This window comes from Chelonoidis abingdonii, chromosome 14 (genome assembly GCF_003597395.2).
Source record: "Chelonoidis abingdonii isolate Lonesome George chromosome 14, CheloAbing_2.0, whole genome shotgun sequence".
In the NCBI taxonomy this organism is placed as follows: Eukaryota; Metazoa; Chordata; order Testudines; family Testudinidae; genus Chelonoidis; species Chelonoidis abingdonii.
Genome location: NC_133782.1, coordinates 10,912,236 through 10,975,336, shown reverse-complemented (window position 1 = coordinate 10,975,336; position 63,101 = coordinate 10,912,236). Strand labels below are relative to the sequence as shown.

Sequence of the window (63,101 nt, the reverse complement as noted above, 5' to 3'; positions counted from 1 at the left end):
CCATGCTGTTTCAGGAGTGGTTACTGATTTTGGGTACCTAATTTTAGAACAGCCCCAATTTTTCTTCACTCTCCCTCTGAAAATCAGGCCCTTTTAAAGTGTCCCAAGCTGGGTACCTATAATCACATTGAAATCTTAGGCTATCCTTTGCAAGCTGCTATATTCCTCCATTAGTCATCATGAGCATTTAGCAATTTTACCCCATCACTTACACCTGGTAAGTTAGACCAGACCTCATTTAATCAGACATATGCATTTCACAAGAGCTGAGGCTTTAAGAAGAAAATAGGCACAACAGCCACACATAAATCTGCTCTAACAAGCACTTTATAGATATCAAATGGGCCAAAGCTTGGCCAGAAACTAAGCTGCACTTCTGCAGTTTTAGGTAGACAAGTTATTATTTAAGAGCATTTTATAAGAGACTGCCCAAAGGCATTAAAACCTTCTACACGAGTATTTTATGATTCATTAACATATATACTAAGTGAATACTAAGTTTTATTTCCAATACAATAGCAAAATACACCTATATTAAAACATGGATGCCCACAATTAAGGGTTTTTGTTTGTTCCAGGACCCTTGATAGCTTTCTAATGAAACAGCTAAAGTAAAATAAATAGACCAGATTGGTAGCACTCCACTGGATCTCCATTCTGACCTTCAGTAGATTTTTCTCCATAGACCATCCCCCTTGTTTCCACCCTCACCAGCTAGCATTGGAAACACTAATTACTTCTAAAAGCACCCTTTATATAGAAGGCCAGGGTCATGTGACACTCCTTAGGCCTTAAAGTTGGACTCCCCACATCTGATTTCTAGACTGTGAAACTGAGGCACAGAGAGAAGCAGTGACTTGCCCAGGGTCACACAGTAAGTCAATCATAGAGCCAGAAAAAGGATCCAAATCTTGTTCCAGGCTTGTGCCTAATGTCAATATAATATAGTTAGATTTAGAAATGGGCCAGGGAATAGACAGCGCTTTAGGGAAGATTGCTTTAATTTATTACAAAGCAATACATTACAGATCTTTACACACATGCTTTGAATCAACACACAACTTAATACGCTATATAAACCTAAATAAAGGCAAAGAAATTCCTTTTCTGATGAATGAATTAATATTTTGCAAAGTGCTTTGGGAATCAGTGTGACAGGTTAAAAGCTATTGTATTACTCATTATTATTAGCAATGGACAAAAGCCCTGAATCTCAGCATCTCAAGCAGTGTAGAGGTAGAGTTGGAATCTGAACCCAGAACTAGTTCTCAGTTTTGAGGCCAGCCTTGAGTTCTACAGTCTCAAATCCCAATTCTAAACTTTAAAGAATCAGAATCCAATCCTGGATTTAAATGTCACAGTTCATCCCTCACTCTAGGACAGGCAAAACCATGACATCAGAACTGACAATCCCAGTATCTGTTGATGCCTGGGCACATTTCTAATCACAATTATATTTATATATCCATATGAGGCAGCAAGTGCCTGGGAGTGAGGAGACCTTGGGGCTGTTCCTGTCTCTGCTACTGATTCATGGTGCGACCTTTGTCAACTAACTTTCTTTCTTTGTGCCTCAGTTTCTCCACCTGCAAAATGGGGATAATGATTCTTACCCATCTTTGCAAAATGCTTTGAAATCTACAGGTGAAATAAGTGTTATGATTATAATTAAATGTAGTGGTTTCTCCAAGTGGTCACAACTGGGAAATATGACAAACCAGAATTACCTGGGGAAAGACACCTCTCCAGGGGCCAGTTATAGACTACCTTGTGTATATGTTAAGGTCTTCGCACTGCAAACACTTGTGCACACACTTGAATAGTCCAGCTGAAATCAATGAGACTGCTCCTAAGCTTAAAATGAAGAATGTGCTTAATTTTTTGCAGGGCTAGGATCTAAGTGCTGTAATTTTAGATAATATATTTTTTTTAATATTATTTTTCAGTCCTGGGCAAATTAATTGCAGTATTAACAATCTTCATGATTTTATCACAAACCTTGTGATATTTAATGTTTTTTTCTCAAAGCTCCAACTTCTGGAGATGTTATTTCATGAGAAGCTCAGGGGTGGGCTTTGTTTTGTTTAAGCAAGTTTCTGTTCTTCACAGTTGCAGGGAAAGGCCAGAAGACATAACCCAAATGCACTTGAAAGTGCAGAAATCAAAAGAATGTCACATTTATCATTTGTTAAAAATCCCACGATTTCTAAGACTATCTCATGGCCCTAGTTCATGATTTTTGCCTGCCTGGGTTAGCAGTACAGAAATTGCTCCACATAACATACTAAATATTGGCAAAAGTTTTTAAAAATGCATTCGAAGAACAACATTTGTAAGGCTACCATGAACTGAAAACACCAAAACAATATTTCCTTTCAACTTGAAATCGCTTGCAGCTGGGCTACAAAGCCCATCTTTTCATAAGGACGTTGAGCACGGTGTGGGGTGAGATGGAGATATGTATGGGCAGTCCTTTGTTTATGTGAGCTCATTTTTAATCTATGGAATAGGTACCCAGAGCACTGGATGGGCAACTGTAGTTGTATTTGGTACATATAAATCGATACAGATACCAATCCATTGCTATGTAATCAAGCCATCTATTTCCATCATTGCTAGAGCACCTATCCTCATAGCATTTAAGCACCTATATGGAGCCTGCAGACTGTTGGAAGCTAAATCCTTCCTATCAAATATAAGCTTCTAACAAGCGAGAACATTAAAAGTAAGTTAATAAGAAAGTCTATATTTGGGTCCCTGCTCTCCTGATTGCACATCACCTTTATGAGCAGCAATGTTAATACTGAGTGAAAATCACCACAGTTGCAAGGAATCTTCTCAGCTCTTCAGCTGAGCTGGATTTTTGCATGGAAAATCCTTCACTTCTTCAAACCCATGGTGCTGGCCTTGACACTGAGCACTGCTGTTTGTATCTGCATTCTGTGTTGAGGGAGCCTGAATGCCAAGCCAAAACATTCTATGGAGGAGAGAGGCTCCCTAGACAAGAGGATGGCAGAGGGCTAGATCTTCTTCAGCTCGTAGCACAGTATCGTTTTCTGAAACAATGCACTGTGTCCTGGTTCATGGGCCGTATTTACTCCGAGGAACACAGTCAACTACAGGGTCACTTGTGTAATTCCTACAGCTTTGTTCTCTACTTTGGGATGGGGTCACCAAGCAAACAGCCTGTCTCATTGCACAACTGTATTTTTCATTCGTGACAGGGGAAGGTTTCCTGAAGAGTTGTCCTCTGTCTCCACCTGGCATTAAGGAGCTGGCACTAGAGTTCCAGCACTCAGCAGTGGGTTTTGTTATTTGCTGTTCACACATGGGAGAGCTACTAGAAAGGTACTGGAATTGGGACAGAGTACAGGAGTTAGGTAGCGGACATATATTAAATGGATATTGATCACCTGAGTGATAGATTCCTTCCATGTCAGGTATCTGTGGTGCTACAAATGCTGGATTTCTGAACAGACATATAGAGATACATTTCATTAAAAATGATACTAAAAGAATGTTATTTAGGTTTCAATGTCAAGAATTCAAAAGTTAGGAAATGCCAGATTTAGTATTGCCTCTTGATTGTGTCCAGCCTGTGCGCTGAATGAGGCAGGAGTATATGATCATGTCATTGATGACAGCATTACAATGTAAACACATAGCAGGGCTAACAAAGGTTAGACACAGGTGTTAAGGCTTAATTTAGTTTCTGAAGCACACTACAATTAAAACGTGCTATAGAACGTAGTGTCATTACTGTTTCTTATGCTGTTCCTGTTTATTGCTCTTTACTGGCTCGAACATCTGATGTTGGTTTTGCACATGTAAACACATACAAAACCTCAATCATTACTCAGTCATTGAGGACTTTGTTTTATTGACATAGTTTCAGTTTATTAAAATGTAATATATTTAACAAAGTATAAGTTAGCACTTTAATAGTGCTTTACATATCCAAAGCACTGTACAGATATTAACCACTGAATCTTCCCCCTAATCTAAAATGGTTTCATGATATAGTTAATTAGACATTCAGTCTTCCTAACACATAGAGAGTACACTTATAAAGTTCCCAAGCTGGGAGGGGTTGCAAGTGCTTTGAAGGATAGAATTAAAATTCAAAATGATCAGGACAAACTGGAGAAATGGTCTGAAGGAAACAGGTTGAAATTCAATAAGGAAAAATGCAAAGTACTCCACTTAGGAAGGAACAATCAGTTGCACACATACAAAATGGGAAATGACTGTGGAAGGAGTACTGTGGAAAAGGATCTAGGGGTCACAGTGGATCACAGGTTAAACATGAGTCATCAGTGTAAACACTGTTGCAAAAAAAGCGAACATCATTCTGGGCTGTATTAGCAGGAGTGTTGTAAGCAAGACACAAGAAGTAATTCTTCCACTCTACCCCGTGCTGATTAGGCCTCCACTAGAGTATTGTGTCCAGATTTGAGTGCCACATTTCTGGAAAAATGTAGAAAAATTGAAGAAAGTCCAGCGAAGAGCAACAAAAATGATTAAAGATGTAGAAAACATGCCCTATTAAGGAAGATTGAAAAAAAATGAGTGTTTAGTGTGGAGAAATGAAGATTGAGAGGGGACATGATAACAGTTTTCAAGTACATAAAAGGTTGTTACAAGTAGGAGGGAGAACATTTTTTCCTCATTAACCTCTGAGGATAGGACAAGAAGCAATGTGCTTAAATTGCAGCAAGGGAGGTTTAGGTTGGTCATTGGGAAAAACTTCCTAGCTGTCAGGGTAGATAAGCACTGGAATAAATTGCCTAGGGAGGTCATAGAATCTCTTCATTGTAGATTTTTAAAAGCAGATTAGACAAACACCTGTCAGGGATGGTCTAGATCAGTGGTTCTCAAAGCCGGTCTGCCGCTTGTTCAGGGAAAGCCCCTGGCGGGCCAGGCTGGTTTGTTTACTTGCCGTGTCTGCAGGTTGGGCCGATCGCGGCTCCCACTGGCCGCGGTTCGCTGCTCCAGGCCAATGGGGGCGGCAGGAAGCGGCAGCCGGCACATCTCTCAACCTGCGCTGCTTCCTGCAGTCCCCATTGGCCTGAAGCGGTGAACCACGGCTAGTGGGAGCCACAATTGGCCGAGCCTGCAGACACAGCAGGTAAACTGGCCTGCCAGGGTCTTTCCCTGAACAAGCAGCGGATCGGCTTTGAGAACCACCAGTCTAGATAATATTTAGTCCTGCCTTGACTAGAAGGCCTCTCATAGTCCTTTTCAGTACTAAGGTTCTATGATTCCCTAATTCAAGTTCCTTGTACTCCGGTATATCACCATGTATGGCATCCTTTCTGAGTCCAATCTTGACATGTGTCCAAACCACTGCAGTTATCTTTCTTAAATCAATTTCTTGCCCTAGCCATTTTCTTATCACTTCATTTTATTTTCTGCAGTTATGAAAGTCTCAATATTCCCTTCAGCCAGTTCATTTCTACAGTCAACATCAGTTTTCCTCATACTCCAGTATTCTGACCGTACATGCATATTGCCATGACAATTGTTTCATATACACTGATTTTTATTTTTATCTAAATGTCTTTAGATTTTCAAATCTTACAGAGTTTTCTAAATGCAACAGCAGCTAGTCCAAGGTTCTTTTTTATGTCATCTTCACAATTCCCATTCTTTGATACTAAACCTCCAATGGACACAAATTTTTCCACTGTTCTAGTTCTTTGTCCCCAACTTTTATCTATGCCTCTTCCTCATCTTCCTATTGCAAAAGACTTTTGTCTTTGCCACGCTGATCTTCAGTCTGAATTTCCTGCTTTCCCAGTCTACCTTGTAAGTTATTCTTTGTAAATCCTCCTTGGTCAATGCTATGAGGCCAACATCACCTGAAATCTGTGCTTATTCACTGTCCTCCAATGTAACTCATGTCATGTCATGTTAACTAGGTGTACCCTTCATTTAATTTTTACTGTACAGTATTTGAAAACAGATTTGCCTATCAACCACTAGAGGGCACAGGGATGCTGTGAATCCCATTGATAGAGCTACAATGATGTTTTTGGAGCAGTGATAACATGTATAAACATTAGTTATACTGGCTTATTCATGATCATTCCAGACTCTACCCACAGCAACTTTTTGGTTTTAGCCAATTTGTTTTGTAACCCTGCTGGCTGGGAGTTGTTTTATAACTAGAAGTTATAAAACAGCTTCTTTCATTACCTTCTCTGGCAGTTTCCTCTTGTTACAGAGCACCTATTCCAGAAGATAATTGCTTTCTGTTGTCCGTTCTGGCCGGTCATTCCTATATATTTCTGGAGTGAAACAGAAGTGATTTATAATCATAATGAAACATACTCTCACACACAAAAATCCAGCTGTAGCCACAAAAAAGGTCTCCCAAAGATTGTTGACGTGTGCTTTAACCAGCATTTCCCTTCACGGTTATAAATACCACATGAAGTAGGAAGTGACTTGATTTGTGCAAAAATGAATCCAATATTTTTTTAAATGGGAAGAATATTACAGGCCATTATTATAGTGCACTCTCTAAATGGCCAAGATAAGAGATCCAAATGTATGTCACTGGCTATTTTCATTTCTGAGACTTTGGGTTTTAAATAGAAATCATATGAAAAAAATAAAAAACAACCAAAAACAAGAGGATCTCATCTATAATTGTTCTGGGACAGATTCTGCCATCCTGACTTATGCTGAGTAATAACTTCATCCGTCATTTCAGTGGGACTATATATAGTGCAAGGTATTAACAGACAAAAGTAAGTGACAGCATGGGGCTCTTACAGTTCTTGAAAGGAGCCAAACTGAGAGCTCTGGAGAGTGAAGTTCTTTCTCCCCGGAGTACATGTAGCATGGGCAGCAGAAGTACAAGCTTCCCCACAACAATGAGTCAATATGTCTCAAAGCTGCATTAGGGAAGAGAGGATATTTCAGTCTCAATGGCCTTGTCTCTCTGGCTTCTCTGCTGAGACTGCCACAAAAGGCCTAAGCAGTGCCAACTGAGATAGTAGCTGTTTCACATGGACAACCCTCAACTAGGAACTGACTGATAACTACTAACCTGTGCGACACTGATGACTTATCACTAGTTGACATGGTTTAGGAAGGAAATTCCGCATGGACTGGTTATTCCAGAATTGTCCAACATGAAGTTTCTAGCACCTTCATCTGAAGCATCTGATACTGGCCATTCCGCTGGGAGTCTTCTATCCAGTTATTAAGCTGGCTTCTTATTTGTTATGGTCCTGTTGATAGTAAGGGTCAAATACAGCAGTCCTTACTCAGAAAATTGCCATTGTACTCAAGATGAGTGGAGTTTGGGGACTGCCTGGCTTGGCCCTAAGAAAATACCCATTATAGCCGGACCCATATTTAAAAATGGACTCAGCTAACGCTATTTAAAAATGCTTTTCCTACTCAATATGGACTAAATTAAATTCACTTTAAAAGGTGCTCTAAATTGACTAGGGACCTAGTGACACAGTTTAATACACAGATACATAGTTTACAGGACCTCATTTTTTGCTAAAGGCTAGGTAGGGATAGAGGGATTGGATTTAACACACTTTTGCTATGTTCAGACAAAAAAAACTAGTTCTTGTCAAAACATATTTTCTCAGAGCCTGATTCTGAGAGCTATTAAGTGTCAGAGTTACCAGGCTAACTGCATGTCTGACCTCTCTGGGTCTTTGGAACACCACCCCTACTGCTCTAAGTTAGAATGCAGAGCCCAAGCTGGTATGAATCAGCATAGCTCCAATTAAATCAATAAAGTTAGATAGATTTATACCAGCAGATGATTTGGCCATAGCTCTAACCTGATTCCTCCCTTCTTCCTGTGTCATTAGAGACATATATTGCCTTACTTATGCCGCAATCCAGCCTTTAATCAGTGTTGAAGCACTATAGAATTAATCTCTTATTTCAGAAGAGATATTATAGGTTTGTCAATTTTGGTTGGACATATTCCTGGAGGTTTCATCACATGACGTAATCTTTAATTGAAGATTAATCTTTAATTCCTGGAGACTTCAGGACAATCCTAAAGGCTTGATAACTCTAGGATATTACCTCGAATGGGAGAAACTTGATAACAGTTTAAAACTGATTTGGAGATTTGGTCAGATTCCTAGCTGGTATAAGTCAGGATAGTCCACAGACTTCAAGATTCTGGCCTGATATCTTCTTAAAGTGCAGTTCTAGTCTGAAAAACCATTCTGTAAAAATGACCTTGTGGGGCTCCATGTTTCCTGTACGTCAATGATTTATGTATCACGTGCTCAGTTTACAAGTGACAATAATGTTTTTCCTAACTGCCAGCCTTGCAAATTCAGGCTGGGCTCTCAGCATAAAGTGGGTCTCTTTCCTTCTTGTTTATCTTCATCAATAATGAAAAGTCTGCAGACCACACTGGGCTCTCAGTTACCGCTGCATAAATCTACTGCCTTCGAATGATGCCCTCTGACACATGTGCAAATCCATTGTCTTCAGTGGGGTTGCACAGAGATGACTGGAACTTTGTAAACAATTCTGTTGATGATGCACAAGAGCCCAGTTCCTTCTCTGTTAGCTTGGTGGAGCCAATACAGCTAAGAGGTAAAAGTAGCGAAAACTTATTTCTGTCATTGAAGCCAGTAGATCTGATGCTGAATGCACTCAGGGGGCAGATCTACTGAGTAAAGAGCTATAATTATTTATTGTTATTTTTCAGAGCAAAACTGTACTTTGAAAGCTTCTTCAAAAACTTCTGCCTAGAAGCATTTGTGATCCTTAGCAATTCCATGTGCATATTTGCATATGTTGCTAAATGAAGGTGAAATTATATCAGTTTAGTTTGAAGATTGCCAGAGGGACTAAAGAAAAGTAGAACAGATTAAAATCATTATATACTATCAAGTCAAGAGAAGAAAAAATGATTCAGAATGTCTTATGAAACATCTCTAGTTGAATTTTAAATTGTTCCATAGGATCCTCCAAAGACATTTGATCTGAAAAAAAAGCAGCATGTTTAATCTGTTCCATCCACTCACTTCTAAATTTTGTTTATTACATTTCTCAGATTTTTTTTGTTTATAAGTGATTGGTTTTCTTTTCTTTTCTTTTTTTTTCCATTTCAGACAATTCAAATTGTAATTCTCACTCTCCTTCTCCCCTGAACCATCACATTTTATTCAGCGTGACATTTCACTCAAGCTGCCTCATTTTCCTTGCTCGAAGTGAGCACCAGGTTGCAATGAAATATATGTCAAAACTGTTCCAGGGAGCCAAATTCTGTGCTGGAATGCAAGTATGTGATCTGAACATAGAGGTGAACCAGTGCTGTACACATGCTTCAGAAGGTGGTTTTGTGGTTATTCAAAAGTATATGTAATAGCTATTAGTCCATTCATGGCTCTTGTGTGGAAAATCCATGGCGGGGGGCAGCGGGAGTGGGAGAAGTAGGAGGAAATCTCTACGAAGTTTTTCTCATTGAGAATTGTTGCTAGTCATTCCACAAGGAAAAGGACAGGACTTGCCCACATAAAACAGGCTATAGGACTCACTCCAAACCCTGTGTATTCCAGGGGATCAGTCGGCACAGGGTCATCTGAAGGAGGGAGAGAGAGAGAGAGAGAGAGAGAGAGAGTGTGTGTGTGTGTGTGTGTGTGTGTGTGAGAGAGAGTGATCCACAGATAGATGGTCTCCTCTGTAAGTGGACCAGAGAGATACAATCAGGCCTTTTGTTAACAGTTCATAACAGGAAATAATAAAAGACTTTAAAAATAACCAGAATCCACCAAAATAAAGAACCAAGCCCTGAAATGACCCTTAGTCATGTCAGTTGCCACATCTATGTCAAGAAAACTATTCATGCAAGTAATCTTTACTCCTACAAGGAAGGGCTGCAGCATCAGAGCTTAATACTTCCCTTTAAAAAAAACATGAATGCTCCCTGCTGTGCATGTACTATCTTGTTTAGATTCCTGACTTCATGTTAATTATCTGCAAAGCACCTCAGTGCATCTGCGTACCAGGTAAACTTGATCATCCCAATTTTTCCAGGCTTTTCACACACAACCCTTTCATAGAATCATAGAACTGGAAGGGACCTTGAGTCCAGCCATCTAGTCCAGTCCCCTGCACTCAGGGCAGGACTAAGTATTATCTAGATCAGGTATCAGCAACTTTTGGCATGCGGCCGGCAGGGTAAGCACCCTGGCGGGCCGGTTTATTTACCTGCCGCGTCTGCAGGTTCAGCTGATCACAGCTCCCACTGGCCGCAGTTCGCCGCTCCAGGCCAATGGCGGCTGTGGGAAGTGGCGGCCAGCACATTCCTTGGCCTGTGCAGCTTCCCATAGCCCCCATTGGCCTAGACCATCCCTGACAGGTGTTTGTCCAATTTGCTCTTAAAAAACCCCTATGATGGAGATTCCACCACCTCCCTAAGTAATTTATTCCAGTGCTTAACCATGCTGGTAGTTAAAAAGCTTTTCCTAATGTCCAACCTAAACCGGCCTTGCTGCAATTTAAGCCCATTGATTCTTGTCCTATCCTCAGAAGTTAAGAAACATTTTTCTCCCTTCTCCTTGTAACAACCTTTTATGTACTTGAAAACTGATACGTTCCCTCTAAAGGTACATCTCCAGTACAAAATTAATTCAAACTTATTTTATTCGAATTTTCGGAATCGATTTTATACATTCAGTGTTGTGTGTCCCCACTAAAGCACATGAATTCAGCGAAGTGTGTCCACAGTACCGAGGCTAGCATCAAATGTCAGAGCAGTACACTGTGGTAGCTATCCCACAGTTCCCGCAGTCTCTGTCGCGTATTGGAATTGTGGGTTAAGCTCCCAGTGCATGATGTAGCAAAAACATTCTCGTGGGTGTTTCTGGATGTGTGCTGTCACTTGCTCCTCCCTCTGTGAAAGCTATGGCAGATGCCATACTACAGCAGATGGTGCAGCACGGTGCACCGCCTGTCTCCTGGTACTATGAATCCACCACGCATGTCCTCTCGTCTTTCTATCTACTCTTTCATCTAACCATTTCCCGCCTTTTTTCGGCTACCATGAACAGAGCTTCACAGCTTCCGCTGCTTTTTCCAGATTGTCTTTCCTGGGCTCCTGTGGAAGCTACAGAAGGCAACAATTCTCTGCCATTTTTCGGACATCGTGAACAGAGCTGCACAGCTTCTGCAGCAAATTCTGCTCATGTTTCTGCTGCAAACTCTGCTCTCCCGCTCTTGCAGCTCTAACGAGCTTTCCGACTCCGTGAAAGCTACAGAAGACAACCATTTACTGCCTTTTATCGGCCATCTTGAACCAAACAGCTCGTTTTGCACCCTTTTTCCAGGATTACCCATGCAGGCGCCATAGCGCGTCAAGCATGGAGCCCGCTTAGATCTCCTCTGCAGTTTTGACCATTGTAAATAGCTTGGCGCATTATCCAGCACTATGTGCAGTACCTGCAAAACCAGGCGAGGAAGCAACAACAATGCAATTACTATACTGATGAGGACATGGACACACACATTCCTAGAAGCACGGCATGTGGCAATTGGGAGATCATGGTGGCATTGGGCCTGGTTCATGCCATGGAATGCTGATTCTGGGTCCGGGAAACAAGCACAGATTGGTGGGACCACATAGTGTTGCAGGTCTGGGATGATTCCCAGTGGCTGCGAAACTTTCGTATGCATAGGACCACTTTCATGGAACTTTTTGCTGTCCTCTGCCCTGAAGCGCAAAGACATCAAAATGAGAGCAGCCCTCACAGTTGAGAAGCAAGTGGCCATAGCACGGTGGAAGCTTGCAACACCCGACAGCTACCGGTCAGTTAGGAATCAGTTTGGAGTGGGCATATCTACTGTAGGGGCTGCAGTACTGCAAGTAGCAAACGCAATCATTGACCAGCTGCTATCAAGGGTAGTGACTTTGGGAAATGTGCAGACCATTGTGGATGGCTTTAATGTGCTGGGGTTCCCTAACTGTGGCGGGGCGATAGACGGAACACATATTCCTATCTTGGCCCTGGCACACTGGGGCAGCCAGTACATAAACCGCAAGGGGTACTTTTCCATGGTTCTGCAAACACTGGTGGATCACAAGGGACGTTTCACCGACATCAACGTGGGATGGCCAGGAAAGGTGCATGACGCTAACATTTTCAGGAACTCTGGTCTGTTTGAGCAGCTACAGGAAGAGACTTGCTTCCCAGACCAGAAAATTACTGTTGGGGATGTTGAAATGCCTATAGTTATCCTCAGGGACCCAGTCTACACCTTAATGCCATGGCTCAAGAAGCCGTACACATGCACCCTGGACAGTAGTAAGGAGCAACTCCCTCCTTGCAGGTGTCCACAGACAGTGGTGGGGTAGTGGTGTCGTCACCCCCCATAATTGCATGGAGCTGACGGTAGAAGCGGAATGTATGGGGCTGTGACCCAGAGCACCCATTTGCCTCCCTGGCTTTTTGGTATGCTTGCCTGAGCTCCTTGATTTTTGTACAACACTGCTCTGTGTCCCTGGAGTAGCCTCTTTCCATCATGGGCCTGGAGACTTTAGCGTATGTATTTGCGTTCCTTTTTTTGGAACGTAGTTCTGCCATAACAGACTCGTCTCCCCAACATGCGATGAGATCCATCCAGTACCTCCCATTCGGACCATGCTGGAGCTTGTCTGCGAATCCGGGACTGCGTGATCTCTTGTGATGGTGGACGCTGCATGGTCGCCTGTAATGGTGGACTGTGCTGACGGTCACCTCTGCTGATGGTGACCAAACAGGAAATGAAATTCAAAAGTTCCCGGGGCTTTTCCTGCCCACCTGGCTAGTGCATCGGAGTTGAGAGTGTTGTCCAGAGCGGTCACAAGGGAGCATTCTGGGATAACTCCCGGAGGCCAATAATGCTGAATTGCATCCACAATACATTTAACCCGGGATTGCAATCTTGATTTAAGCGTTACTCCACTTGCCGAGTGGGAGTACAGAAATCAATTTAAAGAGCCTTTTAAATCAAAAAAGCCAGTTTGGTCACGTGGATGGAATCATTTTTTTTTTTAATTAACTTGCCTAATTCTGAAATAACTAGTGTAGACCAGGCCTAAATCTTCTCTTCTCCAGACTAAACAAACCCAATTTTTTAAATCTTACCTCATAGGTCATGTTTTCTAGAACTTTAAATCATTTTTGTTGCTCTTCTATGGACTTTCTCCAATTTGTCCACATCTTTCCTGAAATGTGGCTCCCAGAACTGGACACAGTACTCCAGTTGAGGCCTAATCAGCCTTTCAGCTATTTAACTAGAAAAAGTATAGGCGTACATGGGACTTACTCATTATTTTTTACAGAGTGTATATATTAAGTATGCTTGATTCTCCACTGCCCTGCATAATTACATCTCTGCAAAATGGGCATAAAACAGTACCAAATCATAGTGGTAGCATTACACATTACTTTGACAAGGTGTAAATGACTACACAACGTGCAAGGCAGTGGTAGCATGTAATTCACACTGAAAACCTAGGCCTGATTCTTAATTGCCCTGACTGTTTATATTAGAGCAAAATGAGTACAATCAGAATGGCAACGATTCACATCCACTTTGCACTCACCTTGCACTGGTGTAAATGACCACAGAGGATGCAGAGTAACTGAGACTCTGGCTCCCTACGCTGGCAATGTGCAATGAATGCTTAACACAAAGAAAAAAATCCATTGCCGATCTTCTACAGTTTAATCCTGCCAATGTCTCGCTGAAGAGATTAAAAGAAACAGAAGAGCTTCAAGTAAAATAACAATCTACTAAAACTTACACAGCCTCAACCCTGCATCTGCCTTGATCACAGTGGGTCAGTGGAGATATGAAACATACAGTAGGACTCCCGTGAGTAAGCATTACTCAGAATATGTGATTTGGGGACACTCTGGACAGAAGCTATAGATTTATTTTCCAGATATTTTACTTTAATTTTCATGTACAAATACAGAATGGAAACAAAGCGCACAAAAGCCTGTTGCTCATTGGACAGTACCACACTTACGGCTCGCAGAGTTTGATGCTCTGCTTTACGTATAGCTTCATCTGCATTATTAATGTACTAAAGTAATAGACTGCATTGGAGCTCAAGCAATGAAATATGACTTTCCCCTCCCTCTTCACTTCTTGCCTTTTAAAAACACAAAAGAAGAGGGAGTGTATCACTATTATTCTAAGCTATGTTTTTTCTTGTTTCTGTGACCGCCTCACTGGGGGAGCTAGACATTTCCCCCCATGGGTAACAAGGCATAATGGGTCTTTTTCAGTGGTTGATGGCAGAGTTCCAGTAGGGATTGCAGTAAAGTATTGTATGCTGATCATCCCATAAGCCTCGTATGGTAGCATGATTTTCTGTTACCAAGAGCTTGTAATATCAAGGCAGCAGTCAAAACTCTGCTTTCATGTATAGTAATCTCATGTGACACTGAATCCCCCTCGCACTCTATTATTACAATATTTTTTGTTCCAAAAATGACAATTTTCTTTTTAGGTCATATTCAAGCTGTAAAATTCCCCACATCACTGAGCTCAAAGATGGCATGTTATCTTTGTAAGACTCCTGGGATTTATTTGTGGAAGGGAAGGAATTTGGAACGGGTATGTCTCTGATCTGATGTTTTCACTTAATTTATTTACTGATAAACCAGGACAGTTAAGTTAACAACATATCAGCGTTGTTATTAGCTGGCAAAAATTACTCTGATGCAAAATAAATACAAAAGGTTGTCTGTAGCAGGGTTTAAGCCGAAGCTTTTTGTTGCACGCCTGGTAGCCCACGGTACACAAGTTGCACCAACAGGGTGCACACAGAACTCCTGGTCTGTTTCCAGTTTGCAGTGTGTAAACAGACAGCAGCAGTTTGCTGCAATTTGAGGGGGTAGTGCTTTTTGGAGGTGTCCCATGGTCCTTTGCTTTGCTAATGAGCAGCTTGCATCCTGGTATTGTTTTTGCTATGAATTGTGGGAAGCCAGGAGGATTCAATTAAAAAAAACCAAACCCTTTGTAACCACTGTCTCCATCCCATACTTCCTTTCTGAGCTGGCTCATGCCATTTTTGAATGTTTGTCGGCCAGCATGGCCCCACAATGCTCCACACTGCTATGGTGACAAGCACGAATACACACGGGCTGTATTATCACACTTGGAGCCAGTTTGGACTTTGGCTATTGCACCATTGAGCAGATGATGCTGGAGCAGACTATTCTATGACAAGAGAAGCACCTCCTCTGGCAGCAGGACGATACTCTGAGGTGGTGGCAGCAGGATGAGACGGAAAACCAGTAGGATGCTGAGCTGTGGGAACAAAAGGCCCAGTTCCTGGAACACCTACACAGCAGACAGAACTGTTTTTGGGCCCAGGAAACTAGTGTGATTTGGTGGGAGATGATCGTTCTGTAGAGGTGGGATGACGAGCAATGGTGAGAGAACTGATCATCTTTTTTGAGATCTGGGTAGAACTGACCCCAGAGCTTCAGCCACAGCATACCAATATGTGATGCCTCCTACCGATGGAGAAGTGGGCCACCATTGCTATCTGGAAGCTGGGCACCCCAGAATGTTACTGGTCCGTAGCTCACCAATTTGGCATGGGGAGATCAACTGCTGGGGCCCATTCTCATGCAGATCTGCTATGCTATGGATCAGGTGCTGTCTAACTAGGTCACCAAACTGGGTAATGCTCAGATTATTGATGGATTTGTATGCATGTGGTTCCCAAGCTGCATTGGGGCATTTGATGGAACCCGTTTGCTTATCGCCCATCTACCCCCCTCACCCCATGGTACACAATTTATAAACAGAAAGGGATAGATCTCCATGGTGCTGAAAGGACCAGTGGAACACTGTGGCAAATTTACAGACCTAAATGGTGGTCTGAGAAGGTCCATGAGGCTAGGATCTTTCAAAAAAAAATGTAGTGCTATTTAAAATAATGGGAACAGGACTGTTTAGCCCCAGGTTCCTTGTGGACATTAATGGTGTGGAGGTTGGTCCATTTATTCTGGAAGACCCAGCTTATTCCTGATTCCCTGGTTAATTAAGTCATAGACAGTCATAGACAGAAGGAAGAAAAATTTTAACGATCACCCAAGTAGTTGCACAATGGTAGTCGAGTGTGCGTTTGGCTGTTTGACAGACAGAGGGTGCTGTTTATGGAAGCAGCAAAAAAAAATGTTCCAGCCATTGTAACTGCACGTTTTGCACCATATTTGTGAGAGCAAGAGTGAAAGCATTATTGATGGGTGAGAGGGTGAGATGTGAAGATTTGCTTGGAGGTTCAAGCAACCAGCAAGGTGTCCCACAGAAAACACAAACGCCTAAGAGAATGCTGTCAGGGATATCTTTTGTTTGTCCTTGAGACGCATGCTGAACACATTAGCCCATATGGTATGTGTTGGGATGCAGATGTAAGCACTGGTTTACTGCAGGTGGGTGGGGGGTGGATGAAGTTTAATGTTACCCATGTGCTTTTGTAAGACTCTAGGAGTTCTGTTTTTAGTTAAATGATTTTCTCAGTTAAATGCTAATGAAGACTCATAATGGATGTCCTGTAAACAGTTGAACAAAAGTTTTCTCCTTTCATAATACACCTTAGCCTCTAAGGATAGAGCAACAAGCAATGGACTTAAACTGCAGCAAGAGAGGTTTAGGTTGGACATTAGGAAAAACTTCCTAAATGTCAGGGTGGTTAAGTACTGGAATAAATTGCCTAGGGAGGTTGTGGAATCTCCATCTCTGGAGATATTTAAGAGTAGGTTAGATAAATGTCTATCAGGGATGGTCTAGACAGTATTTGGTCCTGCCATGAGGGCAGGGGACTGGACTCAATGACCTCTCAAGACCCCTTCCAGCCCTACAATCTATGAATCTATGAAAGAACAATATAAAAATTGATAATAAAGTTTAAGTGAAACCAATGTTTGTACTTGGAAATACATTTAACCAACTAATTTTCTTAAATAACCAATTATACACAAACCTTTAATTACTGCAACAGTGCAAACAAAACTCAAAGTGAAACAATAAGAACATTTCAAATATAACAATTTAGGGAAGGGGGGTTTGCATACACCTTGCCTCTGGCTCTTCTTGTCACCCTGGGTTGAATGCTATGGCTCAAAATTTTCAGGGGCGCTGCAGGGCTCAAAAGAACTGGACTCCCAGGTGCAAGTGTTGTCACTACCCAGAGGTTGGATCTCAGAGGTGAATGGGAGCCACTGAGAGTACTGCTGTGGGATGCAGAGGTTAGGAGTTGTTGCTGGTCCCAGTAGCCAGACTTGTCCAGGAGCTGAAGAAAATGGCGAGATCCCAAATTACAGAACAGCAGGGCCTGTTGACCTAGCAGGTGCATGTTTTGCAGGAGGGGATTCTGGCCTCGGATAGCATCTATGAACTCTGAACATCTCTGCAGTGCCTCTGCATCTTCCTGTCTTTTTTCATGCTCTCCTTCACCATGGCGATGATATCCTTGGCCACAACCATGCTTTCCCTGGCCACTGCAATACTGATGGCAGACACTCCCAGGTTCTCCTTGGAAAGCCACTTCTCTTTCTCTCTCTCTCTGTCCCAATGTTCAGCCTCCACCTCTCAGCCAGCCTGGTTTTCCTTTCCATGTGACTTTGCCATGAATTCTGCAAAGATCTCATCCCGAGTCTTCCTTTTTCTCCCAATCAGGTTGGCCAGCCTGTCAGCAGTACAGGAAGACACTGTTCTTGATGGGTCTGACTGTTGCAGGTGTTGTGGCTGTGGGAGTAGGGGGCAAACAACAGTTGTTTATCGTTCATATCCCAGACATGTCATGATAGCTTTTTTCATTATTTGTATCTGACTTTACCTCCCTGAGACTCTTCCCATTCTTTGGGGAAACCTCAGAGATGGTAGAAGTGGTCTGCATGTACAGAAAGCGGTGGGTGCACTTAGATCTCAGTCTACTTAATCTGTTTTCATGCTGTTAGGGGTGGGGCAGGGTGAGGTGGCTGGAGCCATGTTCCAAGTTTGTTTTTGCAGTTTTGTTTGTGCTCTGGAGGCACTTCTATGGTGTTGGAGGTGTAAAGAGCATGTTAAGAGGACATGGGGGCAAGCTGGACAGTAATCCCCTCTTCATCCCCTTTGGGTGGTCCTCGCTATCCATGACATTACACTGAGGTGGATGATTAGGAGGCAAAGAATAGTCTTACTCAGAAAGGCAAAGGGGAGACCCTCGAGATATTCTTTGAAGTTATTTACCAGGATGGTCTCCTCAGAAGCACTGCAGGAGTGGAAGGCCTTTGCAAGATATAGCGGGGAGCATGGTGAGTGGGGTAATACTTTTTATGGGACCAACATCTGTTGGTAAGAGAGACAAGCTTTTGAGCCACACAGAGCTCTTCTTCCTTTGACTGACAGCTAAAACTACACTGTCAACTACAATGCATGTTACAGCCATTTACTTCAATGGGCAGCATTATTGTTTGTGCATTAACTTGGCACACAATGTGCACTTACATCTTATGGAAACTAACCATATTTCTTTTCCTATAAGTACTATCTAAACTGTTGAATTTTGCATACATGAATGCTTTCACTATTTAAATCTGCTGTAGGAGGGGGATGGGTACAGATTGCAACTGCATCATCCTGGCGGACACCTTTCTGGAGCAGCAAAAGGGGGACGGGTGGGAGGGAGTAGGGAGCTTGTAGTTGACATCCACCACCAATAAATAAGTACTTGTCTTTAAATTTATTATGTGCCCAAGTTCCTTCCAGGGGATCTGACTCTTTGGTCCAGGCTGGGTTTATGGTGAGAATTGGGCTCAGCAACATAGGGCAGAAATCGGGGTCCATTGTAAGAGGGCAGGACTGGAGCAGACTTTCTAGCTGGCTGTCATCAGCTGAGTCCCCAAAATGGATCCTCTCTGAGATCCTCCTGCTCATCTGCTGATGGGTCTAGCTAGCCTGATCCTGTGTGTGAGGGAGAGTGTGGGCAGCAGTCTCCAAATAGTGCCTTGAACAGGGCATACTGTAATTTTGTAGAATCCAGTCCAGTTCATCCAAAAAGGGACAGGTCGCGTGTGCTCTTCTGGACTGTTTTCTTTTATTCCTCATTTCAGTGCACTTTCTCTTGAGCAGCTTGCTCTTTATCTGGCACTAGTTGGCGTCCTGGTCATTAACCACAAAAAGGTTTTATTCCTGTGGCTGGTCACAAGAGCTTCCTGAATAAATGCTTCTCCCCAGATAGCAATGAGATCTGGGGTCTCAGCACGACTCCAGGCAGCTGCACGAGGCATATGGTGGAGCTTCGGGAGGGCTACTGCAGTTGTATCACCGGAATAATGATACACTGGGATCCAGGAGCATTTAGGCAAAATCTGGCTCTGCACCACCCTTTAAAGGGTGGAAGGGTCATCCTGGAAAATTGACATGGGGGCAGAAAGGGCACACAAGTAAACAAAAAGGTATGTAACGGTTGACCTTCACAGCATTGTGAGATAACTGTTGGAAGCATGCAGAAAGTGTTGTGCAGCAATTGCGTGCACACACAAAAGACTGAACTAATTCAATTTGAAACAAACTTAGTACATGTTGCAAGTGGACTCCACAGCTCCTGATAAATGTGGAGTTAGTGCGTAATGATGGGTTGCACTGTGTATGCGCAAGTGTTTTCAAACCAGATTAACTCAATTTGATCCAGTTTAAAATCCCTGTGTAGATAAGCCCTTAGTCTTATTTGCCTATGGTGAAATTCACTCCTGTGCAGAGGGCCTACACAGAGACAACAATGTTTTCCCCGTCTCATTAGCCTGCAGCTCTGTACCATCCCCAGTGCAGGGGTGTATCTAAATGGCAGTTTTCCATTAATATGCATCCTTCCTACAGAAAAGGTTAGCATAGTAGAAGAATCAATTTGCACTGTTCCTCCCTGCACCCAGTTTTGTATTCTAACTCATTTGCACCCACAACCTTCCACACACAATAATATGCACATGCAAATCACAGACTTTACACAACTACCATTTCTAGTGAGACATCTGAGAACAGAATGGCCATACTGGGTCAGATCAATGGTCCAGCTAGCCTAGTACCCTGTCTTCCAACAGTGGCCAATCCCAGGTGCTTCAGAGGGAATGACCAGAACATGTATTCATTAAGTGATCTATCTTATTTCCATCTGCAAATGTTGTTTCTACCAAGAGTACAAATGGTTAAATGTCAAAATTCTATTATTTGAGCCCACAAATAATTGTGAATGCAAATTTATTTGCCTGGAAGTAATACAATGAGTACATCATGAATACCACAGATCAACAGAGAGGTCATTTTGGAAAATATGGTTTTAATGGGTTAGTTTATCTGATAAGCATTTAACTACTGAAAAAATACGTGACTTTGTAGCAATGCATCATTTCAGCAAACAAATCTTTGGGTGCCTTTCTTACAATCAGAATGAAAGGGGATGAGTAATTGGCCTCTTGACTTAGTGTTGTCAGTGATCTTCCATCAGTTGCACTAAAAGCTCCTATGGACCCCACTGGATGTGTTTAATCACAAGCTGAAAATGCAGCTGTTACTTGAACTGTATAAATTCCTGTTTTTTCCTAGAATTAAATAATTATTGTCAGGGTTGAACATACTCATTTGCATACACTGCGAGAACACAGTGGAAAGTAATTTTTTCAAGTGAACAGAACTCTATCTAGAATTACTTTCTCTATTCAGCTAATGAAGAGTGAAAGCTGGTTCTACTAACAGGATATTTGTCTATCAATATTTCTGCAGTGGAATAATCATAGTTCATTGATCAACAAAAACAAAAAACGGCAACATTTTTCCTTGCAAGTTGCTTTCAGATGCCAATGCTGTGATGTCCTGATGGTTTTTTTAGTAAAACATCTTGGGTTTTTCCCCTCTAACGCATACATTTTTCTCTATAATTGTAGTTTTCAACACATAGACAAAATTCTACCCTCACTTACACTGTAGGACTCAGAGTGCAGTCAATTATGTGGGCGTAAGCCAAGGTAGAATTTGTCACACCATTTTTTTTCTTTACTGTTACAATGCTAAATAAAACAAATATTGAGGTATGGAAAACAGTTTAAACCAGCAGAGGTTATTAGTGTTCTTCTCACTTTCCACCCATAAAGACCTTATCTTGAATGCTGCCTTAGGACACAAATGAAAAGGACAGTGGTCTCCTTTTTAGATCCCTTTTATGCACATCATCAAATCACAAAAAAAAGTAGCATGACTGTCAGTCTCTGCTCAGACAAGAGTCAGGACTTGCAAATAAGTGGATTTGCAGGTCAGAGCTACTATACAATCAGAAGCCTTTACTTCACCTGGATGAAATCCTGTCCCCTTCCCTCTTGTGGCAGCAAAATGGCCAAAGTGCAATGGAATTGCCATGATTCTGTTAACACCGCAAAGCCAAAATGTAGAAGGGATGTGGAAAGGAGCCATATGGACTCATGCACTATAGAATGCTCCATTCTGCAGCGTCATGTAGGGAGCGTTGTAGGTGGACTGCAGAACCGACAGGGGCACAAGTAATGGTTCTGTGACCTGCACAGCTCCACCTGCACAGCTCCACAAACAGCATAAAATCCACAGAGAAAATCATAATGGATGTCACCTCACAGCCCATATCTGACTGCAGTAGAAATCAGTGTCATGTGACTTATGTATACTAATACTCTCTTCCTTTCATCATCCAGTCTCAAGCTGATTGCTAAAGCTTCAGGAAACTTGGTTTCTCTGCTGTTATTCAACAAGCAGATTTTCCAGCTAGGGGCTAAATTCGACCACCATATCCTTAATTGTAGGAAATTTTCACTGACATTTAGATCCAATTGTGATGAGTATCACAGAAATGTAGGTAAAATAAAATCAAATAAGCTAATGGAAATTGTTCAATAGTATGTGAAGACAGAAATTGGCTTTAGGTCACCTTCTAGTTAATCTCAAACCGTAAGGGGCCCATGAAGGCATTAAGGATTTACTACTAGCTCCAGTTCTACTCAATGAGTTCAGAGTGCCACAAGCAAACACTTCAGCCTCACTGTCTGAAGTTTAAAAACTCAGCAGAATGTCCCAACAGAGGTTGGACTTCTAGTACCAATTCTTTGGGTGCTCCCCCAAAATATGCTAGGAGTAGGTACCTCACAAACCCTGCCCCCCACAACCAGACAAACCCACACGTAAAAGCACTGTCTCTGCCTCAAAGAGCAAATAGTTTAAATTAGAGATGACAGTCTTGATTAGGTAGAATGATCTGGTGACTAAGGCACAGGACCAGGAGTCAGGAGACATGGTTTCTGTTCTCAGCTCTGTCACAGACTTCACGAGTGGCTTTCCCAACCTCTCTGGAGTGTCATTTCCTTACTTGTAAAATGGGCAGAATGCTTACCTCACAGAGGTATTGTGAGACTACAGTAACTGATGTGTGTGAAGTATGCTGAGACCTTTGCCTGGAAAGTGCAATATGAGTGAAAATAATTATTTTTCAGTCAGATCTCTTCCCATCCTAGAATCCTACAACATCCCAAAGTCAAAGGATACTTCTTTGGCCACCTCTGACCCCCTTCACAATTGTTGTATGCCCCTAGCTCTTTGACATGCAGTCTGCAGAGTCCTCTTCTGCTTTAACATATTTAAACCACCCATGATTAAATGAGATGCCATGTTATACAGGTACAATCATATTTTTTTACATTTTGCAGATAACCAGAATGTCAGAAGTAGGCGATACACAACTATCTTAAATGGTTTTTTGCTCATGAATGATGCATAATTTCAATTTAAAAATGACTCAGAATTTGTAACAAAATGTACATATTGTATGACTCACACCATTGGCACTCTTCCTTCTGACAGATTTTTAACAATAATGGAAATAAGCCTGACTTGTATCGTTCTGAGAATTATGACTACGACAGTACTAAATAAGTCTCTTTATGATTCCTATCCTGTTTGTGCTTTAAATGAGGCGCAGCTGTAACCAGCTATTTCAACCAGTTGCACAACTGGTGGCACAGAATCCTACTGCATGTGAAGTGAGTGAACTACCCCCCAGCAATGCAATCTCACACTTCCAATGTTTTATTTAAAAATCTTTCAGGTTATGACAATTATGAGAGAGCTGTCCAACAATTCATGCTCACAATTATGACAAATGTGCATATGAATTGCATAGTTGTCAAGACATATGCTAATCACATGAATTTGCATGTGTGTCCTTGAACAATCATAGTAACTACACAATTGCCCACCTTAACCTGTTTGAGAGGTTGTCTTTTAGTTATGCAATAAACAATCATAATACTCCCAAACTTTGATTCTTGAAAATTCTGAATCTAATGACTCTACTATTTATTATAAAAATGTAATGGAAGTTCCATTAATCAATATATGGCCTTGGAGAGTTACACAGAAATGTCTGATCACAAGTTCATGATTGGCTGCCTGCCTTGGCCCATCCTGCCAGTGGCCACATCCTGCATATGGTCTTACCCTACATATATGGCCCCCCAAAACACACTCCCTCATCCATCAGCTGCGTGTCTCCATGTTCACACCTCTGATGCAGGCTTGAAACCTGACTTTACTTACCACAGCCATAGTTCACAGTCCTAAACCTGCCGAGAGGCAAGAGTTTCTCCTTTCTGCTTAAACAGCAGATCCTGCAGAGGGGCCATGAAGCTGTCAATTGAGGATTATTCCTGCATTGCCCTAACATAAGGACGGATAGAATGCCTTTGTGCTCTGTCAGTTCCTATTTGTAATAGACCCTGGGGACTATTACCATCTTGTGCAAATTAGAACTGCTTTGAGGCTAAAATAACTTGTGCTGGCCCTCAGCTAAACTCAGGATAAGGTGGAGGGCAAAGCATAAAGCAGTCTTTGTTTTCTACTCCTCTGGGTCCTGTACCCAGTAGAGATCAGCCAGATCCATAGATCAAACCTATGTATACTGGACTTAGTGTTGGAACCTCATCTGTTATCTACTATATTATGCCACATTAACAAAATGCTTGCTCCACAAAATAAGAAAGAGGAACTATTTAAAAGTTTTGATACCTTATTATGACACAGATAAAACTCAATTTTTGGTGTTTAATTTTGTGGAACATTGCTATCCTTACCAAGTGTCTACTGAGGGCTGTTTTAGAAGTTTATTTTATCATGCTTCCGGGGTAAAACATACAACCATTATAAACAAACACTGAAAACCATAATCACAACTAGTTAGAATTTTCTCTAGTTACACAATCTCAGACAAAACACAATTAAAACAGATTAAGTCTGAGTTTATAGTACCCTTAAATTATTAGTAACAAAGTTATTAAAAACTCTGAGCATTGGCTAGCTAGGAGATTTATATCTGAAGTTACCACCAAAGTGAATTCTTCTTCACGTCAAGGAATGTGGGAATACTGAATAAGACCAATGGTACAACCAGTCCAGTATTTTGTCTCCAACAGAAGCTATTACCAGCTGCTTCAGAAGAAGGGGAAAGAACTCCTACAGTATTCAGTTCTAGAATAACTTGCTCAAAGGAAAAATCTCCTCTTAACCCAAATGGTTAAGAGGCTGGTTTAAGCCCTGAAGCATGAAGGCTTGTATGGTGTTATTTTTTAAACGTTTAGTTATAACTGGACATTTCTATGAATCCTGCTAAGTTCCTGGGGTTAGTTTCACATGGGGACTTTAAGCATTGCGCTGCTCAGCATTGCAATATTTAACTCCTATGTCCCCTGCTTCTTAATGGAATTGTTAGCTCCAAGTTAGGTGCCCAGGATTACATAGGGGAGAGACAGGGGCCAGATTCACAAGGTATGTAAGTCTAACATTTAGGTGCCAGAGACATTCTGAAAATTGCTGCTCAGCTGCCACCTAACCTTTATGGGTAGCAAAGTTTCCACTGATAGGAATGCACAAAAAATCTAAGTCCTGATGCTACCCCACAGCTAATGAGCTACTTGGAGCTATTGCTCATGCCTATTCCCTGACAGACGTCTCAACCTCCCGTCTATCTTGGCCTGTGGAGCCTGATCTGGTAGGTGTGCTTTAAGCATGTCTACCGCCAGATAAGAGAAGTGGGGGCAGGCTGAGAATTTGGGGGGCTGGTTTGTGTGTGTTTGTGTCCATTTGGTAATCTACCTCTTGGTTCATATAGCTGAATGATAATCCATTGTTGTAACCTATACAGGGTACAAGTGGGGGCCGACTGTCACACATGAGCAGGGTGTGAAGGGACGATTAAGGGTAGATCCTTGTGTTTTTGGATTTGGACAACAGGCTGGGAGGGGTTCCCAAACTGGTCAGCAGGCAATATACATATAATTAGGTTTAAAAATGTTAAGTGGAATAACAATATTTTAAGTTTTGCACTCTATTGTCTGTTTTAGTAGAAAAATATATCATTATGGAGACTCATAATTTTAAAAGAATTATTGCAAGTTACCAAGGTGGCATGTGCACAGAAACAGATCTCATGTCAGTGTTAATGGTGAAACATTCTTTGCTTGTTTGCTGTATTTTCCTATTAGTAACTGTTACACCCAATATCAACTGTTCTAACCCTCAAAAGTAAATAGCACAAAATTACAATAAGTTATCTGATTAGGTATGACAAAAGTGCTTTTTTCAAGACCTCAACATCTTTAGGTTATTCACATAAAACATCATCGATACAAATCCCAAGCTCAGACGTTATTTATAGTCAGCATTTTAAAATGATTACTGAAGAATGTTTAATGTTTTAAATTGATTACAAAACGAAATACAATCTGTTTCTAGCAAAATTCAAGACATCTAACTGGGTTTACTGATTTGTAAACCACATCTGGCTACGATGATTTGAACACTATTGTCATAAGCAGAGCCGTCCCTTGGGTGTGGCAAATCAGGGCAACCGTTCCGGACCCTGCGCTCTGGGAGGCCCCGGGGTCCAGTGCAATTAGCTGATGTGGTCGGTCCTGGAAGTGACGGGTTAGTCCCGGAAGTGATGGATTTGTCACTTCTGCCCTGGGCCCCACACCGCCCTAGGGACAGCTCTGGTCATAAGGTACAATAAGCTTTGCAAGACTGTGTCAGTGACATGAAATTTAATACTGGATATTAGAATTCTGGAAAGACTGAGTTGGGGAGCTGGATTAATTATTACCAGCTGAACCCTACCATCACAGAAACATCATTTTACAGGACAGGGAGTGTGGTTCAGACTTCTCTGCATCCCAATGATCCCCAGCTACCACTATCACCTCTTTAGAGCTGTCGGCAACCCACAGAAATTAGAACAACTTTGGGCTGCTCTCACTAAAACCAAGGGACTGGACTGAGGCACATTGAGGCTAGTCTCTGACTAGTCAACTTTGACCCCATCTCTTCCTGAGTTCTGCTGTGTGTTCTTTGAGCACATCCATAAATCTGGACTATATTTAACTTGTTCTTCTGAGTTTGTGCAACTGTTACACGAAACAATTTATTGAAAGCAGTTAGGAAGATAAAGCACTGGAATAAGTTAGAATAGCGGTCTACAAAGATTTGAAGGACGTAAACTTCAACAAAGGAGAGTCTGACCCAAATGAATATAACTAGAATCAATTGGGGGGAAACGGGTGACTGAGAGAATGAAAATTTAGTTTGAATAGTAGGAGAATTGTCCTAATACCAAGGTCTATCAGACTGTGTAATATTCTTCCCAAGAGAGATGGTGGAGCCCTATTTTAAGGGTTTGTCTACACTTAGCAGGGAATAGACGAGCAGAGATTGACCACAGATCACTCTCCTGTCGACTCCTGTACTCCACCAGATCAAGAAGAATAGGGGGAGTCTCCCATCAACATCGTGCAGTACGGACCCTCCGGTAAGTAGGTCTAAGCTTCGTCGATCTGAGTTACGCTATTCATGCAACTCAAATTGTGTAGCTTAGACCTAATTTCCCCTGTAGTGTAGACAAGGCCTTAGAGTGGACAAGGCACTCAAGAAAAGAGAAAGAACAATCCAGGATTGATCTTCAGGGAATTAGTTTATAAGTATTTTCCATTTCCAATACCAGGGGTCCAAGTTGAAATGTACCACAATATTAGTCACTCATTAAGAGGCAAAAAGATTTACAGCAATTAAATATTCTCCTGTAGATTCAAAATCCTAAGATTAATGATTAAAGTGGCAGATTAATGATACAGCTGATGTTTAAGCCCCCTGTAATATTATTTAATAGAAGACTGTTCTAACAAATGTTGGACATAACGTAGTGACCCTAATACGGTTCTTGAACTGACCCTGGGAGAAAATTTTAACTTCTTTGAACATTAAAACCCTAAGGTTGGCCAGAACCAGATCTTGGTGGGTAAAAAATGCCAAGCATTCTCCTGGCCTGAATATATATGTGCATGTGTACACACAGAGATACAGGCAGGAATATATATGTAAACCATTTTTTCTACATAACTGGAGTGGGAATTTGTTAGAAGCATTGAAATCTTGATTTTTAGCTTTTTTCCTTATAGACTGCTTGACTGCTTATCGGTATAGAAATATTTTTATTGCTTTGAACAATATATTTGAGAGATGACTGAGCATATTTCAGAACAGTGCAAGTTGGCATCTCGATTTAAAAATGCAATATGTTCATAAATGAACTTGCATTTTTTGTGACCTATTTTCAGCTTCCTCTCTATGCTTACTTCTTATATTTTCGAAAGTCACCTGCAAGAAAGGAACAAATTAAAATTAAGTAGTGTGGACATTTCAATCCTGGCCTGCATTTCCATTGGCGGGACTCTCCTAAGTATAGATTTCTATTCCTTAAGAATTGTTTCAAGCTGTCTAATGGCTCTATATCAACTAGAGACTAAACTGAGGCCACTAAACTCATTCTCGCTTTTAACTCAAGCACGATATCATCCTAGATTTCAAGAGATGAAAACTGCACTGAAACAGCAGATATTTACTTATTAAGTTCCTTATTAGATACGATCAATCACTCAATAAATTTATGTTCTATGGAAAGAGATGAGAAAGCTCTGTGCTGACCAATGTGATGAGGGAAAAGTTTAGACAGAAGATTTCTTTGCTAACACACATTTACTGTCCTTATCCCAATTAAAATCCTGTAACAATGAAAATTCTCTGCATTGCTTACCCCATAAGAACTTTGTTAGATGCTCTCCAAGTAAGTAGAATCCTAGCATTACAAGGTAGGAAATGGTAAAAAGTACTGCCTTTCCAGGTACACCTAGTACTTCTAAAATTGGGTATGCCCAAATTCCTGATGCATAATTTACCCATAGTACCCTGAAGCAATGAAAGACAAACAATATTAAGAAACAGAACTAGACATATCTACATTTTAGTTTGCTTGAAGATTATAAATTGGCTTTATTTCTAAAGCCATATGAAAATCTCAATTCTGTCAGTTTTAATTTTGCATTTAAAAGGAACGTTTGGTAAATTAGTTAAATTTTCTAGCAATTTTTTTCCAAAATGTTCATAAATATTTACATTTTTCAGTTAAAATTAAAATAGCTTTGTTTTTATTTAAACTTTTCTCTGCAGTAACAGCAATGTAAGGGGGTTTAATGGAGTGTAATGGGGATAAATGAATATTTATAAAGTAATCTGAGATTAGTGATGAAAGTCTCTAAGAGTCAAATGTAATATAATTAATATCATTTAAACAATGACATGTAATAACGTTTTCAAATTCTGTTGCATCTCTGAACAGAGATTGGCAAAGCATTTTTCAGCCATTGCTTAAAGTCACAAAACTGCAGATTTGCCGAACAAGTTACAGTATATATATCATATGTGCACACAAGAAAGAATCAGTGCAGAATTCTTCATTGTGCCAACCTGTGTTACTATCAGATGTTCTTTTAAGTGTGTGTGCATTCCAACTGTCATTTAAACACAGAATATTAAAATAAAACAATATTGAAGGCCACATATTCAAAATCCTGTGCAAGATAAGCCCACAAAGATTGTGCAAACACTTCTGTATCCACAACTGAATTGTCAGCACAAATCAAGGTACCTGAACCTCTAACTAGGTTCTTGTGGGTGCAAATATGCAAATTTGAATTTATATTATGAAGTGTAAAAATTAGTCTGCAAAATGGGAGGCTGATTATGAGCGCTTCTGAAAATGTATCCATGTGTGTGAAATGTACAGTGCAGTGATTCTCAAACTGGGCGGCCAGCACATCCCTCGGCCCGTGTCGCTTCCTGCAGCCCCCATTGGCCAGGAGCGGTGAACCACAGCCAGTGGGAGCCACAATTGGCTGAACCTGTGGAAGCAGCAGGTAAATAAACTGGTCTGGCCCGCCAGGGGCTTTCCCTGAACAAGCAGCGGACTGGCTTTGAGAACCACTGGTATAGAAGACCTTCAACATTGGATATATGCAGCTAACCTCACTTGGGCTAACAGTGGGATTTGAACCTGTGCCTAAAAACACAAGCCTCTGTCACTTGTTCTCTAGGTGTAAGCAGTAGCACATTCATAAACTTCTGTCCACTAGAAGGTAAGTAACAGATAACTGAATGGTGAATTAAACATCCAACTGTTTGTGCACAGAAAACCAAATTCTATGTGTATGAGCAAACAAAACATTTCTGAATGAAAACTGTCATCACTTAAAGACTATCCACTTCTTATGATTGGTAATTAAGCAATGCTGTTTTTGCATGAACAAGTTTTGCATGGGTATGGACTGGATGTCCTTTGAAAATGTGACCCTAAAGATGCAACACAAATCCACACAACCAGAGAATTCTGAGTTACAGTTGGCACAGACATTACAGCAGGTACAGAACTGCCTCAACCCTAGGAACATTTTATTGTCGCTGTTGTTTAAATATTTATGCTGTTCCACAACTGGAAAATGTATAACTAAAGATTTGCTAAGATTTTTAATAAATCCTCCAAATCCCGTTGAGCACAGAATCTTCCATGTTTTCTTCACTCCCACCTTTGAGGCACCATGTAGTAGCTGCCAGTCTTCTATTTGAGGACTAACCAACCTTCACTCCCAAACAATGTTACCTCATAATTGGTCACAGAAGTCAGGGATGGACAATTGGAAGGATCCCATGCCCCAGGGATAAGGTCTAGGTTTTTACATATGTTTAGATACCTAACTCTCATTGATTTCATTGGGAGTTAGGTACCTAAATACCTTTAAAATCTCGTCCTAAGTGCTCACAATGCCTGTTGGCCCAAGCAACAAGGTCTTGGGAATCAAAACTACATCTGTTACTCTGCAGAATACTAGCAATAAATCTGAGAATCTTATGCCCTCTCTGGTTTCTGTGGAAGGCAGCGGAGGTATGATAAAGACAGCGCTCTCTGGAAGAGATAAATAATTACTTATGAAGTGCTGCCTTGTTTCAAATAATTCTTTTAATATTTCGAATTAATCCTCACAGCCGTCTTTGCATGAGGAAGATATTAATACCCCCATTTGATGAACGAGACAATGAAGTTACTTGCCTAAAGTCACAGAGTAAATAAGTGTCAGCCCAACTAGATCTTTTGGCTTACAGGTCAAACATTGCATAGAATGGAACTGTCACTTGAAATACAGGATGGCAGATTCATTTTTCTGCATCCTATTAGCAGCATCTGCTATCAACACTTGGGACTGATGTCACCAGATAGTTATGCATTGCTACATCATCCTTCCAGTGAGAAGTCTGAAACTAAAAAAAGAGAAACTTATCAAACAAGAGTGTGTTATGTGGGAGAATTTGTAAACCAAGTAAGAAGAAAAGCAGAGCTGCATTGCAATTTACACTAGTTATAAAATAGAATTCAGTAACAGAAAGAGGGTTTGAACTTTATTGTAAAGCCTTTCAAAATAACATTTCCTAAACATTCATTCTTTTAGCTATTGTCAAGACTGACTCCCCATTCTGTCACTCTGAGTGTAGAAAGTGGGGGCCCACAAAGATTCTAAAAATTAATACTTGCCACTCCAGGCTTGCAGTAAACTCCCATGGTTACAGCTTTTCTCTGACCTTGGCTTGGTAAACGCTGCCACCACCCAAATGCAAAAAATACCCCTTGGATCCAGGAAGGAACACTTGAGAATTCCTCCCTGTGGCGTACCCTCAAGCCCTTTCACCCCCCCGCCTCCCGGGGAACAGCTGAGAAAGAAAAGAAAGGAAATTAGCTGTGTTACCAGCTAATCAAACAACATGCACAAACCTCTTAGACACCAAAAATCCAATCCTGTTCTTTTAAAAAGGTACCTTTTATTAAAAACAAAAAGGAAAAAAATACATCTGGAACTTAAGCTTTTGCTGGATTTTAAAAGAGCAATTTCAAAAATTAAGCACCCAAACTAGCTTTCTTGGGGGTTCAGCTTAAAGGTTATAAGCAAACAAAAGCATCAGGGGTTAGCACACAGGAATCCACAAGCCAGTAAGAAATAAAAGAAATAACCCTAATTGCATCTTTTTAGACATTCCCTAAGACATATCTGAGGCTCCAGACAGTAGGTTTGAGGTATGAATTGATAATTTATAAGAACATAAGAATGGCCATACTGGGTCAGACCAAAGGTCCATCCAGCCCAGTAGCCTGTCTGCCAACAGTGGCCAATGCCAGGTGCCCCAGAATGAGTGAACCTAACAGGTAATGATCAAGTGATCTCTCTCCTGGCATCCATCTCCACCCTCTGACAAACAGAGGCTAGAGACACCATTCCTTACCCATTCTGGCTAATAGCCATCAATGGACTTAACCTCCATGAATTTATCTAGTTTTTTTTTTAAACCCTGTTATAGTCCTAGCCTTCACAACCTCCTCAGGCAAGGAGTTCCACAGGTTGACTGTGTGCTGAGTGAAGAACTCCCTTTTATTTGTTTTAAACTTGCTGCCTATTAATTTCATTTGGTGGCCCCTAGTTCTTATACTATGGAAACAAGTAAATAACTTTTCCTTATTCACTTTCTTTTACATCACTCATGATTTTATATACCTTTATCATATGATCCCCCCTTAAGTCTTCTCTTTTCCAAGCTGAAAAGTCCTAGCCTGTTTAATCTCTCCTCATATGGGACCCGTTCCAAACCCCTAATCATTTTAGTTGCCCTTCTCTGAACCTTTTCTAATGCCAGTATATTTTTCCTTAGATGAGACGACCACATCTGTATGGAGTATTCAAGATGTGGGAGTACCATGGATTTACATATAAGGGCAATAAGATATGCTCTGTCTTTTTCTCTATCCATCTTTTAATGACTCCTAACATCCTATTTGCTTTTTTGACTGCTGCTGCACACTGCATGGATGTCTTCAGAGAACTATCCACGATGACTCCAAGATCTCTTTCCTGATTAGTTGTAGCTAAATTAGCTACAATCATACCTGGCTTAAATCTTACACAGCATTACTTTGCCGTGTGCCTGCAGCCCAGAGAACCACAAAGAGAAAGTTTCTTTCCCAATTTAAAAGTTCTTGCCTTCCCATTGGCTCTTTTGGTCAGGTGCCAACTCCTTTTCTTTTACCTGTGGACTTGTTAACCCTTTACAAGTAAAGCAAGCAGAGAACAGACACCAAGAGGGATTTTACAGCTAACTGGCTGTCTGGATGTTTATAAAAGGGAACTCCCCCCCCTCCCTTCTTCATTTATCACATGCCCCCCAAATCACAGATGGTGCTGGCCAGCCTAGTTTAGGTCAGGTCCACACCAGCTGGGATTTCTTCCTGGAGGTTTAGGAAACAGAGTTAATAAGACACATGCACCTCTAATTTTTCTAATAATTACATGAAGAACTAAACAGTTCTTTTTACATTTCAAGTACTACAATGACTTAGAATGCAGGGACATTTTTACCCAGCTGATTCTGGGAAACCTTCCTGGGAGAGTGCATCAGCCACTTTGTTAGAGGCTCCTGAAATGTTTTGTACCTCAAAATCAAAGTCTGGAAGAGCTAAACTCCACTGAAGAAGTTTTTTGTTAGTCTCTTTGACTGCATGAAGCCCCTTCAGTGCAGCATGGTCAGTCTGCAAGTGGAAACGCTGTCCCCAAATGTATGGGCATAGCTTCTCCAGAGCATACACAATGGCAGAACATTCTTAAAGCTAGTTTGGGTGCTTAATTTTTAGAATTGCTCCTTTAAACTCTAGCAAAAGCTTAAGTTCCAGATGTATTTTTTTCTGTTTTGTTTTTAATAAAATTTACCTTTTTTAAGAACAGGATTGGCTTTTTGGTGTCCTAAGAGGTTTGTGCATGTTGTTTGAATAGCTGGTAGCACAGCTAATTTCCTTTCTTTTCTTTCTCAGCTCTGTGTGTGTGTGTGTGGTGTGTGTGTGTGTGTGAGAGAGAGGAGAGAGAGAGCGAGAGAGAGCTTGAGGGTACCCCACAGGGAGGAATTCCCAAGTGTTCCTTCCTGGGTCCAAGGTTTTTTGTTGCATTTGGATGGTGGCAGCGTTTACCAAGCCAAGATCAGAGAAAAGCTGTAACCTTGGGAGTTTAATGCAAGCCTGGAGTGGCAAGTATTAATTTTTAGAATCCTTGCGGCCCCCCCATTTCTGCACTTGGAGTGACAGAGTAGGGATTCAGCCTTGACATGGTGTTAGCGGTGGGATGTTTATAAAAGGGAGCTACCCCCCCTTCTTTATTTATCACAGCTGTTAAGACTTTCCTTGTTTTCTTCCAGACTATAAGGATGTTTGTGATAAGCAGAAAACATCAATTACAAGTGCCAGCATAAGACACTGTTGTAAACAGAAGAAAAAAAGCAAATATTTTTCTTTCATAGTGCTGAATATCTGCCTAGAACCAATATAAATTCCTCCTTATTACAAGTTCCATGGCTGAAGAAACTACAACTAAAGATCCACAGAGAGTTTAGACATAAACAGAACTTCAGAAATTTTAGAATTGTTTATCTGTATTTTGATGTAAAACGCTGAACTGCAAAATGGGGGGATGGGGAGGGAGTAGAGTGTGGAATCCAAAAATAACACTTAAAACCTACAATGTATAGGCCTTATACAAATAATGTAATACTATAAGCAAACTCTTATACCAAACTGCTGTAGTGTTTACTAGACCTGTAGCATTTACTAGACTAGACTGAATTAAGGACCAGATTGTTTCTCCCATCTCAGTGAGTATTCTCCATACATCCTCCCTAAATGCATCCTTGGCAACAAGGCTCCATCACAGGCCAGGCTGCCAGGAAGAGTGGAAAGAGCCATCGGGGGAAGAAAACTACAAAGGCTCTGCACATATAGTCCTTTCCTTTACATATTCCCCTGATAGCCAAGCAGATTTTGTGGGATCCACTTGTTTTGGGCATCTAACTCACCTTTTAGTTTCGGCAGGTAGGAAGAGGGGAGCTCTGCATGAGGAAATGATCACAGAAAAGCTGCACTGGGAAGGGAATTCAGAAGAGTTTCCAGCGATCTGTGTGGGTAATTTGTGCATAGGGGACACACTGATCCTATGTTACCAAGCCCAAGGAATATGACATTCTAGCTATTCTTTAGTTCAACTTTTTTCATGTTATATACATCTACATGCAGCAGTACTTTAACTATACATTTATTAGAGGTTGTCATTTCAATTCAGGTGTATCACTAAATGTTGTGTTCATACAGTAGCAGTGTACTGTGATGAATTCTTCTGGGTGTGGGCTTGCTTCTGTAACCCATACCTTTTCCATTTGAAGATTTTCTAATGCAGTGCATCCTACATGGGGCTACATTTTAAATCAACCTAGAAGCTGGTACAGGATGTGATGGCTTATTTATATGTGATCCCATTACTCTGGGATGTGCATTAGCTATCTGTTGGTTTCCAGGTGGAGTTTAAAGCGCTGGTTTTGAGCTATAAAGTCTGAATTGGATTGGACCAATGTATTGAAGGATACATGCACAATGTAATCAGAGGTGTAACTACAGCTCAGATAGACACATCTAAGTAGCACAACTAAAAACAGCAGTGTCAATGTGACAATGCAGCCTTCAACAAAGCTAGTATCCAGGGTCTTCAGTGTGCTTATACAGCCTATGCTGAAGCCCAAACCCCCATATCTACACTATTTTTAGCCATGCTAATGCTGGTGTAGCTAGTTTAGGTACTACAGTGAAGACATACACTAAGGCTACGTCTACACAGCATTTTCATCGTTAAAACTTTTGTCACTCGGGGGTGTGAAATAAACACCGCCTTGAACGACAAAAGTTTTAATGACGACAGCGCTTTATTGGCGGGAGATGCTCTCCTGGCGACAAAGAGTGGCTACACTGCGCACCTTACAATCCTGTGGGTGCTTTGGCACAGCCGTGCTGTTGTAAGGTGCGCAATGTAAACCTAGCCTAAGAGACTACATTACTCCTCAGGCTATAGTACCACAGTTGCAATAAACACAGGTGTTTGAACAGCAGTCCCCACTATGCCATGGATAAGAGCTCCCTGCAGGGCATTCTCTGAGCGGCCTTCAACTTTGGAATTTACTCCCCTCCCCAAGCCAAAGTAACTCAAATGTGCTGATCAGGGCAAGCTGCAAAGCCCACCTCTTTACCCAGGCTTTTGGATAAGAAATGGTGTATTAAGGGCTCATACCAGTGAATGTAGTGGAGAATATTTGGATTCAAGATTTCTGGTTATTTTCTTATAGTTTCGGCTTCCTATGGTTAAAATACTAGTTTCATATTCATGTAATTATATTTCTAATTAAGTGAAAGGAGATTAATGTTCAGGATAGATATTTTTAATGTTAGGTTTAAAATGAAATACATAAATAAAAATACACTGACAACTTGCCTGTATCAGATGAATAACCATTTGAAAGTTCTAAATGTTTCGTGACTAAATTTAAGCAGTTATTTTATGACAGTTTACTATTCATACTGAGCAGGATTACAGGGAATTTGAAGGAAAATTTGCAAGGTTTTTTTCTCTGAGCCTGTAAAATTTTTGGGGAAATCTATAGAGGTTTTTCTTAAAGCACATTTACTCAGAACAAATTAAAACAGTTAAGGTGTCTAATAACAGATTTGTATCTTTTAATCAATAAAAAGACTTTAAATTTAATCTGCTTTACTTTATTTGAATCCTTCCAGCTTCTTGATATCTTTCATTTTCCTCTGAAATCTTCTTCTTGCACCTAGTTATCTGTTTCCCTTCTAGTATACTATGTGGAGGATCAGACACTTAAACAGAATATTCAAATGTTTGGTATAGTCTAAACTTGAAACCTATTTTTATGGAATGTCTTTTGACGGAATCCAACCATACTCGATAAATATTTTACATGGATGTTTTGCTAATACACTAAGCAGTGAAATAGTTCACGGTGTTGCTATTCAAATTGTCATTATTAGGTTTCAACATTATCACTGACTTTGAATAAATTAAGTAGTTCAAATCTCTCTTTGGGTCATATTTACTGGTCATAAATGTTCGGCAGCACAGTGGGGCACGCCACATAAAGGCCACACACGAAGATTTGCTACTACATCTGCCATAGAAGAGTGCTCTGCAGCAGCTCTCTCCAAAGCACACATGGAGGTAGTATTTGGAACCATACTGGTCATGAATCAGGAGTGTGCCCTGTGGGACCACACTATTGTAATTTAAAAAAAATGTGACTCCAGCATGCATTTTTATTACCTCTTGTAAGGTATTTGTATCTGATTATACTGTAGTGTAAGAACCAAGATACACTATGGTAATTTCATCAAGAAAAGCAATAAATATTATGCCAAAAAACACACACACATGCATTCTGCTCTTTATGCTTCTTGTTGCTGATGTGTTTCTGAGAAACGGGGAATGCCTACCATGTGAGGTATGAAGTGCCAAAGATGCTAAGTCCTATCATTCCCTTCAATTTAGAAAGATATTTATGTGGACATGTAATCAGCTCAATAAGAAGTAGTGGCAGTATAGTGGTATGCTGAAAATAAAAATCAAATACAAGAGTCAGATTTGGAAATATACAATATGAACAAATATCATCACAGAAAATGGTATGACAGAAACATTGACTGTGAAAATATCAGAAACAGCAATGAAATATTTTGTTTGGTTGGTTTCTCTGTTGAACTATTAATTATAACAGATTCTTTCCATCCCTCACAAATGTAATCTCTACTTTTTAACAGCTGCATCCACTCCCCCAGAAATTAAAGGCCATCAAGAGATGCAATCAAAATTAAATTGATGTTTTTAAATCAGGAAATAAAATGCCCATAGTTGATTTTGAGTACTATAGACTTGATCCTATATTCACTGAAGTCAATGGCAAAGCTGTCATTGACATGATGCTGGCTCAGGACCAAGGAGACAAATTAGAGAGTCAATAACTAAATCATGTAACTGCATTCAATGTGCTTTGGACCTGGCCCACAATACATAGGACAAGTTACTGTGCAATTTACAGATTTATCTGTGGATGTTCTACAAGATTTAAGGAATTCATGTATCTAGATCAGAGGTAGGCAACCTATGGCATGGGTGCCGAAGGTGGCACACGAGCTGATTTTCAGTGACACTCACACTGCCTGGGTCCTGGCCACTGGTCCGGAGGGCTCTACATTTTATTTAATTTTAAATGAAGCTTCTTAAACATTTTAAAAAACCTAATTTACTTTACATATAACAATAGTTTAATTATATATTATAGACTTATAGAAAGAGACCTTCTAAGAACGTTAAAATGTATTACTGGCACGCGAAACCTTAAATTAGAGTGAATGAATGAAGACTCGGCACATCACTTCTGAAAGTTCCGACTCCTGATCTAATAATATTACTAACCCATAAACAAACAGAATTAAAAGAAGCACCCAAAATCAAAAATGAAAAAGACTTGGCACCTTAATCTGCCCCCTTGCCATGTATTATTATAAACGTATTAATTACATGCTACATACTGTTATCCATCCACCCTCCTAATTCCGTGCACAGGACAGGTGACTATTCATGAAAGAGGCAGCTAGCTGGTTCATAATGGTACTAAGGATATGTCTATCACCAAAAACCAAAACACCGCCCGACACATACTACCCACAGCAGCAAGTCTCCAACCTGGGTCAGTCTGACTAGCCCTGGCCACTACGATTTAGTCGATTTAGCCAGGTTAGATCGTTTAACCCGCACCCCATCCACTACGTTATATTTTCGACTAAAGGGTCTTAAAATTGATTTCCTGTACTCCTCCCCCAATGAAGATTGGCACTGAATATGACTCCGTTGTGCCGAGTTGATTGGGGTAGTATGCCGCAATTCGACGACGGCTCCGGGAGCTTATCCCACCGTGCTCCATGTGACCGCCTGTGACAGGTGCCTCAACTCAAGATGAGCTGGCCAGGCAACAGGAGGAAAAGGCCCATGAACTTTTGAATCTCATGTCCTGTTGGGCCAGCATGGGCCGATCTGTGGGTGAGTGCAGATCTCCATCAGCAGAGGTGACCGTGAAGGAATCCCAGACATCGCAAAAGAGCCCCATGCATGAACAGCAAAACAGGAGGTTATGGATACTGAATCGCTGGTAATGAGGGAGAACTAATTCGTGCTATCAGAACTCTGTTCAAAAAAGACGAAATGCTAAAACATGCTTGAAAAAATCTCGAAGGGGAAGAAGGGACAGAGGCCTATAAACAGGACCCGCAGCCAGTCTATCGAGTTGAAAACTTAATGAGCTTGAGGCAAGACCTATCAAAAAAAACCAGAGAGGCAAATACCACTCCCGGAGTCAGAGACCAGACTGCCTGCTTCTATGATGAGCTTGCAATGCCATGTCTAGGGACAGTGCAGCCACGCACTACCCACCCTTGCGTCTTGACCTCCGTCAATGGAGTCAGCACGGCCAACAGGGATCGGGGTTTAGGGACGAGCGGAAGATGATGGGGGAGGAGGTCTGAAGATAGTTCACAGCAAGGAAGTGGAGAAACCGTTTTCCCCCAACAGCCATGGAACTGTGTTCTTACCATCGGACCAGGGAGTCAAGTAAACCCTTTGAACGCACACCACGGCTGCCTCCTGTGACCCAACAGTCTAGAAGAAGGGACCTCTGGTGAGTGTACCTTTGTCAATATTATACACAGTTAAAAGCAAAGCATGTTTAATGATTTTGCCCTTGCATTTGCAGCCAGTATAATGCTACTGGAAAACTAATCACAAAACATGTCTGGGGATGGAGTGAATTCCTCCAGGGACATCTCCATTAAGCTCTCCTGATGTACTCTTAAAGCCTTTCCAAAGGTTTCCGGGAGGGCAGCCTTATTTCGTCCTCCATGGGGATCGACCACTTCCATGGCCAGGGCTAGTAGCATGTAGTCCTGGAATCACTGCGCATAACAAAGCATGGCAGCTGTATGGTCTTGGTGTTTGCTGGCATTCAAATAACATCTGTCTTTTAATTTCTCTGTGTTTTCCTCAAGGAAGAGTGCTATCATTCCTTGGCACCTGGTTGAACAGGGTGATTTTAATTAAGGAAACATTCAGAGGTCCTGTTCCTTCTGTGCTGTTTGCCTGTGCGTGAACAGAAATGTTTCCACGCTGTTAGCATGCAAGTGGGGAGAGGGCGTGAAGCAAGGGGTGGAGGTTCGGGGGGGCAGTCAGTGGCAGGGAGAAGGGGGGGTTAGATCGGTTTGTGCTGCACGTTAACCCAAAAACCGCAGTCCCTCCTCCTTTTAAATAGCTAACTCATTTTAAATGGCCAACCCAACGGCTGCTTGATATGGGAAATGAGGGTGCTAATGCTGTTTGAAACCATTCCCACATGTTATGAAGGTTAAAGAGGCCAAATTCTGTCGCCTGGCCCTGCTTGAAAGTGCTCTCACACCAAACTGGCATACCCTCAATAAGAAGCAAAATGCGACCTTGTACCGAAAGCACATGTGCTATGTAATGTTAACAGCAAGCTTTACCATGAAACAGTCTACCCACTGTTCTCTAAAATGTGTCTTTTTAACTATCACTCTACCTTTTTTTCCCTCCACCAGATGCAAATGTTTCAACTCTCACACTATCTTCTCCTTCCCAGAGGCTAGCAAAGATTAGAAGGGGGAAAAAACGCACTCGCAATGAAATGTTCTCTGAGCTCATGCAGTCTTCCCACATTGAAAGAGTCCAGCAGCATGCGTGGAGGCAGACAATGTCAGAGTCCAGGAAAGCACAATATGAACACGAGGACAGGTGGTGGGCTGAAGATGATAGGTGGCATCAGCTTGGTGACAGAAGGCAAGAGGCAATGCTGAGGCCACTGGAAGAACAAAGTGATATGCTCTGGTGTATGGTGGAGGTTCAGGAAAGGCAGCTTGAGCACAGACCGCCGCTACAGCCCCTATGTAACCAACCATCCTCCTCCCCAAATTCCATAGCCTCCTCACCCAGACGCCCAAGAACATTGCGGGGGGGGCTATGGGCACTCAACCATTCCACCCCAGAGGACTGCCCAAGCAACAGAAAACTGGCATTCAGTAAGTTTTAAAGTGCAGTGTGGCCTTCTCCTTCCCTCCTCTCCCATCCCACCTGGTGCTTCCCTACTCCCCCACCCCTCCCAGGCTACCTTGGCAGTTATCTCCCTATTTATGTGATCAATAAAGAATGCATGAATGTGAAGCAACAATGACTTTATTGCCTCTGCAAGCGGTGATCGAAGGTGGGAGGGGAGGGTGGTTAGCTTACAGGGAAATAGAGTGAACCAAGGAGGGCGGGTTTCATCAAGGAGAAACAAACAGAACTTTCACACCATAGCCTGGCCAGTCATGAAACTGGTTTTTAAAGCTTCTCTGATGCACACTGCACTCTCCTGTTCTCTGCTAACCGCCCTGGTGTCTGGCTGTGCGTAATCAGTGGCCAGGCTATTTGCCTCAATCTTTCACCCCGCCATAAACATCTCTCCCTTACTCTCACAGACACGGTGGAGTGCAGGCAATGAGAATATTGGTTTTGCTGAGGTCTATCCGAGTCAGTAAATTGTGCCAGCGTGCTTTCAAATGTCCAAATGCACATTCTACCACCACTCTTCACTTGCTCAGCCTATAGTTGAACAGCTCCTGACTACTGTCCAGGCTGCCTGTGTACGGCTTCATGAGCCATGGCATTAAGGGGTAGGCTGGGTCCCCAAGGATAACTATAGGCATTTCAACATCCCCAACCGGTTATTTTCTGGTCTGGGAAGAAAGTCCTTGCTGCAGCTTTGTGAAACAGACCAGAGTTCCTGAAGATGTGAGCACTCATGTATCTTTCCCGCCATCCACGTTGATGTTGGTGAAACGTCCCTTGTGATCCACCAGCCCAGTGCTTGCAGCACCATTGAAAAGTACCCCTTGCGGTTTATGTACTGGCTGCCTTGGTGCTCTGGTGCCAAGATAGGGATATGGGTTCCAATCTATCGCCCCCACAGTTAGGGAATCCCATTGCAGCAAAGCCATCCACTATGACCTGCACATTTCCCAGAGTCACTACCTTGATAGCAGCAGCTCAGATTGCTTTAGCTACTTGGATCACAGCAAGCCCCACAGTAGATTTGCCCACTCCAAATGATGCCCGACTGACTGGTAGCTGTCTGGCATTGCAAGCTTCCAGAGGGCTATCGCCACTCGCTTCTCACCTGTGAGGGCTGCTCTCATCTTGGTATTCTTGCGCTTCAGGGCAGGGGAAAGCAAGTCACAAAGTTCCATGAAAGTGCCCTTATGCATGCGAAAGTTTTGCAGCCACTGGGAATCGTCCCAGACATGCAACACTATGCGGTCCCACCAGTCTGTGCTTGTTTCCCGGGCCCAGAATCAGCATTCCACAGCATTAACTTGCCGCATTACCGCCATGATGTCCAAATTGCAAGTGCCCGTGCTTTGAGAGAAGTCTGCGTCCATGTTCTCACCACTCTCATCACCGTGCTGCCACTGCCTCCTTGCCTGTTTTTGCTTTTGCAGGTTCTAGTTCTGCATATACTGCAGGATAATGTGTGTGGTGTTTAGAGTGCTCATAATTGCGGTGGTGATCTGAGCGGGCTCCATGCTTGCTGTGCTATGGCGTCTGCACTGAAAAAAGGTGCCAAATGATTGTCTGCTGTTGCTCTGATGGAGGGAGGGGCAACTGACAACATGGCTTACAGGCTTGTCAAACAGAATGGCCCCCTCAAGGACTGCACTCTAAACCCTGGGTTTAGCAGGCCAATGCTCAAACCACTGAGCTATCCCTCTCCCCACTATTCACGTGGTGGTGGTGAGGGCAAATGAATACAAATGAAAACAAAACAAATCTGGTCTCTTTATTGTTTTGATCCACTCCATCTCTTTTATACATCGTAGGCTGGCAGCAGACGGTGCAGTACAACTGCTAGCCATTGTCATCTCCTGGCTGCTTGCCAGAAGTCTGTGCAGTACGACTGCTGGCCATCATTGTCTCCTGGCTGCTTGCCAGAAGGCTGTGCAGTACGACTGCTGGCCATCATTGTCTCCTGGCTGCTCGCCAGAAGGCGGTGCAGTATGACTGCTGGCCATCGTCATCTCCTGGCTTCTCGCCAGAAGACGGTGCAGTATGACTGCTGGCCATCGTCGTCTCCCATTTACGTCCAGGTGCCACTGACCAACCTCACCGAGGCTGGCCAGGAGCACATGTCTGCCCAGGTGCTTCCAACCGACCTCACTGAGGTCGGCTAAAAGAGCACCCAGGAGACGATGACTACCAGTCATAATGCACCGTCTGCTGCCAAAAGGCAATGAGCGGCTTCTGCGTAGCAATGCAGTACCATGTCGGCAGCACACAGGAGACATACTGTGATGATGAGCTGAGTGGGCTCCATGCTTACCGTGGTACGTCGTCTGCATGGGTAACCCAGGAAAAAAGGTGAGAAATGGTTTATTGCCATTGCTTTCATGGAGGGAAGGGGGCCTGATGACATTTACCTAGAACCACCCACGACAATGTTTTTGCCCCATCAGGCATTGGGAGCTCAACCCAGAATTCCAATGGGCGGCAGAGACTGTGGGAACTGTGAGATAGCTACCCACAGCACAATGCTCTAAAAGTCGACACACTCTGCCGACCTAATGGTCTTAAGTGGGGACACAATCGACTGTATAAAATTGATTTCTAAAAAAATCAACTTCTATAAATTTGACCTAATTTCTTAGTGTAGACATGCCATTAGGCTCATGCTATGAAGGCTAAAATAGCAATGTAGACATTTCTGCTCAGGTTGGAGCTTGGGCTCTAAAATCCAGAGAGTTGTTGTAGGGTTGGTTGTTTATTTTTTCAGTGTAGCTGTACCCTACAGCACAGAGTCCTGGGTTGGGTCTACACTAGTCTTTCCCCCTCATTCGTGTTACTACTGGTGCATCTCCACCAGTGGTAGAGAAGGTAGGAGTTACAGTTTAGAGAATGCTCTGGTAGGGCTACAGGCCATGACCCTGATATCTACACTTGATGCAGTGCGGAATACCAGAAGATAAGTAAGAAATTTGTACACTAAATTGTCTGCAAGTTATTGTTATGTTCAAACTGCATGTATTGTACATATATAATAACAAAATACATAAAGTGAAAAAACATCAAACCCAAGACCTCAAGAAATAAACACTATCTGCTTACCATGGTATGATTAAGCCAAGGTGGATTAATCTCATCCAGTTCTTTAGGATATACCAATTCTCTGTCATATGCATAAAGGGTCCAAAAAGTAACAGCTACAAACTGAGATAAAAAACTGTATGTAAATAAAAGTAAATACGGTAGAACTTTGAATTACGAACACAAGAGTTACGAACTAAGCAGTCAACCACACACCTCATCTGGAACTGGAAAAATGCAATCAGGCAGGAGCAGAGACCAAAAAAAAAAAAAAGAGCAAATGCAGTCCAATATTGTGTTAAACGTAAACTACTAAAAAAATAAAGGGAAAGCAACATTTTTCTTCTGCATAGTAAAGTTTCAAAGCTGTATGAAGTCAATGTCCGGCTGTAAACTTTTGAAAAAAGGGAACGTTTTGCTCAAAGTTAGGAAATTTCAGAGTTACAAACAACCTCCATTCATGAGGTGTTCGTAACTCTAAGGTTCGACTATATTACTAATCTTTTTGCACAGGACTATTCAGAGTTTTTCCTTATCAAAATAGTTGCTTTGAAGAGAAGATGTTTTTAAAAGTTTTTCTGTTTACACGGTGGATGTTAAGATAGTTTAGTACTAATTACCTCCATCTTTTTTTTCTGTCAAATTCAGAAAATGTATACTTCATTGAAAAACTACTATAAATTATTGCATAAGTAAAGGAGAACGTATGAAATTAATTCTTCTCCCCTTAGAGTCCAGGGGAATTTCATCACTGAGGTCAGTAGATGCAGACAGGGTGGGTGGTCTGCACTCCATTTTGGTTAGCATGTACTGAAAGAACGAGGGAAATATTTAACAGTAACTTGCTGTTAGTGAATTTAGAACACAAAGCAATCCTTTGAAAAATACAAAATAAAATATAATTAATAATCATTAACCAAGAACAAAAGAGTTCATAGAAAGATAAAGTGAGACATACAGGAACTACAGCAGCAATTTTATAATCTGTTTCCTTAATTTCTAAAATATGCTTATTTTATATTTTCTAAATGGTAGGAATTTTTTTCTTAAGCTCCATTGTTCATAGAACTCAAGACAATCTCAGGCCTTGTCCACACAAGAAAGTTGCACTGATTTAATGGACCCAGTTTAGAAACCAATTCAGTTATATTAGTGCAAAATCCTTTATGTGGACACCTATTTCAATTTATCTGTGCCTTTTCTTGGTTTAATTTATGCTCATTCCTTGCCGACATAAGCTAAATCAAAATAAGGTACATTGGATTAAGAATGTCCACCTAAGGAAGCTGAACGAATTTAGTTACATCGGAGCACCTCTCTCAGGTACACAAGGCCTCAGTCTAGGAATCTGATAACACAAACTCAAATTCATATAGATAGTCATTATTCATATAAGTACCCCCATTCATGAGAATTACTTATGTGAAGAAAGGTAGGCCCTCAACAAAACTCAACAGAAATACAGTTTCTCTCTTTCTTTGTGTCCATACGTTTCAAAAAGCAGCTGGTAACACATTAGACTAAATGATCTTTTCCTATCCAGTATACACTGAGAGCAGGTCTTCACTACGTGCCAGATCGGCAGGTAGTGATCGATCTATTGGGGATTGATCTATTGCGTCTAGTGTAGACACGATAAATCAATCCCCGATCGCCCTGTCGCTGACTATGGAACTCCATCACTGCCGAGAGGCAGAAGCGGAGCCAATGGGGAAACGGTGGCAGTCAGCCCTGTGCCGTGAGGACGTGAGGTAAGTCAATCTAAGATATGCAACTTCAGCTACGAGAACAGAGCAGCTGAAGTCGACATATCTTAGATCGGTCCCATCCCAGTGTAGACCAGGGCTATGAGTCAATTGAGTTAGGGATAAATTAGACCTGTTGTTATGTCTGAAACTAAACAAAATGGTGTATAAAATATTACGGCTTTCAGCTGTGTCAGTTTAATCTGGACGTGCCAATATCTTCTGTCTTTTCTGAAGTTATTTGAGAGGGGTCCTGTTTGTAGGAACTACTTACTAAGCCAACAGGGAATACTAGCACTGAGAAGATGAAGTCTCTTGGAGGCAACAATCTGGATGACACACTCTTCTTTGTGGCAGGGATGAACATATGAGCAAAGTCAATTATGACACATATTCCAAACAACAGAGTTTGCAGAATCTAAATGTATTAAGAAATGAAGAAAACATATTAAGGATTTGTTTTAATACATTATTTTGGTTACAAATATACCATTTTACTACTCTTCTCTAGTCTTCCAAAGAAAAAAACATTTTAAGTGAATATAACATGTTTGCCCTGGAAGTTATTCATGTTTACCTAGCCTGTTGCCTCACTCTTCAATCAATATACTTGTTTTTGTTCACATATACATTTACTGGCACTACAGTGGCTTTAAACTTCTTTTGAAAAGAAAGTAAAACACTCACTTGTTCGTGTTTCTAGTCTATCTACTATAAGGACACCTTACCAGTTCAGGATAAAGGGCAAAATTCTGTATTTGTAATACAGCCAAAATTCCCAATGACTCAAAAGAAGTCTTATCCTACCTTAGTTTGGCTCAGGCCTATAAATTTCACTTACTCCTTGCTTTTGGAAACTTTATCCTCTGACTAATTCTAAACATGCATTTTAGTAATGGATTTTCAAACTTTTTAAAGTGCAGGCATCTGATCCTAGCTCTATGTGCACATTGTCCGTGTGCAAAACTGTTGTCAATGGGACCTCTGTGAGCAGCAAGAATTGCAAGATCAAGTCCCAAATTATCGATGTGAACATCTATATCCATTGTCTCAAAATTTTGTATTTTATACAAGCTATTTTATTTGGTTTCTTGTTATAAAATTAAGTTGTTTAGAATTAATCATCTGCTATTTTTTTCCTAAGCAAAAAAAAAAAAAAAAATTTGAAGAGAGAAAAAAATTCCTTAAATTCTCTACAGAAGTTAGGTGATAATATATTCTCAAAATACTGTTTGATTTTTTAAATTTATGATTATAAAGGACTCCAAAGAAGAGAAGCACGAAGGAAGGGCTGGTTATTGTCATTATTGCTTTTACATTTTCAGTTACTTTTATCTGAGATAATTTAATTTTCAAAATTAATTTAAATTTAATTTTTCAAATAACAATGGAAACATAGATCAAGTTATGATAGGTCAGGTTCCCCAACATGACTCAGTCCCCTCCTAACGCCAGTCCTTCCCCCAAACTTTGGCTCACACTTGCCCCCTGCAACCATCAAGCCAGGCTCCCCCCTTGTGTCCTCTTTGGCTCACACCTACTTCCCCCCACAAACCAGGCCTCCCTCTTGCACCCCCTTTGACCCACACCTGTCCTCTGCAACCTTTAAGCCAGGCTCCCCTCTTGAGCCCCCTTTGTCACACATCGACTCCGCTTCCAGCCAGGCCTCCCTCTGCCTCCCCTGTAACATTCAAGCCATCCCTCCTTTTCGCCTTCTACCGCCCCCAGGTGAGACCTCCCTCTTACCCCCCCTTCGTAATGGGCATAGTGCCCCCAGCCAGTCTCCTCCGTCCACCCCCGCTCAGGCCTGCCGGCACCTGGTTGATGAAAGTCAGGTACTTCCAGCGGCCGCCGTAGGTGTTCTCGCTCTCCCTGCGGAGGGAGTGGGGCATGCCTACGTTCTGAGAGAGTGAGAAGGAGGCCCAGAGGAAACAGCACAGGTGGATCAAGGTCAGGAGCCGCGCCGCCATCTTGGATGGGCCACACAGCCTCGACTCCCCCTTCCCTCACAAGGGGGCCTCCCGCACGCGCGTGTGAGGCGCACTGCGCATGCGCGATACATGCCCTCTTCTTCGGAGCGTTCCGCGCACGAGCTAGACATCCCGTCGCCATCTTGTGTGGGTCTGGAAATGAGGCGCGTTGCAACGCCGCCTCCCCTCCCTGGAGGACCTAATTCCGTGTGATGAACTCTGCGCGTGCGTCATCCCGCCCGCCGCCATCTTGTGCGACCGCGTTGAGCTCTGTGACGGCGTAATGCCGCCCGACGCCATGTTGCGAGGCTCGCAAGGTGAGGCGTTTTGTGGCGACGCCTCTTCATTTCACAGTAGCGAGGGATGCGCGTCCGTGCGGGGAGTGGGGGTTAGGGGAGCGGGGGACGACAGGCAGCCCAGAATTACTCCCCAACCCTTCAGCCATGTGCAGTTCGTGGCTCATTCAGTGGAGTAATACAGGGAACAGTGGGATTTACCGAGAAATGACGTGATCCCTGCGTGATTGTGCCCGCCCACGGGGACCTGGTGCTGTTTACTGCTGGATGGGAGGGATCAGCCTTTAGTGCAGGACTTAGGTGTCCTGGATAAAATGAGGCTGGAGGAATCCCTGCCTCAGTTGTAGAGAACCTCAGTCTGTGGGGCTTGGGGTGGGTTTATGCCTCTTGAGATAGGCATGACATCATTCTGGATGTGCACAATGTCTGTGCACCATCCTTAGTGTAAGACCGAAACCAGAGTCCCTGATATTGTCATTTAAGACACTTTTCATAAGAGTTGTGGAGTCAATGCCAGTGCCCAGATCGGATTCCATTTTAGCTAATTACATATGCCAACCTAATTTGTTCACTGCCTGTCTTAAATTATTGCATCCAACTGGAATTGTCACACTGAACCCCAGAGGGGGTTGTATTTCTATGGTGAGTGAATGATTTCTGTAAAATAGTTTGGCATGGAAAATAAAGTATAAATATATTAGTTTGATGATAGTGGTTTGAGATTACAAAGCTGTGTGCTATAGGGAAGTAAACACTTCTAACAGCAAGTGCTGGAATACCGCCTGATGGGCAAAAAGAATGTAAGGGATGAAAGGAAGTCCTTACAATTCTAGTTCAAAATTAACACTTGATCCTTTCCCAGAGTACAAATCTACTTTTGTTGGATTTTGTTTATTATTTTTATTATTGTTTCTAGACTAGATTTAAATACAATTTTTGTTTACTTTAGGAGACTAAAGGTGTTACATTAACGAGTCAAAAGAGATTTTAAGATAAACTGGAAGATCTTTGCAAGTACAGTAAGACAGACATAGGTCCTGTTAAATGATTACAAGAATATTGATGAGTGACTGTTGGCTTTAGGAGAGCAGGTGATGATTGGTTTCATAATTGAGGTATCTTAGAGTGGTTTTTGCCTTCACACCGCTTTGAAGATGTGTCTGGGTACTTGTGATTTGGCCACTGATTCATTCTGACTGACTGGCATCTCTACCTGCTACTCTTCTCCACATCTCAACTGCAGTTGACCTTCTCTCTCCAACTTTGGAACATTCCAATTACAACTACTACTAGCTAGTATTTTGTGGGGAGAATATGTAGGCTTCTCTTTATAGTTACACAGATGATCATTACTTGAAGGATTTCTTATCTAAATGAGTCAAGGGTTTTCACCTGTCCTGTCATTATGACTTGTTTTCTGTTTCATTTTTCCTTTCCTAGTGTACAGACACATACATTTTTTTGGATACAAAAGCAGATGGGATAATTAAGCTCTTATACAGTTGACAGAATTGTACCCGTTTAATTGTTCATACTAGAGGGTACTAAACTAATGCAAAACAGTGTTCGCTTTACTGATTAAAAAATCACTTTTGTGAAACTTCCAGAATGGTAGCTTTTATATGGAGTTCTCATGTAACATATGATATGCTGCTTGACAAGTCACCCAGCTGACTTTGATTTATATCTATTTAACTATCTGAATAAAGGCTACTTACAGATTAGTAGATCTCTCTGAATTCAGCACTGTCCTGCTCAAACTGAGATGAATGACTAGCACACTACCTGATACTGCAATGTTTTAGGAATTATGAAAATGTGAATTTTTCTTTCTAGACCTTTAATCATTTTTATTGCTTTCCTCTGGACTTTCTCCAATTTGTCCACATCTTTCCTGAAGTGTGGTGCCCAGCACTGCACATGAGGTCTCAACTGGAGCATAAGCAGTGCTGAATAAAGTGGAAAAATGACCTCTGAGGTCTTGCTTAAACACTGCTGGTAATACATCCCAGAATTATGTTTGCTTTTTTGCAACAGTGTTATGTTGTTGACTCATATTTAGTTTGAGATCCAAAATAACTCCCACAGCCTTTTCTGCAGTATTCCTTCCTAGGCAGTTGTTTCCCATTTTGTATTTGTGCAATTGATTATTCGTTCCTACGTGTAGTACTTTGCATTTGTCCTTATTGAATTTCATCCTGTTTATTTCAGACCATTTCTCCAGTTTGTCAAGATCATTTTGAATTCTAATGCTGTCCTCCAAAGTGCTTGCAACCTCTCCCAGATTGGTATTGTTTGTAAACTTTGTAAGTGTACTCTTTATGCCGTTATCCAAATCATTTCTGAAGATACTGAATAGAACCGGACCCAGGTCAGATCCATGTGGGACCTCACTTGATATGCTCTTCCAGATTGATTGTGAACCATTGATAATGACGCTCTGAAAACGCTTTCCCAACCAGTTGCACACCCACCCTACAGTAGGTTAATCTAGGCTATATTTTTGTAGTTTGTTTATGACAAGGTCATATAAGATGGTATCAAAAGCCTTACTTATGTTAATTAAAGTATTTAATTTTTTAAATGTTAGTTAATGTTTTGTAATTTGCTTTGAAATTCCTGGTGGAAAGTTTTAGAATGGTCTAATTTTATATGATAACTGGCAAAAAGCGTTGCAAAATAAGAACATCTCCCCCACCCCTACCCCCAAACTTCCGTTCCTCCTGCTGTTCTGGAAGAGAATCCAAATTGCTTTTCTTTATTGATAATTCTTTCCTAGTCTAATGTCTGCCTTTAGAGTTCCTCAGGTCACTCTCTGTTGCTCCCTTACCTTTTATCCCACTGTTTCAACTCTTAACTACTTTTTATAAATCTCCAGTAATCCTTTGGATAAACTAAAATTAGACTGACTACCTGCTTCTGATTTCACACCTCTGAAATAATTCCTTTGCAGTAAGTAGAATTTCACTGAGGTAAAAGTTTGATAAGATCAGAATCACACTATTATGCCTGATTCTAATCTTATTGACACCAGTAAATCTCTGAGTTTACACTTCTGTAATTAGGAACAAAATCTAGCCCCTGTATTTCTGTTTTGTAAACTGACTGTCCCATTTATATTATTAATTATGATTATTTATTTGTATTGCTAAGGCTCCCTAGCAGCCCTAGTAATGCACCAAGACCCCATTATGCTAGGTGCTATACAAACACTGAACAAAAAGAAGGTCCCTGCCCCGAAGTGTTTACCATCTAAGTATACGACAAGAGACAGCTAATGGATGTAGATGGGCAGTACAAGGAAGAAACTTCCCTCAACCTAGAGTGTCAGTTCCCATTTTTTGTAGTGGGCTTGTATGCATCCTTGAGGTTAAGACATTCCATTACCATAGAAACGGTCCTCTGTATCATCATGGACATCACTGCAGTTGTGTTGTTATGGCAACATTCATCACGGCAGCTGCCCTAATGTTAAGTATTTAAATCAATTGCAAGATTTAGCTGTTTGGGAACATGGATCCAATACTAACCCACTCTTTGAAGCAAAATTTTAATAAAATAAAACTCAGTCTCTTTCTTATTTATTTCTATTTACACGAATGCTATAAAAGGCATCTCTCTATATTTCATAGCTGTTCATGTCATAATTTAATAATGCATCTTAAGTGCAGCAATACAATTTAATATGACTAGGGCCCTAGCAAATTCATGGCTGTGAAAAATGCATCATGGGCCATGAAATCTGATCTCAGTTGTGATATCTGGCTATTGTAGGGCAGGGGCAGGGCTGGGGGTGCCTAAGTTCTACTGTGTGCCAGGCTCCAGCTACTAGTCACGGCCCGATCTGGGGAAGGACGGGACTTTCTGTTCCCCTGCAGGGGCCACTTCCAGAGCCAGGTCAAATCCACCTCTGGGAACTTCTTTCAGATTCAGAAAGCTCTGCGGCTGCTAAGTGGGAGCCCAGCTCTGTAGGCAGCACAGAAGTGAGGGTGGTTGTTGGTCTCCAACCCGGCCAGGAGGCTGGGACTCCACCTGTCAGCCACTGACTCAAGCGGGAGGCTGCGACTCAAGCTGTCACCCCCTCCCCATCCAGAGAGGCTGCGGCTCCAGTGGTCAGGCCCACACACAGGCTACGGGTCCAGCTGTCAGCCCCCAACTGGGCGGGAGGTGACTGGGAAAAACCTGGACGTATGGTGACCCATACCCCACAACCCTCGCTTTAGAGTTACCAAGTGTCTGGTTTTTTACCTGAACACTCAATTGAAAAGGGACCCTGGTGGCTCCGATCAGCACCAGCAACCAGGTCATTAAAAGTCCAGTTGGCGGTGCTGTGGCATTAAGGCTGGCTAGTCCCTACCTGTCCTGGGGCACTGCACTACACCCTGGAAATGGCCAGCTCCTAGGAGGGGGGGACCAAGGGGCTCTGCACTCCCATTGGTTGGTTCCCGGCCAATGGGAGCTGGGGGGAGGCAGTGCCTGCAGCCAAGAGCAGTGTGCACTGCAGAGGCTGCTTCCCCCGCTGCCTAGGAGCTGGACCTGCTGGCTGCTTCCAGGGCGCAGTGTGGAGCCAGGACAGGCAGGCAGTCTGCCTTAGTCCCGCTGCGCCACTGACTGTGAGCCACCTGAGGTAAGCCCACACCCTAACCCCCAGCCCTCAGCCCCCCACAAACCCCTCATCCCTGGTCCCACCTCAGAGCTCTCAGCCCAAAGCCCATACCCCCTCGTGCACCCCAGCCCTGAGCCCCCCCAAACAAGCCCCCTCCTGCATGCCAGAGCCCGCACCCAGAGCCATCACCCCCCTGCATTCCAATTCGCAGCTCCCTCCCACACTCCAAATCCTTTGGCCCCATCCCCCCAACCTGGAGCCCATTCCTGTACGCCAAACCCCTCATCTGTGGCCCCACCCCAGAGCCCTCATCCCTCCTGCACCCCAACTCCCTGTCCCAGCCCAGAGCACTCTCCCGCACCCTGGTCTCCTCATTTCTGGCCCCCTCCTGCACTCCAGCCCCCTGCAAGTGAGTGAGGGTGGGGGAATATAGGGAGCAGGGGGCAGGACCTCGGGGAAGGGGCAGGACTAGGGTGTTAAGTTTTTTGCGATTAGAAAGTTGGCAACCTACCTCACATCTGCGCTGCTGCTGGCATTGGTGCTGGCTTTAGAGCTGGGCGCCCAGCCAGCAGCTGCTCTCAGGCTGCTTGGCTCTGAAGGAAGCGCTCCTGCCAGCAGCAGTGCAGAAGTAATGGTGGCAATCCCATGAATCCCCTACAATAGCCTTGCCAAACATCCCCGCCCCCGACGCACTTTTGTGACTGGACCCCTATGGTTACAACACCCTGAAATTTCTGATGTAAACGGCTGAAATTGGAATTGACTATTTTTAAAATCCTCTGTGAAATTGACCAAAATGGATTGTGAATTTTATAGGTCTCTAAATATAACCCACTGCTACTAAGTTAAAAACTAAAATCCACCTCCCTTTTTTTTGAAGCCTGGGATCCCTCACAGATAATGTCCTAGTCACCAGCCCCCTCTTGTTTCTACTAAAGAGGCTCCATTGCAAGTGCCTCTGGTGATCCGAACTCTGGCAATAGGATATATGCGTAGAGGTGATACCTCTTTAATGCTTCTGAATCAATTTAAAAGGGAAACTTTGTCCCTGGTGAGAAGAGTTAAGGGGAATATAAGAAAAATAATTAATTACTAGATGTATGGTACAAACTTTCTATAAGAGCTCAAATCCTCATATCCTCCATGAAAAGGTTTCTAAGGCCTGGTCTACACTATGCATTTAAACCGAATTTAGCAGCGTTAAACCAATTTAACCCTGCACCGGTCCACACAATGAGGCACTTTATATCGATTTAAAGGGCTCTTTAAACCGGTTTCTGAACTCCTCCCCGACAAGAGGAGTAGCGCTGAAATCAGTATTGTCATGTCAGATTATGGTTAGTGTGGCTGCAAATCAATGGTATTGGCCTCCAGGCGGTATCCCACAGTGCACCATTGTGACTGCTCTGGAAAGCCATCTGAACTTGGATGCACTGGCCAAGTAGACAGGAAGAGCCCCGCGAACTTTTGAATTTCATCCTTGTTTGGGCCGTGTGAGAGAGTCCACTAGCACGGGACCAGCAGAGCTCATCACACAGGTAAACAATGCAGTTCCCCTGAGAATCGAAAAAGAGCCCGCATGGACGCATCAGGAGGTACTGGATCCTGATCGATTGTATGGGAGAGGATCTGTGCTAACAGAACATCTGTTCCAAAGAAGAAATGAAAACCACAATTTGAAAAACAAATTTCCAAGGCCATAGAAATAGAACACGAAGGACACACACAGGGACTCAGATAACCGTGCCACGTGAAGTTAAGGAGCCTCAGAACAAGCCTACCAGACAAACTACAGACAGCAACGGAAGGTCCGAAGGCAAGGGCGAATAAACATGCCAATTCTATGCTGAGCTGATGCCAATTCTAGTGGGGTCTGCCACCAGTTTCCACCCCTGTCATGTTCGCGAGGGTGGGACACGGGCGGGTGGTAATTCTCAGCCAATGGTGGGATTCTGCAGCATGGGTGACGATGAGTCAGGAGGAGCGAAGAGGGGACGAGCGTTATCAGGAGCCAACACCACTCCCGTTCTCATCCAACAGCCAAGGAGTTTTTTCTCACCTGACGAATTTACTCTCCGGCCTCCCAAGCCACTAGCCCAGACAATGAACATGGAAGGACCTCTGGTACATTGTACACCTTGTAAATAATAAAACCTGGTTTAAAGCAACGTTTTAAACTTATTAATTTGGCCCTGAGGACTTTGGATCATCGCGGGCCATATGCACGTCTATTGCAAAGACGTTTATAAAATGTCCTGAGGATGGAGCGGAAATCCTCCAGGAATCTCATGAAGCTCTCCTGGAGGTACTCCAAAAGCTCTTTGCAGAAGGTTTCTGAGCGGGCAGCCTTATTCCGTCTGCCATGGAGGACACTTGACCACCCATGCATGTAGCAAGTAATTCTGGTATCATTGCATAACAATAGCCTAGTGCGTATGGTCCGTGATTGCTGGCATTCAAGCGACATCCGTTCTTTATCTACTGGTGTTATGCTCAGGAGAGTGATATGTTCATGGTAAACCTAGTGAAATTCAGGAATTATTAAGGGACAGAACGGCCATTACTGGGCTGTTTGCCTGTTGCTAAAAGAAATCTTCTTGCAGTGCCAAGTGGGGGGGGGGTGGAATTGGCGCTGAGCTTTTTCGCGTTTGGCTAGCAGTTGATCTTTCATGTACCACCAACGGTGGGGGAGGGGTAAAGCGGATTCATCCAGAGAATTGGATTGGGGAGTCGGTTCTGCTGCTGCATGTTAACAGGAGAGCAAGCCACACACTGAAGCAGGATCTGCTTGGTATTTGGAAGGGGCTGTCAAGGATTTTTTCACCACTCTGAAACTTAGGCGGAAGATGGGGGACTGCATGGACACTTCTACCTCATTAGTAGCTTAGATCTCGTAATACACTGCCACCACCCAGAATTCCCGTGTTCTGGGGCACTCTTCTGTCCCCCACAACTTCCCCCCACTTGGGTTGCTCTTGAGGGACCTTCAGCCAACTTTCTGGCGGTGAAATTACCAGATCCAACCCTTTGATCTTAAAACGAGGAGAATTTAACCATCCCCCCTCCTTTCCTCACAATCCCTATGATCCTCTGGTCAGGTGTCAGCCAGGTTTACTGAGCTGCTAACCCTTTACAGGTATAAAAGAGAGACATTAACCTTCGACTATCTGTTCATGAAGGCATTGTTATTATGAAGGCTGCGAAAGCCGGAAAGACATGGCTTTACCATGGCTCATGCAGCTGAATTCTGATGGCCGCGGACACTGACGTTTGTGAGATCTCAACCCAGAACTGCAGGCACTCAAATTAAGAATGGCAACAATGACCCTTGTAGTGAATCCACCATGTTGCTATGTAAGGTGAATAGTGGTGTTCACGTGAAAGAAGTATAAGCATTGTTCTGTAATGTATATTTGTTAAAATACTTCTCTCCCTTTTTTCCCTCTCTCATGCGCTGCCAAAATTTTTCAAAGCCTCCCTACTCCATCCCGAGGGCTGTTCAGATAAGGCACGGAAAAAAAAGACGCGAGACGAAAGTGTCTCAGAATATCAATGGAAAGGTGACCCCGCAATGAAAGAGGCTCATATGAATGAGTGGAAGGACGTCGGATCAAATACAGGAAAGATGCCAGTGAATGTACGGGACAGGAGGGTAATGCTCGACGATGAGAGTGGCGCAGGGAAGATCAAGGTGTAGGCAGGAAGATCAGCGTGGCGGATGTGCACGTCTGGGCGCTGCTGCTGAATCAAATCTGACAATGTCCTCCGACTTTGTGGAGCTTCAGGAAACCAGCCGGGATCACAGAGTCCGCGCAGCCGCCTGTTACCACACCTCCCCCCACCACTGTTCCATATCTCCTCACCAACGTGTTAAGGACAAGCGGTCGGAAGGCAGGCTTCGTGCACCCGCCCTCCACCCCCTGTGACAGCCCACAAAAAGCTGTCATTACTTTGAAATTTTCTAATGGCCTTTTCCTTCCCTCCTATTCCTCCTCCAAACCAGACCCGGCTACCTTGTCAGTTCTTCCCTCTTTTATAATTAATATAATAGAAATATATGATTTTTAAATGATCAGTGACCTTATTTCTTAGACAAGCAAGCGGAATCGGGAACGGGAAGGTGGTGCTTACAGGGAATGAGTCATCAAGGGGGCGTTCAATCGGGGGAAACAAACCACAGCAGTCAGACTGTACCCTGGCCCGTTGATGAACTCGTTTTCAGAGTTCTCTTGCATGCGCACTGCGTTCCTGAGTGTGCTCTTCTAATCGCCCTGATGTTCTGGCTAGCGCATAATCAGCGGCCAGGTGATTTGCCTCCCAGACCCCACCCGCCTAAAGGTTCCCCCTTACTCTCAGGGATTGTGGAGCACACAGCAAGCAGCAACACAGGGGACATCTGCAATTTGGCTGAGGCTGAGGTGTCAGTAACTAGTTGACTCATGCGTGCCGCTTTGACCAATGCCAAATGCAAATTCTGCCACCATATCTGCATTGCGCTCAGCCTGTAATTGAACCAGCTCACGTGACTACTGTCCCAGGTGCGCTTTGTTGACATTCCATGAGCCAAGTGCCACTTAAGGGGTAGGCTTGGGTCGTCCCGAGAGTAATATAGACATTTCGACATCCCCGAACTGTTATTTTTCTGGTTCTGGGAATTGCCCTTGCGGAAGCGTTATAACAGAGAAGGTGTTCCTTGAAGAGCAAGCGTTCATAACCCTTCCTGGACTACCCACGTGATGTTGGTGAAACATCCTCGTTGATCCACCAGTGTTTGCAGCACATTGCAAAAGTACCATGCGGTTATGTCTGGGTGCACTGGTGTCCCAGTGCCAAGATATGCGGATCTTGGGTTTCATCTATCGCCATCCCATACAGTTAGGGAATCCCTTGCACGCAAGCCATCCACTATCCACTATGACCTGCACATTTCCAGAAGTCCTATCTTTCGTAGGCAAGCAGTTAATGATGCTTTGGCTCCTTGCATACAAAGCAGCCCCACCGTAGAGTTTTCCACTCAAATTGTATTCCCGGATGACCCAGTAGCCTGTCCTGCGTTGGCAAGCTTCCTAGAGCTATTGGCACTCGCCATTCTAATGTGAGGCTACTCTCCATCTTGGTATTTCTGGTTGTTTCAGGGCAGTAGGAAGGAGTCATACGAAGTTCATGAAAGTGCCCTTATGTATGAGTTTCGCAGCACTGGACATTCGTCCCAAAACTGCCAACTATGCACATCCCACAACAGTCTGTGCCTGTTTCCCGGGTCCCAATCGTGTTTCAATTGTAGAACCGCCCCACTTTACCAGTAGAATCTCCAAAGCGCAGGGCCGTGCGCTTTGAGAGATTCTGTGTCCATGTCCTCATCACTCTCGTCGCCGCACTGCCGTAGCTGCCTCCTCTTTGGTTTTGCAGGTCCTGATTCAGCATACGCTGGCACGAGAATTGTGCGAGGTGATCAATGTCCGCGATTGCGGTCTTGAGCTGAGCCGGGTCCATGCTTGCCTATGCTATGGCGTTTGCACCGTTCACCCAGGAAAAAAGGCGCGAAACGGTTGTCTGGTGCTTTCACGGAGGGAGGGGTGAGGCTGTACCCAGAACCACCTGCGACAATGTTTTTTGCCCCATCAGGCACTGGGATCTCAACCCAGAATTCCAAGGGGGGGGGAAGACTGCGGGAAATATGGGATAGCTGCCCACAGTGCAATGCTCGGGAAATCGACACTAAAGACAGTACATGGACGCACACCGCCGAATTAATGTGCTTAGTGTGGCCGCATGCACTCGACTTTATACAATGTTTTAAAAAACCGGTTTCTGTAAAATCGGAATAATCCTGTAGTGTAGACATACCCTAAGTTCTTGTTCTCTGGACAACAGAGACAATTAAAGCCATTATACTTGAACAGTTGCAGTTCCTTTTAAAGCAAAGTTAGCCATTATTTGGATGTAACTGTTTTACATTTGCATTGCCTTTATGTATGGTATAAAATTCTTTAAGTACATTGCAATTACTGTTACTGTGGTGAACAATGGAAGACAATTAAATATGTTAATTACATTGCCTTACAGGCATAATCAGGTAGTGTTCAAATTATTTTTTTCTGTCTCTGATACAGTACGTCACACTAGTCCTGAACAGCAAAATTGCCCCAACAGGATGGCAGTCATAGCTGAATGTTTTCTACTTAACCAACACAGTTCAGTGAAATTCTGTTAAGCAAAATAGCAGGAGGCTTTTCATGTGCGTTGCCTGTATTATTTTTTTCACAATTTCCCCCCAAATATAGTATTTGGCCTACCAAACACAAAGGGCTTTGTTGTGACAGAGGGCTTGGCTACACTAGAAATTTCAAAGCGCTGCCGCGCCAGCGCTGCAGGAGTGCTGGCGCGGCAGCGCTTTGAAGTGTGAGTGTAGTCAGAGCGGCAGCGCTAGGAGAGAGCTTGTCCAGTGCAGCACGTAAACCATATCCTTTTCGGGTGTAGCGTGCAGCGCTGGGAGCCGTGCGCTGCCACCCTGATTACACTGACACTTTAAAGCGCTGTATCTTGCAGCGCTCAGGGGGGTGTTTTTTCACACCCCTGAGCGCGAAAGTTGCAGCGCTGTAAAGTGCCAGTGTAGCCAAGCCCTCAATTAGGCACAGTTGTAATGAGAGGGAAGGAACACCACACAAACATCAGTTCCTAGTAATAGCCTCAGAGAAACACACAAATACAGAATGCTTCTGGTGAAAGTGGGGGAGTATATTCAGAGGCAGTTTTTCCTCCCCACAGGAGCCAGTTGCAGTGCCATCTGCAGCAAAAGTTCATCAGGGCTATGGCACAACCATTTTAGGATGTCTGTCTGTTTTCAGTTTTAATGCTCCTGGTTCCTAACACTCAGGGGACACACAGATCAGGATCAGGCCCATTCCTATGCAGATGTTCTAGGGGGAGGGTTCCTTTTGTTCTTCCCCACATCACTCATCCAGCTAGGTCCAACCATGTCTGGCTGGTAAAACAACAAAACAAAAACAGTATTTGTTCACATAGGGTCAGATTTTCAAAGGCCCTGTAATATCTTAAGATACCTACAGTTTCTTAACCAGGACTTTGGAACAACTAAAGAGACTGTTTCTAGAGAAACCCACTCAGATTTTTCCAAAGAGACCAGTTTTATACTGGAACAGGACTTTGAGAGTTTAGTCCAGGGGTAGGCAACCTATGGCACGCATGCCGAAGGTGGCATGCGAGCTGATTTTCAGTGGCACTCACACTGCCTGGGTCCTGGCCACTGGTCTGGAGGGCTCTGCATTTTATTTAATTTTAAATGAAGCTTCTTAAACATTTTAAAAACTAATTTACTTTACATATAACAATAGTTTAATTATATATTATAGACTTATAGAAAGAGACCTTCTAAGAACGTTAAAAATGTATTACTGGCACGCGAAACCTTAAATTAGAGTGAATGAATGAAGACTCGGCACATCACTTCTGAAAGGCTGCCGACCCCTGGTTTAGTCAGTGCCATGTGGCACTCACGCAGTACACACATGATCAGTAAAACTCAAAGAAAATGCATCTGTCAAATCTCATTGTACTAATATAAGGAGCCATGAATAACTTGTGATAGATCAAGAGCATATACAATTGTTCCCACAGTTTTTGCATGCACTAATTTTTAGCATATGCAGAAACCTATATTTAAAAGTGAAAACAGAGGGATTTCTCCTGTAAATGTTAACTGACTTCAGAGGGAGTTTGATGTACAGAGCCTGGGTAGCTAGACAATACATTTCTTAGTGTGTGCAAATGTGGGATTTTGCATGGACAAACACACGTAGCTGCAAAACTACAAAAGTAATTTTCAGTAGTTGAAAATTTGGGTTGTTATTAGTGCTGATAAATTAATGTCATGATACTGTTACCTTAAAATACTAAGGTTTCATTGTAGCTATGGAAATAAAAATCTAAACATTAATGCACAAGGGGGACAAACCCAGTGTTTCCTTGACAACAGATGAAAGCACAACTGCATGAAACCTAGGGAGACTGACTTTTACAATCACATTTACTGAAACATAACCTCTGTGCAATAACATCTTTCAATGACTTGTGAGATACCATATATAAATAGGTGAAAATATTCTACCTGCAAATTATCAAGTGTTTTTTTCACAGGATCATTTACATTTTCTAATATTAAAATTATGTGGTGCAATTCTGTGCCATTAGTTGTGTTTCACAGGTCATCTTGGAAAAAAAAGTAACATTGTAAATACAGCTAACACTTTAATGTTAAGATTTATCACAATATATTTTCAGACTATTTGGCTTTGTGATGCTATCTAATAGACAACATTTTTCTCCCTTCTGAAGTCATTGATGTGTTAAGGGATATATGTTCAAAGAGGCACTCAGTAATTTCAATGCATGGCCACTTTTGGAATATTACAGAGTGGGAACCAATGGTAATTTGAAGATGAGAGACTCACCAGTGTGAGAAGAAAGGAATAGCAAACCTGGTGGATTAAGTCACTACTTTTCTAGTTTGTTTTATTATTTGATGGTCTCTTCCCTACCAAAATATTGTACAGAATTGATCAAATACATCTTAATGCTATACAAAATGAAACTGGTCAAAAATAGATGGTTAGTTGCATGTCTAAATGATTCTAGAATTGATGCACATAAATACTACAAAGAAACATTAATATAACATCTATATTCTGTGTGGCCAGCAACGATTCCACATATGGAGCTCATTGCTGCCTAAATGGGAATAATCTGTTCAGACGGCATTTATTCCTGTTGCTTTGTCAGGAGAAAAAAAAGTAGATCATGATCTTTGACTCCTTTTTCTGCCCCCAGAATGACCTTCCATGGCACCTTTTGCAGAGAGCCTGCAGAACAACCTGAGTTGAAGGGAGTGGAAATTTTCTGCCCCTTGGTTCCCTGGTGTGCACACAGGGTGACCAGACTTGGGACTGTCCCGATTTTGAGGAGTTTGTCCTGCGTCCCGACCAGAGTACAGTCGGGACACTATTTGTCTTTGGCGGCAAGGTTTATTACCCACCGCTGAAATACCGCCAAAGACCATCCATGACTGAAGGGCTCTCCGCCAAATTGCTGCTGAACTCGCGGATGGGTGAGTGTAAAAAAAAAAACAAAAACAAAAAAAACTACTGCCCCCCCCGCGGCGGTCCCAATAGTTTCCCCTTAACATCTGGTCACCCTATGTGCACAGGTTATCTGGATGTATATAGTATTGTGCTAGAATTTAATCCAGTGTTTTTGATTTAATCAGTTTCTCTCTTATTTCTCATCCCACTCAGCATCCCATGTGCTGTTCTGCTCTGTCGTGACCCCATTACCAGACACTCAAGGAGGGTCTAGTCCAGTTTTCATTGGCTGGAAGGATGGTAGTTGTAACATATTTGAGCCTTAAGAATAATGTGGTAAAGACCGGAGGGAATGGAGAGGTGGGTGTTCCACTGAGCTTTGTAAGGTATCAAGGGAGGGCAGCTTTAATTTAATTTAAGGGCCGAGAATCAGAGGCCCAGGTTTTATTCCTGGTTCTGCTGTATGACTGTAGATGAATCTTTCTTGGCCAAATTAGGGTTGTGCAATGGGGAGAGAAGAACAAAGAGAATCTTTTCTATGCCAAAATATTCCTATACAGAAGGCAACTATGATTGGGCTCTCTGTGCTCTGGGAGCAGAAGGGAGGCTAGCTAGTGCCACCAATAGTATGCATCATTCAAGAGAGAGTTGTTTGTTGGGTTGGGGATTTAGCCAGGGCCTTACACAACAACCAGTTTCAAGGCTGTGCTGTGGGAAGCAGACTACACATGTCACCCTATGGGAATCATAGGGGCCCTCATTGACCATGCTACAGGAAACATTATGCCTGCTCCTAACTTCAACAAGCATAATATCTCCAAGGACCTCTGCTTGAGCACTGCACTTTCTTAGTGTGGCTCAGACACTTGGCTATGATTTTGGCATGGCAATTTTTAATAAATTTCATGGCAGAGGAGAAGTCATGGAAAGCTCACCAAATAATGTAGTTTTCACTATATCAACATACACAAGAGTATAGTGGGGCTGAAAGATGAGATCTGGCTGGGTGGAGGTGCTGGAGAGCAAGCTTGCCCCGCAGCTCCTGTCCTACTGGGTTGAGCTCCCTCTTCCAGGTGTTGTGACCTGGCGCATGGGATTGTAGCACCACTTAGGTTTGGCCCGTCCACCCATCTATGGGTAAACAGGTTAATCTTGAGTGACACTGATCCCATGTGCCCAGTCACAACACCACTTGGTTTCAGGGCCTAATTAAATGTATTCTGATAGCCATTTTCAAGATTTCACAGACTTTATTAAAATTCACAATTTCCATGACAGAATCATAGCCCTAACCATAACAGAGCTTGTACTCTTGGTGCTTCAGCTGCCTATAAAATGGAGCTAATGATTTTACCCACCTTTGTAAGGCACTTTGAGATCTACAGGTGAAAAGTGCTAAATAAAGGAAAAAAATGATGATGTAGTGCACAACTGGGGATTATTATGCAGCCTGTGGCATTATTAATTGTATACCAGATGCCTCTCAGTACAGATGAAGAAAGATCCCTGCTAGAGGAGAGCTGGCAGACTGATTTCAGACAGGACAAAATGAGGGAGGTAGTAGGATAGTATTGTGGGATGCAGACACAGGAAAGGGGCAACATCAATAAGATCACAGTTATTCATCAAAGATTAGTTCACAACATGATGGAACAATGATTTTTTAAAAACACATGAATGAATGAATGAGTAGAAGACTTAACTGACACATTTCTTGTATGCAGTATTGCAGCTATGTTGGTCCCAGGGTACTAGAGACAAGGTGGGTGAGGTAATACCTTTTATTGGACCAATTTCTGTTGGTGAGAGAGACAAGCTTTCAAGGTACACAGAGCTCTTCAGGTCTGGGAA

The 63,101-nt window shown here is 42.6% G+C and overlaps 1 protein-coding gene across 5 annotated transcripts; it reads right to left on the bottom strand.

The window, feature by feature from the left end:
* Positions 1-16,853: 16,853 nt before the first annotated feature.
* On the bottom strand, positions 16,854-47,507 carry LOC116826105 (androgen-induced gene 1 protein-like). Of its 5 annotated transcripts, XM_032782617.2 has the most exons (6): positions 47,098-47,503; positions 45,555-45,698; positions 43,557-43,658; positions 36,794-36,909; positions 28,139-28,290; positions 27,573-27,702 (listed from the first exon to the last, which is right to left on the bottom strand). In XM_032782617.2, exons 1-6 carry the CDS (start codon positions 47,248-47,250, stop codon positions 27,677-27,679), a joined length of 693 nt encoding a protein of 230 aa, XP_032638508.1. In that variant the 5' UTR covers positions 47,251-47,503; the 3' UTR covers positions 27,573-27,676. The 5 variants fall into 5 exon arrangements, with proteins under 5 accessions (XP_032638510.1, XP_032638511.1, XP_032638509.1 ...); XM_032782619.2 differs by lacking the exons at positions 27,573-27,702; positions 28,139-28,290 and adding an exon at positions 16,854-17,754 and having other exon boundaries at positions 47,098-47,499; XM_032782618.2 differs by lacking the exon at positions 43,557-43,658 and having other exon boundaries at positions 27,570-27,702; positions 47,098-47,507.
* Between the last annotated feature and the right edge of the window lie 15,594 nt (positions 47,508-63,101).

Coding starts and splice junctions, on each gene's coding strand:
- LOC116826105 (XM_075072231.1), bottom strand. CDS start 47,250: ATGGCGGCGCGGCTCCTGACCTTGATCCACCTGTGCTGTTTCCTCTGG. Junction 45,699..47,097: donor ACCTGACTTTCATCAACCAG/GTGCCGGCAGGC, acceptor TAATACATTTAG/ATTCTGCAAACTCTGTTGTT. Junction 42,788..43,556: donor CTTGGCTTAATCATACCATG/GTAAGCAGATAG, acceptor TTACCCATGCAG/ACGACGTACCACGGTAAGCA.